Source organism: Pelophylax lessonae, assembly GCF_965119305.1.
Source record: "Pelophylax lessonae genome assembly, chromosome: 4".
NCBI lineage: Eukaryota > Metazoa > Chordata > Amphibia > Anura > Ranidae > Pelophylax > Pelophylax lessonae.
The window spans coordinates 4,179,072-4,251,160 of NC_138771.1; positions in this window are offsets into that span (position 1 = coordinate 4,179,072).

The following is a 72,089-nucleotide window of genomic DNA, read 5'->3' on the forward strand; positions in this document are numbered from 1 at the left end:
ATTCTTTTTTTCTCCTTTTTTTTTTGGTTGCTCATTTTAGCTCCATTATACACCCCCCCCCCCCCGCCCCCCGTGTAGCGATGCACCATGGAGCGCTGTCCAGCAGTTATCGGGTTAATACTCTTTGAAGATGAGTGGGTATTGGTTCAGCGGGTTCCTCACCAGCTTTCATTAGATCGGCTCAGTGCCATTGGTTTGTCCGTGGTAACAAAGCAGCGGGGAATTTTTATCTTGCATAGATCAAAGCTTCCATCTCATCTGTAGCCACACATAATAGAGCGTTATTAGGGACACTTGTTGATGGAAAACATCCCCCATGCTGTCCTTTATCCTATTACTAATCATAATACAATTCTGACTTCTTGGTGCCGAAGTGAATGGTGTTAATTACAGGCTCTGTCCCGAAGAGCTCACAATTCGTTTTTGCTCGTTATTGGTCATTGGACACATCAGGCTAATATACACCGCTGAACAAAAATGTAAGGAGCACTTTTTAATTTCAAAAGTTTTTATAGAGTTTTCATAAAGAAGGATACAAACAAATAACATTGGTGGAACATTCCGTATACAGAAGAACGTATAACAAAAGATTCTTTATGGGGACATAAAGTCATATTTAAAGTTTGAATTCTGAAAGTAATAGCAGTCCTAATCTTATGGTAGGGGTGTTGCTTCCAATCCCGGACACCCCAACTGTGTCCTGTGGAGAGTAACAACACGGCAAACCATGGTTATTGCCATAGTTGTAATTCAGTGTATCTTAAAGGTAACTATCTAAAATTAAATAGTAACGATGACCAATCGTGAAATAGTAAAAATTGTGATAGTTGCCCATCATTTGCCCCTTGGGTCCAGAAAGGCGGAGAATCTCAAACTTTCAGCCTTTTAAGGCTAATGTGTGTTCCAGAGGCAGGTAAGGGTATTGTAGTATTTAATTTTCTTTTCTTTTACTTGTAGTATTGAATAATCCAAAATACATAGCACATTAAAAACTCCCATTAACCGACCGCCGCACGACTATTTACTGCAGCAGTCAGCCCCGTACAGGCAAAGTGACGTAGTACTGCGTCGCTAGCCTGAGAGCCTCTAGGGGGCGAGCGCACGCTGCTGGAGACGCACTCCCGCCCCCGCTCATTTCCTAACAAGCTCGCGCGTGTGACCGGCAGACCCGATGTCCGCCGGTCACTCGCGATCTCCCCGTTGAGAGGGAGAAAGGCAGGTGGCTGATGTAAACAAAGCCGCCTGTCATTCTCCCTGATCTAACTGCAAAGATCATACGATCCTGCTATGTAGGATCGTATGTCTCTGTGGTTACATCACTAGCCACACCCCTTTACAGTTAGAAGCACCCCCCTAGGGACACACTTAACCCCTCCTTCCCCAATAAAGTTAACCCCTTCCCTGCCAGTGTTTTTTTTTACAGTAACAGTGCATATGTGTGGCACTGATTACTGCAGTAATATCACTGGTACTCCCAAAAGTGTCAAAAATGTCAGTCAGGGGTCCGATCTGTCCCCCGTAATGTCGCAGTCCCGCAAAAAAAAAAATCACAGATCGCCGCCATGACTCGTTAAAAAAAAAACCCACCAAAAATGAAAGAATCTTTCCCTTTTGCGCAAACCAATCAAAATACACTTATTGCGATTTTTTTTTTACCAAACATATGTAGCAGAAAATAAATTGGCCAAAAATGTTAAAAAATTTTGATTTTTACATTTTTGGGGGGGGGGGGGGGGGAATTTCATATAAAAAAATTTGAAAAATATTGTTATTGTTTCAAAATTTACGCTCTTTTTTTGTTTATAGCGCAAAAAATAAAAAGCGCACAGGTGATCAAATACCACCAAAAGAAATCTCTGTTTGTGGGAAAAAAAAGGACATCAATTTAGTTTGGGTACAGCGTCGCACGGCCGCGCAATTGTCCATTAAAGTCACGCAGTGCCGAATAGCAAAATAGGCCCTGGTCAGGAAGGGGGTAAAATCTAATGGGACTTAAGTGGTTAAGGTAGGAGGAATAAGGTGAAGCTCTTTGAGGATAAGACTGCTACAGCGGCCGGGAGAAGACCGGCATTAGAGTTCTGTGATGTTAATGTATCTTCTATCTCCATCCAGCATGTTGTCTTCAGCGGGGAGATAGGCTTTTTCCGGTTCTCAATTGGGTGGTCCACTGGTGGAGGCGCAGTGTGACGTCACCACAGAGCCAGGGAACACAACGCTGTGACAGTACTCATCGTCACTGGGAGTGAAAGACAGATACTTAATGGACACTGAGAATACGGTTTGGATTGCTTCAAGTGGTACAGTAATATTTGTCAGCCATGTATCTCGAGAAATATGTGAGGACTATTCCTGTTTGATTCAGAACATGTTCATTGAAAGAGCTAATCACATTGGCTTCTGTTCCATGTCCTTCAATGTCAGAGACAGGCTCTCCCTATCGTTTGTGTATTGAGGTGTGATGTGTATTCTGTTAAGCCTGTCTGTCCCATTGTTAATTGTTAATGAACTCACATATTGTTTCTGTCCAGATGGCTAGATAATTAGTTCAGGTTAATTATATTTCTGTATGCAATTTCATCTGCATATGATAATGTAATCAGGCAACCCCTGACCTGGATGTGGTAATCTGCTCAAGAGGGGGAGGTCCATGCTGTATATAAACTGTGTACATTGTTCAATAAAGGGGAAGGTTCCAAAACGTATACAAGCTAAGTTGTCGGCTATCTTTGTATGGGGCGGCTGGAAAATCTAATATCTATGTTCATGACTGGGAGGAAGCCATATACTGACGGAAGTCCACAAGTACAGTGTGGGTTGCGGTTCCGTTACAAACATGTTTCCGAGCATGCACAAGGCTCTCACTGAGCATGCACGCTCCTTTATCAAGTGTGCCAGAAGCTGCCTATCTCCCCGCTGAAGACACCATGCTGGACGGAGATAGAAGATACGTTAACATCACAGAACTCTAATGCCGGTCTAATTCCCGCCGCTGTAGCAGTCTTATCCTCAAAGAGCTTCACCTTATTCCTCCTACCTTAATGTGAGTTTTTAATGTGCTATGTACTTTGGATTATTATATACTACACTCAGAGGCGCTCACCCCCTAGACTCCCGAGAGCAAGCGCCGTTACGGCGATTCACCCAGGAGTGGCTGCCTGCCGCAGTACATCTGCGGTGGGCGGTCGTAAAGTGGTTAAGGAATGGACAAAGGCGGAGGACTTTTTGGCTTGTAGGCCTCTTGCTAATGGTTTCCCTACATTGTTTCCAAACTCATAGAATAGTTTTTGGGATAGGATAAACCTGCGTTTTGTTATCTTCGCCGAGAAGGTCGGTTCTGGCCTGTGTGAGCTCATGAAGTTCTTTGGCTGCTCTCTCCAGTTCATGTATTCTGGTATGAAGGTTGTTTAGGTGATTTTTCTTTTTCCTTCTGTTTCGCCAAAGTTAGGGCAATCGTCTTACCACTGATGACACATTTGTGGGCTTCCCATTGTGTCAGTGGGAGATATCTGGAGATGCGTTCTCATGAAAATAGAGGTGGAGACGTATGCGTATGAAGAAACGGGAGCGGGATAGGTCAGAAGAAAAGGTTGAGAGGCCAAATGGATGGGTAAGAAGCTGTAGTCTGGATGGAAAGGGTCAGAGAGATAGGGTGGTAGTTCGAGATATACTTGGACATTTTGTGTAGAAGAGGTATGTCTCTTTGGGTGAGAAAAAAGTAACCCAGTCTGGTATATCGGCAGTGAGGTGCAGAGAAGAAGGTATAGTCCCTTCCTTTAGGGTTTAGGGTGCGCCAAGTGTTGTACAAGAGCAGTTCTCGGAAGTATGTTTTGATGGCTCAAAGCGCTTTATAAGGCATAGAGGAAGCTCCTTAGATGTGTCCAGGATGGGATTAAGTGAGAGGTTGAAATCACCTCGCAAAATCATCATGCCAACAGAGAAGGATGTGAGAAGTTGCAGAGCATTCCAGAAAAAGGGAACCTAGTTTGTATTAGGGGCGTATATATTTGCTAGTGTGATGGGTTCCCCTTGAAGTTCTCCCTTCAAGAACAGATAGCGCCCTTCGTCATGGATCAGAAAGTCTGAGATGTGTAGAGGACAGTGTCTGGAGATGATATTAGAAACCCCTTTAGACTTTGAGGTGGGATTTGTGCATTTGAAAATGGTAGGACAATGGGGGTTGGAGAGTTTCGGGATGGAATCGGCCCTGAAGTGGGTCTCCTGTAAAAACGATTATGTCTGCTTTGTTTTTATGCATGGAAAGTAGAAGTTTTGAGCAATTTTTTTTGGTATATTTAGGCCGTGTGCGCTTAGGGAGAAACGTATAAGGAGGAACTTTTCTGTGTTAGGTTGAGGAGTTCCCATTCTTTATAATGGAAAAAGGGAAAAAAGATCTAAAAAGGTTTACAGAATTTCGTGGACCTAGGGGTGGGGTTGAGAGGGAGAGGAGAAGAGAGAGGAAATAAAAAAGGGGAGAAAAAAAAAAGGGGGGGGGGCGGGAAGTATAGGGGAAAGTGGAAGGGGCGGAGGATAGAAAGCGAAGTGAGAAGAAAAGAGATGGAGAAGGGAGAGTTGTTAGGGAGGACTCAGGTGTTCCAGAGGCAAGAGAGTGCCAGCTCACCTGTCTAGATGGGTGTACAGCCCTAGTGGGGATGTATCCAGAAGAGAGTCAGTGGTGTAAGGTTGTATTGGCAGTGCTAATCGTGGGTATAAATCACTTCCTCTGTGTGGGGTGTAGCGGTTATGGAGTACTGTGGGTTGATAGGAGTGCCCTGCTCATCGGAGGACCATGTATATTCTGAAGCATAGAGGTTACCTTGTTGTGTTCAACCAGATAAGCATGGGGTTATAATCTAACAAGGTGGTTGCAAACTGGTTTCAGAGATAGGCATACATATCTAAAACATTGATAAGTCAAAAAACAAGACCCAATGACCAGAGTACAGTAAGGAGCATCTTGAATACATGTATAATTGCGTATCTCTACATAATGTAAGATAACATTTAAGAATAAAGAGTAGGAAAAGGTGGGTGCTTAAAATTTTCGATTTCTTCTTCCTGACTAGTAAACAAACCAAAAAATGGGGGGTTCACAGGGGGGGATTTAGTAGCCTTAGATGGCATATACAACATTGGGAAACAATTTACCCTAGCAGGAGCATGAGGGAGTGGAAAGAGTGTGGTTTGTATAGGGGCCTCAGTATTCCTGCTAGGGTAAAACATCACAATTATGCAAGGAATGATAAAGGGAGGGAGAAGTTGGCCCATGTCCCTTGCTAAGGCGCCTAAGAGGCGAGGCCCTTGGGGGACTAAGGGGAAAGGAACACTTTTTAATCAGAGTATAGCATGAAGTCATTTAAACTTCTGGGATATTGATCTAGTCAGTTAAGTAGCAGCAGGGGTTGTTAATCAGTTACAGCTGCTTTGGTGTTAACGAAATAACAGGTGCACTAGATGGGCAACAATTAGGTGTCCTCCAAAACAGGAATGGTTTAACAGGTGGAGGCCCCTGCCATTTTTTTTACTTACTTATCTTTTCTGAATGTTTTTCACTAGTTTTGTATTTGGCTAGGGTCAGTGTCACTACTGGTAGCATGAGGCCATACCTGGACCCTATAGAGGGGGGTCAGTGTCACTACTGGTAGTATGAGGCCATACCTGGACCCTATAGAGGGGGTCAGTGTCACTACTGGTAGCATGAGGCCATACCTGGACCCTATAGAGGGGTCAGTGTCACTACTGGTAGCATGAGGCCATACCTGGACCCTATAGAGGGGGGTCAGTGTCACTACTGGTAGTATGAGGCCATACCTGGACCCTATAGAGGGGGTCAGTGTCACTACTGGTAGCATGAGGCCATACCTGGACCCTATAGAGGGGGGTCAGTGTCACTACTGGTAGTATGAGGCCATACCTGGACCCTATAGAGGGAGTCAGTGTCACTACTGGTAGTATGAGGCCATACCTGGACCCTATAGAGGGGGTCAGTGTCACTACTGGTAGCATGAGGCCATACCTGGACCCTATAGAGGGGGGTCAGTGTCACTACTGGTAGCATGAGGCCATACCTGGACCCTATAGAGGGGGGTCAGTGTCACTACTGGTAGTATGAGGCCATACCTGGACCCTATAGAGGAGGTCAGTGTCACTACTGGTAGTATGAGGCCATACCTGGACCCTATAGAGGGGGTCAGTGTCACTACTGGTAGTATGAGGCCATACCTGGACCCTATAGAGGGGGGCCAGTGTCACTACTGGCAGTATGAGGAGATACCTGGACCCTATAGAGGGGGGTCAGTGTCACTACTGGTAGTATGAGACCATACCTGGACGGACCCTATAGAGGGGGGTCAGTGTCACTACTGGTAGTATGAGGCCATACCTGGACCCTATAGAGGGGGGTCAGTGTCACTACTGGTAGTATGAGGAGATACCTGGACCCTATAGAGGGGGTCAGTGTCACTACTGGTACCATGAGGCCATACCTTGACCCTATAGAGGTTGCACAGAGGAGATTCCAGGAGACAGGCAGTTACTCTAGAAGAGCTGGACAGGGCTGTAGAAGGTCCTTAACCCATCAGCAGGACCGGTATCTGCTCCTTTGTGGAAGGAGGAACAGGATGAGCACTGCCAGAGCCCAACAAAATGACCTCCAGCAGGACACTGGTGTGAATGTCTCTGACCAAACAATCAGAAACAGACGTCCTCTAGTGGGCGCTGTGCTCACTGCCCGGCACAGTGAAGCTTGATTGGCATTTGCCATTGAACACCAGAATTGGCAGATCCACCACTGGCACCCTGTGCTTTTCACAGATGAGAGCAGCTTCACCCTGAGCACATGTGATAGACATGAAAGGGTCTGGAGAAGCCGTGGAGAACATTATGCTGCCTGTAACATCGTTCAGCGTGACCGGTTTGGTGGTCGGTCAGTGATGGTCTGGGGAGGCAAATCCATGGAGGGACAAACAGACCTCTACAGGATAGACAATGGCACCCTGACGGCCATTAGGTATCGAGGTGACATCTTTGGACCCATTGTCAGACCCTACACTGGTGTATTTTCCTAACTGACATCTGCTCCATTTAATGGAGTTTTTCACTTTTTTAAAAATCAAACCTCAAGCATATAAATGCACAGCCTAACGCTGAACTCCGGGATAATAAATCCATCAGTCATGTGTCTTCTTCCTAAATCTCAGTAAGCTTTGTGTATTTCTTCCAGATCTGTGCAGTGTAGTGCAGTTTCTCTCTCTCCTTATACAGGGGGACTGGTCTGGTCTCCCCCCATCTGTATTAAGTGGATCCTGCTGGGTCCCTCCCACAGCTCTGCTCTCTCTCCTTGTGCAGGGGGACTGGTCTGGTCTCCGCCCCTTTCTGTAGTTTTTGGATCCTGCTGGGCCCCTCCCACAGCTCTGCTCTCTCTCCTTGTGCAGGGGGACTGGTCTGGTCTCCGTCCCTTTCTGTAGTTTTTGGATCCTGCTGGGTCCCTCCCACAGCTCTGCTCTCTCTCCTTGTGCAGGGGGACTGGTCTGGTCTCCGCCCCTTTCTGTAGTTTTTGGATCCTGCTGGGCCCCTCCCACAGCTCTCTCTTCTTGTGCAGGGTGACTGGACTGGTCTCCCCCCACCTGTAAGAAGTGGATCCTGCTGGGTCCCTCCCACAGCTCTGCTCTATGTCCTTGTGCAGGGGGACTAGTCTGGTCTCCGCCCCCAAATCTTCCAACTTTTTGACATGCGAACGAGGGACACCTATTTATAAAAGTATGTAGGTATAGGACACACTCCATGCCACGCCCCCTTAAAGGGGAATTAAACTGAAAAAAAAATATTAGCTAAATCCACAAGTGCTTTTTTATTTACCGCTGCTATTTCTTTATATTGGAAATTACAAATGCAGCAATTTAGAAATTGGATGAAAGATTGTGCACTGGGAAAAAACTTTTTGAAAGATAAAAAGTGCATTTTATATACAACTATATAGATTAGACCAACATGAGGGAACCAATGAGGAGGAAAGAGGGACAGAGGGGCTTTGTTCCAAATCAGGGACAGTCCCTTGAAATCAGGAAGAGTTGGGAACTGTCTGCCCCCACCTTTATTGGGTGGAGTCTGTTAGCCCCATCCCACATCTCTGTTCTCTCTCTTTTTGCAGGGTGACTGGTCTTGTCTCCACCCCCCTGTAGTTTTCTGTAGTGGGTGGGGCCTGCTGGGCCCCTCCCACATCTCTGCTCTCTCTCTTTGTGCAAGGTGACTGGTCTTGTCTCCAGGGTGGGGCCTGCTGGGCCCCTCCCACATCTCTGCTCTCTCTCCTTGTGCAGGGGGACTGGTCTGGCTCCACCCCCCTGTAGTTTTCTGTAGTGGGTGGGGCCTGCTGGGCCCCTCCCACATCTCTGCTCTCTCTCCTTGTGCAGGGGGACTGGTCTGGTCTCCGCCCCTTCCTGTAGTTTTTGGATCCTGCTGGGCCCCTCCCACAGCTCTCTCCTTGTACAGGGTGACTGGACTTGTCTCTGCCCCCATACCTCCCAACTTTTTGAGATGGGAACGAGGGACACCTATTAAGAAAAGTATGTAGGCATAGGATACACCCCTTGCCACGCCCCTTAAAGGAGAATTTAATGGAATTTTTTTTTTAGCTAAATCCACAAGTGCTTTTATATTTACAACTGCTATTCCTTTATACTGGCTTTTGGAAATTACAAATGCAGCAATTTAGAAATTGGATGAAAGGTTTCGCACCGGGAAACTCTTTTTGAAAGATAAAAAGTGCATTTTATATACAACTTTATAGATCAGACCAACATGAGGGACCAATGAGGAGGACAGAGGGACTTTGTTACAAATCAGGGACAGTCCCTTGAAATCAGGGACAGTTGGGTAGCTATGTCTGCCCTCACTCTTTCTCCTTGTGCAGGGTGACTGGTCTTGTCTCCACGCCCTCCTGCAGTTTTCTGTAGTGGGTTGAGCCTGCTGGCCAACTCCCACAGCTCTGCTCTCTCTCTCTCCTCCTGCAATATCACTGGTCAGGTCTCTGCTTCCTCTTGTAGTTTTCTGTAGTGGGTAGAAACCAGTGGCAGCCCGTGCATAGGGGGCGCCAGGGCGCCGCCCCCCTTAAAAAAAATAAAAATACAAAAAAGAACAATAAAGTTAGGAAAAAAAAAAAAATTGGTTCGTCGGCCTGACCGTCCTATGTGGTGGCTAAAGGGGGGGTGGGGTTTACGACCCAGAAAGGCGCCGATTGGCTGTCTTCTGGGGGCGTAACCTGGGCGCAGGAAAGAGCGCTTGGCCACCCCCACCTTCGTGATGTCCTGGCTGTGATTGGTCCAGTCTCCAGCCTGGACCAATCATCATCCAGGACATCCGATCGCGACGTCACAATGGGGGCGGTGCCGGTGCGTGCGTCAGTCACTCACCGTCACCGCCTCTCGGAGGACGAGGGAGAAGCCGCCCGCTCACCTTCCCGCCGCCGCAGAGGACGAACTGGATCGAGGAGGGGAGAACCCGCCGCCGCCAGGTAAGTGCATTCAATTGAAGGAAGCACGCACGCTGGTCTCTGCATTGATTGGGGGACAATGCTGTGGCACTCTGCAATAACCTCTGCTCTCTCCTTGTACAGGCTAACTGGTCTTGTCTACACCCCCTCCTGTTGTTTTCTGTAGTGGGTGGGGCCTTTTGGGCCCCTCCCACAGCTCTGCTCTCTCTCCTTTTGCAGAATGGCTGGTCTGGTCTCCACCCCCTTTCTGTAGTTTTCTGCAGATAGCCTGTAGTGGGTGGAGCCTGTTGGGCCCCTCCCACAGTTCTGTTGCCTGCACAGGCTATGTACAGCACAGTGATGATGTATCTGCTACAATTACAAGGTAATAGCTTAGTTTGCAAAGACAGCAGATGCAAACTAAGAGGATTGAGATACTTCATGGCTTTTAGGAAATAGTGTGAATTTAAATAAAAGTTTTTGTTCCTGGAAGTCAGCTTGAAATTCATAGATATATTTACTGCTTTACTTGCCAAAGTACTTGTGATTGAGTACATCCAATCCTATTATTGCCTCCATTTTTCTAGACTGTTAGATGGGTTTCCTCCTCTAGCCTCCTTATTGGACAGCAAATCGCCTCCGCCCAATGAGCAGGGAGCTGACCCAGGAAGAAATAACAGTAAAACTTATAAAAGAATAAAGTGCAGAGCAACTCCTCAATAACATAAATTACATAAAGTAAACCTTAATTTTCTCATAGTGAATTATGGTAAAGCCAGCCATCAAATTTTCCACTCGCCTGCTCGCATTTTGCGAGTGGAAAATTATGTAGGGCGAGCTCCAGGAGCGAGAGGAGAGGAAAGCCGGCCACCTGAGGGGACTGTGTGTGTCACCGAGCACCCGGCAATTGCAATTAAAGCTGTTACAGTTGGATGATCCGCACTCTGACATTATCCGGCCAACAGTGGCATACGGGTTATCTTCATGCTACACCGGTACTCGGGCCGATCATCTCTTCCTGTTAAGGCAGCTGCTCCCTCGGTCTGTGCTGCGCTGCTCGCGGGGGCTGGAAGAAGGTGAGTGCCCAAGGATTGAGCAGCCTCCCTGTGTGACTGGATAGGAGGAGCGGTGGGGTGGCTGCATATATTCATCTATATGCAGCCTCCGCCCCCCACCCCCCTCCTATCCAACTTCTTTTTTTTTTTTTTGCTGGCCCCCCTAGCCCTCTCCAGCCCCTTAGTGCTCTTCAGCCCCCCCTCCAGCCACTTAGTGCTCTTCAGCCCCCCCCCCCCCCAGTGCTCTTCAGCCCCCCCTCCAGCCCCTCCTCAGTGCTCTTCAGCCCCCCACCCTCCAGACCCTTGATGGGCACTGATGAGGCGGCACTGATGGGCACTGAAAACGTTGTTAATATTTATTTTTGTAACTTCTGTATTAATGCAAAAACATTTAACAGTGTAATTTTATGAGATAATTTATGAGGGCATGTTTAGGGGTGGAATTAGGGGCGGGGCAGGGTAGGAGTTGGGTGGGGCAACTGGTGGCGAGTAACCCTTAAGGCCTGGCTAGTAGCTCAGGACTTAAAATTTTGAGCCCTGGTAAAGCCATTTACTAAAAAAAAAAAAAAAAAAACCCTCTAGGATATCCCAAAATATCTTAGAAATGTACTATATGGTGGAACTCAATCTCCACCCTTGGACAATGTGAATTCCTAGTGACCTTCCAGTGAAAATATCATCCAATGAGATACCAACAATATATAAAACTATAATAAACAATGACAAAAACTTCACCTGATAATTGCATATGTGAACAATGATGGAAACCTCCAATTTTGAGGCACAAATTATATTAGCTATAGTACATGAAAAAAGTCCAATGGGGTAGAAAACAAGGACCAGGTTAAAGATTTCTCTTTAACCACTTTACCACCGGAGGATTTTCCTGCTTTACGTCCAGACCACTTTTTGCAACTTGGCACTGCGCAAACTTAACTGACAATTGCGCAGTCATGAAATGCTGTACCCAAACGAAATTTACGTCCTTTTTTTTCCCACAAGCAGAGCTTTCTTTTGGTGGTATTTGATCACCTCTGCGCTTTTCATTTTTTGCAATATTAATAAAAAAAAGCAAAAATTTTGCGAAAAAATTTACATTTTCTACTTTGACAGTTAAAAAATATCCAATATATTCAGTTTTTGTCATATATTTAGGCCAAAATGTATGTAGCTACATGTCTTTGACAAAAAAATTCTCAATGAGCGTATTTTTAACCGCTTTAAGACCGGAAGATTTTACCCCCTTCCTGACCAGGCTATATTTTGCGATTCGGCACTGCGTTATTTTAACGGACAATTGCGCGGTCGTGCGACGCTGTACCCAAATTAAATTTATGTCCTTTTTTCCACACAAATAGAGCTTTCTTTTAGTGGTATTTGACCACCTGTGCGATTTTTACTTTTTGAAAAAAAGAGAGAAAATTTTGAAAAAAAAACAACATTTTTTACATTCCGATATATAACATTACGAAAAAAAAAATGTAAAAATCAAAATTTAACATTATAGACCAATTTGTTTTCTGCTACATATTTTTGGTAAAAAAAAAAAATCACAATAAGTGTATTTTGATTGGTTATTGCGTTTACTAACTACGGGAAAGATTTGTCATTTTTATTGTTTATTTTTTTTTTCTAGTAATTTTGGCGATCTGCGATTTTGTTTGTGGGACTGCGACATTGCGGCGGACAGATTGGACACTTTTGGGGGAACCAGTGACATTACTACAGTAATCAGTGCTATAAATATGCAATGTTACTGTATTAATGACACTGGCAGAGAAGGGGTTAACTTTATTGGTGATCAAGGGGTTAAATATATGCCTCATGCTTACTGACGTGTGTGGGGGGAGGGGATTGTGTGACACAGGGACAGATCGCAGGTTGAGCTATGCTGAATCCTGTGATCTGTCCCTGCCTGTCACAGAGGAGATCCGCCTGCTTTGTTTACACAAGCGGGCGGATTTCCTCACTCGATCCCCGACGATCGGGGAAGAGCGGCGGTGATCACCACCTCTCCTCCCCTGGCCCGACTTCCGCTGTGTCTGAATACAGTGGGAGCGAGCCTCCGGCGGCGCGCGCGCGCCGCCGAGAGGGGGCGGGATCCAGTGACATAGGTCTACGTCGCTGGACGATAACGAGCCACTTTGCCGCAGTACCAGCTCAGTGAGCGGTTGGCAAGTGGTTAATAGAGCGGTGTTCAGTAGGACAGGCAGCAGGAGGGGTCAGGGACCGCATAACTTTCCTTCCATGACACGCTCACTTTGTTTCTATATTTCTTATAAGGAAGTGGAATGCTCTGTAGATGGATGTCATAGACACTGATTTGGAATATTTCATATGATGACATCCCATCCAGGATATTTCTCTACAGATTGTTTTCCAGCTGACGAAAGGGATATCTGCACGCTTCTATGGAGCCTGAAAATGGCGGCACATTTGCGGCTTCTGTTGAAAAGTTGATTAATTTCCAAGTGTAATATTATTTCCATGGTTGGGATTTTACATCGGTAAGGCGACGGGAATGGCACCCGATATTCCGGAGAACTGCGAGGAATAAGGTGGACGTCGGCATGCTTTGGCGAAATGAACGCGTTAGGCCACGGTGAAAAATGCTGGACGGCCGCGGCGTCCCCCTCGCGCCTGCGTTCACAAATACAAAACACAATTCTTCTTTAAACAGATGAGCGTGACGCGGACTGCACGGGGAATTTATTTAGATTGAGCGCCGAGCCCCAAGGCATGTTTATGGCAACATAAAACCAAATGGACGGCAAATAAAGACGGAAGGAAAAGGTTACATTTACACAATGAAGTGCGAAGACTGCCAGGAAAAAGGGCAATATGGATTACGCAGAGACCTTCTCCATCGCAATCAATACCGCCTCGTGTGCGCATCGAGGGGCCTTAACCCTTTCATCGTCTCCTCTGGACTAATATTATTTCCCAAGCCTAGGATAAAAAGAGAACCTGTCACCCTCCCTTCCACTAATATCATTCCTTCCTTTGTTGAAGAATAGAAACATGAGAGGGTGTCACCGGGTGCCACTCCTGTCAGCTAAGAACAGGAAACTGAGGCTACAATTGGCACAGGATCACCAAAATCGGACAATAGAAGATTGGAAAAATGTTGCCTCGTCAGGCTGGTGGTGGTGTAATGGTGTGGGGGGGAAGTAATGGTTCAGGCTGGTGGTGGTGTAGTGGTGTAATGGTGTAGGGGAGGAGGGGTGGTAACGGTTCAGGCTGGTGGTGGTGGTGTAATTTGTGGAGAATATGTTCTTGGTACACTTTGGACCCCTTAGTACCAATTGAGCATGGTATTTATAAACACAATGGCCTACCTGAGTATTGTTGCTGACCATGTCCCCCCCTTTATGACTACAGTGTCCCCATCTTCTGATGGCTCCTCCCAGCAGGATAATGCACCATGTCACAAAGCTCCAATCATCTCACCACTGGTTTCTTCACCATGACAATGAGGTCACTGCCCTCCAATGGCCTCCACACTCCCCACATCTCATCCAATAGAGCACCTTTGGGATGTGGTGGATACGGGAGATTGGCATCATGGATGTGCATCCGACAAATCTGCGTGATGCTATCATGTAACTATGGAGGAAAATCTCTGAGGAAAGTTTCCAACACCTTGTTGTATCTATGCCACCAAGAATGAAGGCAAAAGGGGGTCCAACCCGCTACTAGCAAGGTGTACCTAATAAAGTGGCCAGTGAGTGTAGACGTGATTCTGCAACGCGCAGCCGCCCTGTAGTAGTAAATCTGCTATGGGGCGGTCGGCAAGCGGTTAACAGCATCCTGGAGTTGAGCTTTAAAAACTACTACCGGCAGAAATCAGTCATTTTATTTGGCTCCTTTCAGAACGACTAAGGGGAGCTCTTTTCTTGTCACATGTGGGTGACATGTGACTCGGCATCCCATGTTACTCATCTGACCACGACCACATTCCATACTCAAGTAATGGAGATCTCTGAATGATCCCACCGCCATCCACATTCATTTCTCTGGAGTAACAGTTCTGAAGTTAGGATGGAGATCTCTGGGGACCAATTACATGGACTTTACATATTCGTAAACGTGTGAAACTTCATTCCCATCCAACCACTGAATCGTCACCAATGACATCCTTGGTGTGCTCGCCGTATATCTGGATATCTGTGAGAGCCCATCAGTGCACATAGTAGTCATTGCCTATTCCAAATAGGAGACCCCAGGGACAGAGCGCTGTCACCTTATTACTGTAGCACTTACTCCTGCAGGAGCCACTGATGAAGACGGGTTCTTTGTTCTGCCACAAGCTGCTCAGTCCCCTCTGACACGCGGAGAACACCGCTCACACCTGTGTAACGTAAGCGGTGGTATGCTACACTCCAAAACACCGCCAAGTGACTGGTGGTAGAGTAGTGATTTATAGGGATTTATGTCGGGAGGGGGGATGGGGGAAGATGATATGTATGAGAGGGGATCTGGGGGGAATTTGTGCTGGGAGGGGGGATTTGAAGGGGGGGAGATGTGTACTAGGAGGGGAAATTTTAGGGGTAGAAGATTTGTGCTAAGGAGGGAATTTGTTTTTGGGAGTGGGGGGATTGGGGATGTGGCAAAGATTTGTGCTGAGAGGGGGGATTTCAGCAGGGGGGGGGGGGTTGTTCTGAGAGGAAAGGGAATTTATGCTTAGGGGGTAAAAATGCAGATTAGTGATCAGTGTTTTTGTGGGGGATTTTTGCTGACACATAAAACTCATACATCATGGGGAGGGGGCGCAGCACTTTGTCATGTCCGCCCCGGGCTCTAGATGTCCTTCTCCTGGCAGCTGGCACTGATTAAAATAATGTATTCTTCAAAAGGGGAGCTTCGCTTGTTCGCACCCTCCCCCCTTCCACTGCCGCATTTGGCACTTTTTTTTTGGGGGGGGGGGGGGGCGAGCAGGCACCTGGTTTTGACAGGTACCCACTCCCACTTCTGGTTATGATCGCTGGGGCAAACTATGACTATGTCCAGCCCCCTCCTCCTTTCCACAGTGACCTTCAGGGACACACAGGTCCCAGAAAATAGTGGGTCCATTCACACAGCACAGAGCAACTCGCGCATGTGTAGTTGGAGACTGACTGTGAAGCCTGAAGGCTTCACTGCCGGTTTCCCTTAGTGAAGAATTCGGCGCCTGCACCCAAAGCCAATTGCAGAATCGGCTCAGGTGCTGACATCGCTGGATCCCGGGACAGGTAAATGTCCTTATATTAAGTCAGCAGCTACAGTATTTGTAGTTGCTGACTTTTAATTTTTTGGGGGGAGACAGGAGCTCCCCTTTAAAGAAATGCAATTAAACAATTCACAAATCATTCAACAGGCAAATATAAGCTGGCAGTAAATAGTGGGTGGGTGTATGCATTACCAACTAAGATGTACCCCTGAAGGTGTCTGAAAGTACCTGGTGCTTAACTGTACATGTTGGCTGGCTTACGTTGGGGCCCTTCTGTAGGTGGTGCATGTGTAGCTGTCTCTTTAGGATGGCTGCTAAACAAGGGAGGGTCTCTTCTGCATTAACTGTGTCAGTGTCTAGATAAGCATAAATGTTTAGTTCAACTCTCCTGGTACACAGGCATCCGATCCAGATCACTTGGCGGTCTGCTGTCCTCTGAAGGCAGGTCACACAAGGTTTAGTCTCTCTGTTCATATCCTCACAAGGCTCATTGGCCTCAGCAGCTCTGGTGTAGGCACTCCCAACAGGGGGTCTCTAAGCTCTAGTCCCAAGGCACAGCAAGCGACCCCTCTGTGGCTCAGTCCTCAGGCTCTGGTGGACACAGCAAGGCTGTGCAGGCTCAGCACCTTGGCTTCCTCTTAAAAAAATACTTCACAGTCTCTTGATTTGCCCAGGAATTTCGGCTCCAGTAGTTCCTGAAGCCATTCACTTGTATTGTACAGTGCCCCCTTAAGATTTCCTTACATTTCCTATGATCCTCATTGTCTGCATAGCAAGCCCTCTCCCTGTCTCTGACATTTTTTGTGTGGTGCAAAAACCTGAAACAAAAAAAACATTAAGTAAACAAAAAACATGCTAGTGAAACACACACTAAAAAGTGCACTTAAGGGTGTGCTTTAGTCCTCCCTTCGAAGGGGTAAGACCTCTACTCGTATTTCCTGTGGTGCAAGGCTTCTTACAGGGACAAAGGGTTTCCATGGTCTGCCTAGCCAGAAGCCAGTGCAGAAAATAAGCTTTGGTGACTGATCATGTGCCTGTTCACACAGTGGGGTTCCACACCTAAGTGTTACTAGGAGCATCCCTAGGACGACCACTCCCAGTAGGCAGAGAAACCATGGACTCTCTCTCCTTCCCAGCCAATGGCCAGACAAGGTAGATCCACTCAAATCAGGAGTTACTGGGCTCTTCCAGCTTTCCCCAGGGGGATTATTCTTGTGCCCCAACTGCTTGTGGGCAACCCCCAATTTCTGTCCCAGCCGATACTAACCTTCCAAACCCCCATCACTCCAGCAGGAGTACATAGCCACCACTCCAGCCCTGGTCAGGCCAGAATGAAAACACCACACCCCTACTGGATCACTTGTGTGAACAGATACTACAATTGATCTTAGCCAAAAAGCCAAGAAGTGATGCCTTTTGGCATCTCCCTGCCTCTGATTGCTACAGGTAATGCAGCCAGGAGGGAGGGGAGTAGGGGTGAGGGGGAATCACACAGAGCAGCCCTGATCCTCAAACAGCAGGGAAGCTCAGGGGAAGAGGTAGCTGCTGCACATGCAATGAAGGTAGGGAGAGGAAAGCTTAGGGGGAGAGGCAGCTGCAGCACACACAATGATGATGGGGAGAGGCAGCTGCTGCACACACAATGATGATGAGGAAAGGGAAGCTCAGGGGGAGAGGCAACTGCAGCACACACAATGATGATGGGGAGAGGGAAGCTTAGGGGGAGAGGCAGCTGCAGCACACACAGTGATGATGGGGAGAGGCAGCTGCTGCACACACAATGATGACGAGGAAAGGGAAGCTCAGGGGGAGAGGCAACTGCAGCACACACAATGATGATGGGGAGAGGGAAGTGAAGGGGGAGAGGCAGCTGCTGCACACACAATGACGATGGGGAGAAGGAAGCGAAGGGGGAGAGGCAGCTGCTGCACACACAATGATGATGGGGAGAGGGAAGCTTAGGGGGAGAGGCAGCTGTTGCACACACAATGACAATGAGGAGAGGGAAGCTCAGGGGGAGAGGCAGCTACAGCACACACAATGACGATGGGGAAAGGGAAGTGAAGGGGAAGAGGCAGCTGCTTGACACAATGATGATGAGGAGAGGGAAGTGAAGGGGGAGAGGTAGCTGCTGCACACACAATGATGATAAGGAGAGGTAAGCTCGGGTGAAGAGGCAGCTGCAGCACACACAATGATGATGGGGAGAGGGAATCTCAGTGGGGGGAGGCAGCTGCAGCACATACAATGATGAGGAGAGGGAAGTGAAGGGGGACTGGCACCTGCAGCACACACAATGACGATGGGGAGAGGGAAGCTCAGGGGGAGAGGCAGCATCAGCACACACAATGATGATGGGAAGAGGGAAGTGAAGGGGGACCGGCACCTGCAGCGCACACAATGATGATGGGGAGAGGGAAGTGAAGGGGGACAGGCACCTGCAGCACACACAATGATGATGGGGAGAGGGAAGCTCAGAGGGAGAGGCAGCATCAGCACACACAATGATGGGGGAGAGGGAAGTGAACGGAGAGAGGCAGCTGCTGCACACACAATGAAATGGGGAGAGGGAAGTGAAGGGAGAGAGCCGCATGCAGCACATGCAATGATGATGGGGAGAGGATATCTCAGGGGGAGAGGCAGCTGCAGCACATACAATGATGATGAGGAGAGGGAAGTGAAGGGAGAGAGGCGCATGCAGCCAGCTTACATTACAAACTGTAAAGAAAATTACAACAAAAATAAAACCAGAAATTTCTAATCAATGTTGGTAATAAAATGGTAGATACTCGTACGTTTATATATGCCGACCACAATACATATATACGTTGCGGCTTGCAAGTGTTTTACTGGGTTTATGGGTGAAGCTATCAGCCATAACTCGGACATCGTTTTTTGCAGCCGCCGGCTGGCTTTCTCATGAGCCATTGGACCGGTTTCCGAAGCGGTGGGAGGGGACGCCTTTCCCACCGCTCACCAGTGTTTCTCGGGCTTACTGTTTCCACCGGTTCACCCGAGAAATGATCCAACGGTGTCGCCGGCTGCTCATTTAGACATTCAAAGAGTGGATACTCTTTGATCGCCTCTATGGCCTTGGATGACTGGAGTGATGTCATGACATCACTTCCAGTCAAGGCTAGGAGGAAATAATTTATTTTTTCAGGAACATTTTTTCTTTATCTTTTGCTTTTAAAGGTAAAGAAAAGATTTGGGTGTTTTTTGTCTCTATAAAGAGGAGCTGGCATCCTTACATTACAAGGGATGTTTGCATTCCTTATAACAGGAAAAAAATAATCATAAAAAAAATTAAAGGGACAGTGTAAAAATGCAAAAATTGTGTTTGCAAAACTGCTGCGCAAATACAGTGTGACATAAAAAATTGTAATGATCGCCATTTTATTCCCTAGGGTCTCTGCCAAAATGGCCTCAATCCCTTGTGAATCAAGCAGGAACCACCAGTGTGTGAACTCCCTCCACCAGTAAGATTGGCCTCTCACCTTGATACCAGACCCAAACGGGCCAGCATGAGCATATCAGGGGATAAACAGACTATCACAGGTAACCTCTCCAGCCTTCACCTCCGGGGGTCGCCAGGACATAAAATAAAGATAAAGCAAAGATCTAGTGCTCTCTGAATGTAAATAATGAGCTTTTATTGAGCATAAAGGGGTAACTCACATTTGTTGGGCACTCAGCCGTGCCTGCTGTTATGGCATTCAGTGTTAGAGAGTAGCACCCGAGCGATCGGCGTCAGGCACGCAGGCTCCGCCTCCCTATACGCGTTACGCCTGGAGCGTGGGCTCCGTTTGGCTTCTTCGGTAGGGGTCCCCTACCGAAGAAGCCAAACGGAGCCCACGCTCCAGGCGTAACGCGTATAGGGAGGCGGAGCCTGCGTGCCTGACGCCGATCGCTCGGGTGCTACTCTCTAACACTGAATGCCATAACAGCAGGCACGGCTGAGTGCCCAACAAATGTGAGTTACCCCTTTATGCTCAATAAAAGCTCATTATTTACATTCAGAGAGCACTAGATCTTTGCTTTATCTTTATTTTATGTCCTGGCGACCCCCGGAGGTGAAGGCTGGAGAGGTTACCTGTGATAGTCTGTTTATCCCCTGATATGCTCATGCTGGCCCGTTTGGGTCTGGTATCAAGGTGAGAGGCCAATCTTACTGGTGGAGGGAGTTCACACACTGGTGGTTCCTGCTTGATTCACAAGGGATTGAGGCTGTCCTGTCATCACCTGGATATACTAATCATTACTTTGGAGCACTTTATATGAACATTTATGTTTCATCAGAGCACATATGATGGACACTATATTTTGTTGATAACACTTGTTGATTCATTAATCACTTATTATTTTTGTGCACTTCTGGCGCAGCACGTTTTTTGATTTTTATGTTTTTGTTGTGAGGTGTGGACACAATTTGTGTATGCAGCCGGATTTATATATTGATTTATTCTAGCACATTTATACACATTTGAATTTCACTTAGTCTTGCGCTGATAGTTTTTTCACTATATTCTCTGCCAAAATGTTTGGGGTTAGAAGTAATTTTCTAGCAAAAAATACTGATTTAAACTTGTAAACAAAAAGTGCCAGAAAAAGCCTGGGGGGGTTAATTGGTTAAATTGTAGTGTTTTTTAAAAAGAGCGTTGCAAAGTATAATCAATGACGTTCATCACAGAACTCTCATATCCTATCAGGAAAATTGTTTGTGCAGGCAGGGCTGCTGTTAGAAATCACAGGGCCCCTGGACCTTGCTTTATGCACTGATCCAAATCTAAGTTCCAGTGAAGGGAACTCTTAAGGTGTCAGCATACCAAGACATTTTGGACAATTTCATGCTCCAAACTTTGTGGGAGGAGTTTGGGGATGGCCTCTTCCTGTTCCAACATGACTGCGCACCAGTGCACAAAGCAAGGTCCATAAAGACATGGATGAGCGAGTTTGGGGTGGAGGAACTTGATTGGCCTGCACAGAGTCCTGACCTTAACCTGATAGAACACCTTTGGGATGAATTATAGTGGAAACTGCGAGCCAGGCCTTCTCATCCAGCATCAGTGCCTGACCTCACAAATGTGCTTCTGGAAGAATGGTGAAACATTCCCATAGACACTCCTAAACCTTGTGGACAGCCTTCCCAGAAGAGTTGAAGCTGTTATAGCTGAAAAGGGTGGGGCCAACTCAATATTGAACCCTACGGACTAAGACTAGGATGCCATTAAAGTTCATGTGAGTGTAAAGGCAGGCGTCCCAATACTTTTGGTAATATAGTGTATGTATATACCTCTGGAAGCTCGAAATTAGTTAAGTAAGCACCGCTACTACACACCTACTACACCACTACTACACAACTACCATACAACTACTACACTGCTACTCCGGTGATCTCCACTAACTTCTGGGTCCCGTGCCGAGTGGCATTGTGGACATGGGATGTCAGCTGCTCACCACGGGCACCATTCTGAGAAAGCTTTGCATTTTCCTAATGAGCGCAAAGAACGGAGGTGAATAGTTAATAATAATACCCAGAGGAATACGTAATTATTGTAGGGTTCCTTACTCTGCTGGTCAGTGGAGAAATTCCCTGTTACATTAATAGTCAGTGGAAACATACCTCCTTACATTGGTGGCCAGGTAAATGCTCCCTTACATTGGTGGCTAGGTAAATGCTCCCTTACATTGGTGGCCAGGTAAATGCTCCCTTACATTGGTGGCCAGGTAAATGCTCCCTTACATTGGTGGCCAGGTAAATGCTCCCTTACATTGGTGGCCAGGTAAATGCTCCCTTACACTGGTGGCCAGGTAAATGCTCCCTTACATTGGTGGCCAGGTAAATGCTTCTTTACATTGGTGGCCAGGTAAATGCTCCCTTACATTGGTGGCCAGGTAAATGCTCCCTTACACTGGTGGCCAGGTAAATGCTCCCTTACATTGGTGGCCAGGTAAATGCTTCTTTACATTGGTGGCCAGGTAAAGGCTCCCTTACATTGGTGGCAAGGTAAATGCTCCCTTACATTGGTGGCAAGGTAAATGCTCCCTTACATTGGTGGCCAAGTAAATGCTCCCTTACATTGGTGGCCAGGTAAATGCTTCATTACATTGGTGGCCAGGTAAATGCTCCCTTACACTGGTGGCCAGGTAAATGCTCCCTTACATTGATGACCAGGTAAATGCTCCCTTACATTGGTGGCCAGGTAAATGCTACCTTACACTGGTGGCCAGGTAAATGCTCCCTTACATTGGTGGCCAGATAAATGCTCCCTTACATTGATGACCAGGTAAATGCTCCATTACATTGGTGGCCAGGTAAATGCTCCTTTACATTGGTGGCCAGGTAAATGCTCCCTTACACTGGTGGCCAGATAAATTCTCCCTTACATTGATGGCCAGGTAAATGCTCCCTTACATTGGTGGCCAGGTAAATGCTCCCTTACACTGGTGGCCAGGTAAATGCTCCCTTACATTGGTGGCCAGATAAATGCTCCCTTACATTGATGGCCAGATAAATGCTCCCTTACACTGGTGGCCAGATAAATGCTCCCTTACATTGATAGCCAGGTAAATGCTCCCTTACATTGGTGGCCAGGTAAATGCTCCCTTACATTGGTGGCCAGGTAATTGCTCTCTTACATTGGTGGCCAGGTAAATGCTTCCTTACATTGGTGGCCAGGTAAATGCTCCCTTACACTGGTGGCCAGGTAAATGCTCCCTTACTTTGGTGGCAAGGTAAATGCTCCCTTACATTGGTGGCCAGGTAAATGCTCCCTTACTTTGGTGGCCAGGTAAATGCTCCCTTACATTGGTGGCCAGGTAAATGCTCCCTTACGTTGGTGGTCAGATAAATGCTCCCTTACATTGGTGGCCAGGTAAATGCTCCCTTACATTGGTGGCCAGGCAGATGCTCCCTTACCTTGGTGGCCAGGTAAATGCTCCCTTACATTGGTGGCCAGGTAAATGCTCCCTTACATTGGTGGCCAGGTAAATGCTCCCTTACACCGATGGCCAGGTAAATGCTCCCTTACATTGGTGGCCAGGTAAATGCTCCCTTACATTGGTGGCCAGGTAAATGCTCCCTTACATTGGTGGCCAGGTGAATGCTCCCTTACACCGATGGCCAGGTAAATGCTCCCTTACATTGGTGGCCAGGTAAATGCTCCCTTACATTGGTGGCCAGGTGAATGCTCCCTTACACCGATGGCCAGGTAAATGCTCCCTTACATTGGTGGCCAGGTAAATGCTCCCTTACATTGGTGGCCAGGTAAATGTGCCCTTATATTGGTGGCCAGGTAAATGCTCCTTTACCTTGGTGGCCAGGTAAATGCTCTCTTACATTGGTGGCCAGGTAAATGCTCCCTTACACTGGTGGCCAGGTAAATGCTCCCTTACATTGGTGGCCAGGTAAATGCTCCCTTACACTGGTGGCCAGGTAAATGCTCCCTTACACTGGTGGCCAGGTAAATGCTCCCTTACATTGGTGGCCAGGTAAATGCTCCCTTACATTGGTGGCCAGGTAAATGCTCCTTTATCTTGGTGGCCAGGTAAATGCTCCCTTACATTGGTGGCCAGGTAAATGCTCCCTTACATTGGTGGCCAGGTAAATGCTCTCTTACATTGGTGGCCAGGTAAATGCTCCCTTACATTGGTGGCCAGGTAAATGCTCCTTTATCTTGGTGGCCAGGTAAATGCTCCCTTACATTGGTGGCCAGGTAAATGCTCCCTTACACTGGTGGCCAGGTAAATGCTCCCTTACATTGGTGGCCAGGTAAATGCTTCTTTACATTGGTGGCCAGGTAAAGGCTCCCTTACATTGGTGGCAAGGTAAATGCTCCCTTACATTGGTGGCAAGGTAAATGCTCCCTTACATTGGTGGCCAAGTAAATGCTCCCTTACATTGGTGGCCAGGTAAATGCTTCATTACATTGGTGGCCAGGTAAATGCTCCCTTACACTGGTGGCCAGGTAAATGCTCCCTTACATTGATGACCAGGTAAATGCTCCCTTACATTGGTGGCCAGGTAAATGCTACCTTACACTGGTGGCCAGGTAAATGCTCCCTTACATTGGTGGCCAGATAAATGCTCCCTTACATTGATGACCAGGTAAATGCTCCATTACATTGGTGGCCAGGTAAATGCTCCTTTACATTGGTGGCCAGGTAAATGCTCCCTTACACTGGTGGCCAGATAAATTCTCCCTTACATTGATGGCCAGGTAAATGCTCCCTTACATTGGTGGCCAGGTAAATGCTCCCTTACACTGGTGGCCAGGTAAATGCTCCCTTACATTGGTGGCCAGATAAATGCTCCCTTACATTGATGGCCAGATAAATGCTCCCTTACACTGGTGGCCAGATAAATGCTCCCTTACATTGATAGCCAGGTAAATGCTCCCTTACATTGGTGGCCAGGTAAATGCTCCCTTACATTGGTGGCCAGGTAATTGCTCTCTTACATTGGTGGCCAGGTAAATGCTTCCTTACATTGGTGGCCAGGTAAATGCTCCCTTACACTGGTGGCCAGGTAAATGCTCCCTTACTTTGGTGGCAAGGTAAATGCTCCCTTACATTGGTGGCCAGGTAAATGCTCCCTTACTTTGGTGGCCAGGTAAATGCTCCCTTACATTGGTGGCCAGGTAAATGCTCCCTTACGTTGGTGGTCAGATAAATGCTCCCTTACATTGGTGGCCAGGTAAATGCTCCCTTACATTGGTGGCCAGGCAGATGCTCCCTTACCTTGGTGGCCAGGTAAATGCTCCCTTACATTGGTGGCCAGGTAAATGCTCCCTTACATTGGTGGCCAGGTAAATGCTCCCTTACACCGATGGCCAGGTAAATGCTCCCTTACATTGGTGGCCAGGTAAATGCTCCCTTACATTGGTGGCCAGGTAAATGCTCCCTTACATTGGTGGCCAGGTGAATGCTCCCTTACACCGATGGCCAGGTAAATGCTCCCTTACATTGGTGGCCAGGTAAATGCTCCCTTACATTGGTGGCCAGGTGAATGCTCCCTTACACCGATGGCCAGGTAAATGCTCCCTTACATTGGTGGCCAGGTAAATGCTCCCTTACATTGGTGGCCAGGTAAATGTGCCCTTATATTGGTGGCCAGGTAAATGCTCCTTTACCTTGGTGGCCAGGTAAATGCTCTCTTACATTGGTGGCCAGGTAAATGCTCCCTTACACTGGTGGCCAGGTAAATGCTCCCTTACATTGGTGGCCAGGTAAATGCTCCCTTACACTGGTGGCCAGGTAAATGCTCCCTTACACTGGTGGCCAGGTAAATGCTCCCTTACATTGGTGGCCAGGTAAATGCTCCCTTACATTGGTGGCCAGGTAAATGCTCCCTTACATTAGTGGCCAGGTAAATGCTCTCTTACATTGGTGGCCAGGTAAATGCTCCCTTACATTGGTGGCCAGGTAAATGCTCCTTTATCTTGGTGGCCAGGTAAATGCTCCCTTACATTGGTGGCCAGGTAAATGCTCCCTTACATTGGTGGCCAGGTAAATGCTCTCTTACATTGGTGGCCAGGTAAATGCTCTCTTACATTGGTGGCCAGGTAAATGCTCCCTTACATTGGTGGCCAGGTAAATGCTCCTTTACCTTGGTGGCCAGGTAAATGCTCCTTTATCTTGGTGGCCAGGTAAATGCTCCTTTATCTTGGTGGCCAGGTAAATGCTCCCTTACATTGGTGGCCAGGTAAATGCTCCCTTACATTGGTGGCCTGGTAAATGCTCCCTTACACTGGTGGCCAGGTAAATGCTCCCTTACACTGGTGGCCAGGTAAATGCTCTCTTACATTGTTGGCCAGGTAAATGCTCCCTTACACTGGTGGCCAGGTAAATTCTCTCTTACATTGGTGGCCAGGTAAATGCTCTCTTACATTGGTGGCCAGGTAAATGCTCTCTTACATTGTTGGCCAGGTAAATGCTCCCTTACACTGGTGGCTACACTTGTGGACAGCCTTCCCAGAAGAGTTGAAGCTGTTATAGCTGCAAAGACTAAAACTGGGAAGCCATTAAAGTTCATGTGTGTTTAAAGGCAGGCGTCCCAATACCGTTGGTAATATCGTGTATGTAAATCTATGTATAAATAACCTGTGCTATGCAGGGGAGCTGGGAGTGCACAGTGAAGGGTTAAAGATGAAAACCAAGTTGCCAGAAAATGGTGACCCTTTTTGTTTAGTGGCTGCACCAGACAATCTCGAAATACACAGAAACAGGATTAATCTAAAAAATATAAAACAGGGAGCGCTTCTAGAGCAGCCACCTGCGTAATCCAAGGTTGAAACAATGTAATTTTCTCACTGTTTCCGTTTGCTGTTTTGTGTCAAGCAAGTGACAGTTTTCAGGATTGTACAGCATGGAGTCCGTGTCCCCATCTTTGATCTTTACAACTCCGGCTCATCTGCGAATCCTTTGCAGTCCATAGCGAAGCCGGAGTAGTAAAGATGAAAGATGGGGACACGGACTCCATGCTGAACAATCCTGAATGCTGTCCTGTGTCAAGCAAGTGACAGTTAATGGAAACAGTGAGAAAATGACATTGTTTCAAGTTTGGATTACACAAGTGGCTGCTCTAGAAGCGCTCCCTGTTTTATATTTTTTAGGCTGAAAGCAGAAGAACCGCTCCTCCTGCTTGTCAGATGCTGTGCCCCCATGTTGAGCTGATGGGGCCCTGGCCCTGCAGCTTATTCTGCCTCTTTGACCACCAACACCCAAAAACTAAAATTTTACCGCACCTGTTACTTCTATCCAACGTCTGCGAAACAGACACCAGAATGTATCCAAAAAATCTGTTCTGAGTGCACTAAATTGTGGCCTCATCATACAGACTGGCTCCCCAAACCACTGTTTACAAAATAAAGAAAGCTTGAAGGGAAAATGTCATTTTTTTGCTTTAGAAATGCAATTATTGCTGCAGCAGCTTCTATACACAGTACAGATGCGCCCCTTTACAGGTAGACTAAGGGGACCCCCCAGGCACTATATTTAAGGAAATTTGTCATTTTTGTTGAACTTTAACCATTAGTAAATCACTGCCCCTTTAAAAATTATGTTTTTCCACAAACTTTTTTGCATTGATACATGTCCCCCAGGGCAGTACCCGGACACCTCATACCCTTTGTATGCCCAATTAATTATGTATATGGCATATAAGCTTTCAAAATGGGCACTTATGATTTTTGCAGTTAGGGTCCCATAGACTTCTATGGGGTTTGTTGTTCAGCTGCAACTTTTGCGATGTTCGAGAGTTCTTTCGTAAACTGAACTAGAGGTTGTTCGACCCATCTCTACTTTGTACAAGTCCCTGTACCACTCTGTGCCCTGTTATACCCTGTCTTCAACTCCAGGGGAAACAGGATAGGAGGCGTTAGGGAAGCCCTTTTGTAAACTCGGTCTCTACCAAATACGTGACATTAGGGCTGTCTCCAAAGAAAGTACCTAAAGACTTTGAAGCGCTAGTTATTATTATTTCTATTATATAGGATTTACATAGCACCAACAGTTTACGCAGCGCTTTACAAGTTGAGGGTAGACAGTACAAATACAACATACTTTAATACAATTGGAATCAGAAGGCCCTGCTCATTAGAGCTTACAATCTAGGAGGAAGGGTCAAGATATACAAGAGGTAATAACTATGGGGGTTGGGCTAATGGAGAAAAAAAAAGTACAGTGGGGGCGAGATAGGCTTCTCTGAAGAGATGAGTTTTCAGGGATCGTCTGAAAGTGGACAGAGTAGGAGATAGTCGGACAGATTGGGGTAGAGTATTCCAGAGGATGGGAGAGGCTCTGGAGAAGTCCTGGAGGCGAGCATGGGAAGAGGTGACAAGGGAGCTAGAGAGCAGGAGGTCCTCAGAGGAACGAAGAGAATGATTTGGTTGGTATTTTGAGACCAGGTTAGTTATGTAGCTAGGGGCCAAGTTACGGATGGCTTTGTAAGTTATGGTTAGTAACTAGAATTTAATTTGTAGGTTGAGTGGCAGCCAATGGAGGGATTGGCAAAGAGGGGTAGCAGACACAGGTAAGGTGAATGAGCCTGACAGCAGCGTTCATGACGGACTAAAGGGGGGGGGTAAATCTATTTAAAGGTAGGCCAATGAGAAGGGAGTTGCAGTAATCGAGACGAGAGATGACCAGGGAATTGATTAGAAGCTCTGTGGTGTCATTGGTTAGGAAGGGGCGTATCTTGGAGATGTTGCGGAGGTTGAGGTAGCAAGCTATGGACAGTGATTGGATGTGGGGCCAAAAGGATAGTTCAGAGTCCAGGATTAAACCTAGGACCTTGGCATGGGGGGACGGGTTGATAGTGGAGCCGTTGATTTTGACAGAGAAATCAGGGGAAGAGGAACGTGGGGGAGGAAATATCATGAGCTCGGTTTTGGATAGGTTGAGTTTGAGGAAGTGATGTGACATCCGGCTGATATGTCTGTTAGTAAGTTGGTGATGCGTGAGGAGATTGATGGAGTGAGCTGAGGGGTGAAGAGATAGATTTGGGTGTCATCAGCGTAGAGATGCTATGAAAGCCATAGGAGGCAATTAGTTGACCCAGGGAGGAGGTGTAGATTGAGAAAAGGAGTGGCTTAAGAATAGAACCTTGGGGGACCCCAACCAAGAAAGGAAGAGGAAAGGAAGTAGTAGAGTTGTAAGTAGCACTGAAGGTGCGTTGGGATGGGTAGGATGAGAACCAGTGAAGGGTACAAGGGTGCTGCAGAAGTCGGAACGGAGACCACGGGAGTTTAGTTTTTTGAGGAGGAGGGGGTGGTCATATCTTCAAAAGTGCAATGTTCTGCTATGGTTAAGCAATGCTCCTAGGACTTCTCAAGTGAATACATGTCTGGCCAATGTAACTGGCCAACGTAACTGGCCAACGTAACTGTTCATAGCCAGATTAGATAATTGGTGGGCAAAATTGAAAAATATTGTCTATCTGAAGTGTATACCTAATGACTAAGAAAAAACCTGTACTGTGAAAGCTGTGCCCCCCTAAAAAAGAAACAGAGGATAAAGTGCTAGACAACAGTATTGCCCGTGGTCCTCCAGAAGCTGATTTCTTTCCCCATTACTGACTTACCGTGCCTTGTTCGGTATGTGAAGGCTGCCATCTTGAGAGACACGGGGCTTTGATTCCTCATGTCAAAGCTGCCCCCCTGATTACTGGTGGGGAAAATTTCAAGAAGCAGCAGAGGAGAAAGAACAGATCTATATCATAGATGAAGCACAAGGATGGAGATCCTTTCACTACAAGTCTGAAAGTACAGCTTCTTCTCCAGGAAGGAGAACAATGAGCATCACCAAATCTCACTCCGAATGAAATAAGAGTATCAGTCAAAGGCAGCAATACCTTAGATAAATGTTTCTCAACCTTATTAAGACCAGGGCCCGGTAAATTCTTCCAAAACCTTCTATGCTCTAATGGTAAAAAGAAAAGTTTATACTCAAACACTGTGGGAGTTTAGAGTATCTAAAGTTAACTGTAGGCCCAGGAGGAGGGAGGCCATGACCAGGCAGTGGGCCATGGTCAGGTGGTTAGGAACTACTATCTTAGATCAGGGGTCTGCAAACTTTCTAAACAAAGGGACAGCTTACTGTCCTGCACACTTTAGGGGGCCGGACTGTGGCCAGTGGGAATAGAAAATGTCTTGTTGTCAGTGGGAGTAAACAGTGCCAGTGCCAGTGCCAATGCCAGTAAGGATGATTAGGGAGTGTAACAGAACTCCGACCCACACTGTACTTGTGGACTACCGTCAGTATACAGCTCCCAGTCGTGAACATAGATCTCAGATTTTCCCAGCCGCCCTACATACAAAGCTAGCCGACAACTTAGCTTGTACTGGAATCTCAGTTTATTAATTTATAACAGTCGCACAGAATTTATATGCAGCATGGACCTTCCCCTCCTGATCAGATTAACCCACACAGGTATCAGTGAGAGGAATAGTGCCCCATCATTGGTGTCAGTGGGAGGAATAATGCCCCATCATTAGTGTCGGTGGGAGGAATAGTGTCCCATCATTGGTATCAGTGGGAGGAATAGTGACCCATCATTGGTGTCAGTGGGAGGAATAGTGCACCATCATTGCTGTCAGTGGGAGGAGTAGTTTCCCATCATTCAGCTTCGGGTGTGGCTGCAGGAAGGTTCTCTGGCTGTGTGTCTGGAGCTGCTCCAGGTGATTTCTGTGAGAGGGGAGTCTGGTAAAATCTCTCCCAGCCCTGCTGGCCCCTATCTGGGGAGGCCATGCAGGCCAGCAGGGCCTCTCCTGCTGGAAGCTCTCAGCTATCCCCTGGGCGGATGGATGATATACCTGCTCCTGGACAAGCCATGGCTGGGGATCTCTCTGCCCCTGGTGAGGATGAGGATACCGAGTCCATTCGGGAGCGAGTGGTGGCCGGGATCAAGGTCCTGAATAGGGAGAGAGACCAGCTCTACAAATTGAGAGCGGAGTTGAAGCGTCTGCGAAAGCAACGTGAAGGTTTGCACAGCCGCAACCGTGGATCTATGGATTCGGAAATCCAGTTGGCAAAGGTCCGGGTTCAACACCAGGAAACCATTGTGGCCATGATGGAAGGTAAAGAGGGGCCCTTTAAGGAAAAGTTTTGCAATGACCGGAGATTTGCAAGGATGGCAAAGATGGAGGTGGAGGAGGAGACCCCCAATTCTGACCCCTTGACCCCCCAAGGTGAGGTAAGCAACACTTTGCCTTCTCAGGGCTCAGGAGGCATGCTGACAGTGATCCAGGCGGTGGAGTCTCCATTACAGGCGGATCAGCTGGTGTTTGGTGAGGAGAACTTTCCTGATAATGTGCCTGATAAGGTAAAGCCTATCAAGTCTCAAGTGACTGATAAAACTATTTTTGTGCCATTTAACACCTTGGCTAATGCGGATGTTTTGCCCAATGACACCCAGGCTGGTAATTCCATATCCAGCAATATTTCAGCTGCTGATGTTTCCTTGCAGGAAAAACTGCGTTTAAAAAGTGACATTGCAGCAAAGGAACTACAAGAGCCAGAGCAACCCATTAACCCCCCTTTTGCTGAGTCAAAGGCTGTTTGTCCAGTCACAGCTGCTGTCTCTATACTGCAGCATCAGGACACCTGTGGTACTACAGCAGAAACTGTGATAGTGAATACTGATTGTTCTGACATTTCTTCCAACACAGCTGTTCTGAATAATCCTACTAATGTGTGTTTAATGGACAATCCTGCTGGCTCAGTACAAGAAGTTAATAATAAGGATAATAATAATAATGTACCGGCTAAAGTTACATCAGTGTGGGGTCTTGGCCCTGATAAGCCTTCTTTTGCTCAGGTGGTACGCTCTGCTCCTGGTAATATTATTAAGCCAGGGCTGCAGCCAATGAGGAACCCTGCTTCCAGGCAGAGATTTACACCACAAACTGCCACTTTGAGCACCCCTGGTTCCGGTCTTGGGTCTCTGGCTTCTGCTGGGGGTCCAAGACGTAATGTCGTTATACTTAAATGGGAAGGTGGTGCAGTCTCTCCAGCACGGCGTGTGGTGGTGGATATGATTTTGGAGATGGGCTTTGGGGCGAATGACCTTTATGCCCTAATACACGTAGCTGGGAGCCGGGAGTACACAATCAGCTTCACCAGGCCAGAGGGTCTTGACCTGTTCTGGGAACGATATGAAGCTCGGTGCAGGTCAAGACCCGAATGGGAAGATCTGGCACCAGTTGCTGTTTCGCAGAGATCAACGGTTAAAAAAATAACCATCATCCTCAATAATGAGAGTGTTCCTGCTCGGGACCTAGAGGTCTGGTTAAGGAACTATGGTGAGGTTTTGACAAGGCTAGAAAAAATCCTTGATGAACGTGACATCTGGACCGGGGGTTGGTCAGTAACGGTCAGGTTGGCCAGGGATGGGAATGTTGTCCGTCACCTGCCCTCCTCGGCTTTCATAGGGAGGGATAGGATGACTATTTTTTATCCTGGTCAGCTAAAGCTATGTCACCGCTGTGGAGAAAAGGGGCATTTTAGCTCCTCCTGTTCAGCCTTAATATGTTAAGTATGTCGGGGACAGGGTCATGTGGCCAGGGACTGTACCCAGGCGATAAGATGCAACCTGTGCCTGCGCCTTGGCCACCCCTACAGCCGATGTCCGGAGGCCTGGCACAACATGGAGAAGGAGGTAGTAGATGAACTGTTGAGGCTGGACGGGATGGAGGATGAGGCCCCTGGTGTACCATCCTCCTCAGCGGTCACTGACCCCCCAGGTCCTGTTCAGGATCCCTCCCCAGTTTCTGTGGCCAACCCTCCTGTGTCTGTAGGTATTCCTTCTGTGGCTGTCTCTGTGTCCCCCCAGCCTACTGTACCCACTCCTCTTGTGTCAGAACCTTCTAAGTCTGTACCCCCCGAGTCAGTCTTGCCCCATGAGTCATCCCCTCCTAGGTCTGACTTAAGGGAAGGTCCCCCTCCACCAGGAGTGGTAGAAGGTACCAAAAAGGGTGCTGCGGTTTCCTCTGTAAAGAAGTCTTCTGTGAAGACTTCAAAAAAGAAGAAAACAAGAGATAACATCTCTGAATCTGACCTGCAGTACCTGGAGGAGAGAAGGAGGGTTGTGAGGCGGAAGAGACAGGCGGTGAGGACGGAACAGGGACAGGAAGCCCCAGTGTCTGTCCCCAACCGTTCTAGGGCTTCTGCATGGGATATCTCCACATCTGGAGCTTCTTCTGAGCAAAATTCTGATTCAGAAATGGAATTGGAGGAGGCCTCAAGAAAGAGAGAGGCTTCTGGTGATGAGCAGCAGAGGGGAGCTAAGAAGCAATACACCCAATAACCCAAATGGCGGTTCCCCCTCCGTTAAAAGTGGTGACAATAAATGTTGCCAGCATTAAGTCGGTAAGAGCTCGTTCTATGGCCTTCTTTTTGTTCAGCCAATTAGATGCTGAAATTTTATTTTTGCAGGAGACTAGGCTCACCTCCTTGGCAGATATTCATATGGCCAAGAGAGAGTGGAGGTATGGTCCATCTTACTGGTCTCTTGCGGCCGAGCCTTACGGCGGGGTGGCGGTGTTGTTTAAAACCGGCATGGTAACTGTCCGGCGGGTTATTGAGGTGGAGATTGGGAGATGTATGGTCTTAGACGTTCTTGTGGGAGGGCAGGACCTGCGCCTAATTAATATTTATGGGCCACACACAAAGTGGGACAGGAAATGCCTTTTTACAAGGATCAAGCCATTTCTTTTTACATCCCGGCAAGTTGTTTTTGGAGGTGACTTTAATACTGTGACTAGGCCCAAGGACAGGAAGGACTTCAATGACAGGCTGGGATATGATAGCGTTTTTTTAAATAGTATGGTTAGGGATGCTGGTCTTGTGGATGTGCACATTAAGCACCTTCCGGATGACACAGGGTTCACCTTTCATCGAGGTAATAGTCAAAGTAGGATAGATAGGTTTTTTTTGAAGGAGGCCTCTGCTTTCTCACCCCCAGTGGTGCAGGCAGTGGAGTTCTCTGATCACTGTATGCTATCTGTGGTCTTGAATGCTTCAGACTTCCCTCAGAGGGGCAAAGGCATCTGGAGATTAAATTCGACTCTCCTTGAGGAAGAACATGTTAGACAATCCTTTGAGGAATTCTTTCAGGCACAGGTGACCATCCTGGACTTTTGTAGCAGCAAGGCTGAGTGGTGGGAGCTGACCAAAAAGAGGATTGCTGGATTCTTCAGGGGCCTAGCCAATAAAAAACAGTTTAATAGATACATGACCTACCAACGTTTGCGGAGGAAGCTGGATATTCTTGTCTCGAGAGGAGGAGATCCTGGGGCAATCTCTGAAGTGAAAATCCTCCTCAGGAAGTGTCAATATGACCGGCATACCTCTTTGGTTCTGGAGAGGGACTATGGGAAATACCACTCGCCTGACCCTTACCAGAACTGCAAACAGGGTGTAGCTGTTAAGATGGTCGTTGGCCTTAAGGATAGTACAGGTTCCTTGACAAAGTCCAGGTCAGGGATCCTGGAGGTCATGAGGTCTTTTTATGCTTAACTTCTTGGGAGGAAAGAGCTTGACCGAGACAAGATGGAAAGCTTTTTGGACTCTACTCCAGGTCTAAATGGTGGAGATGTCCTCTTGATGAATTTGACAGAAGAGATCACAGTTGAAGAGGTGACGAGTAGGGTTGAGCGGACACCTAGATGTCCGTGTTCGACGGGTTCGGCCGAACTTTAAAAAAAAGTCCGGGTCCGTGTCCCGGACTTTTACCGAACTTTTCCCGGACACCGAACCCCATTGAAGTCAATGGGGACCCAAACTTTAAGGCACTAAAATGGCTCTAAAACACCAAAGGAAAGGGCTAGAGTGCTGCAAATGGCAGCAAAACGTAATTAAGAGCATGGCAAGTGCTCTGCAAACAAATGTGGATAGGGAAATAACTTAAAACAACAAAAAAAAACAGAAAAATAAAACAATGTTCTTCTTCATCTCTGAAGGACGAGGCCCATATGGAGTAGGAGGGAGGTTGAGGTGGTGGTGGATGTGGCGGTGACATAGGCGTGCGCACAGGGTGTGCTGGGTGTGCCTGGGCACACCCTAATCACCTAGGGCACATAGCATTGCCAGTGAGGAGATGGGAAAGATCTCCCTGGGACCTGCTCTGCTCTATTTCTCCTTGCCTACAGGTACATGGCCCCGATACATTACTCTCCCTGCTGGCAAACACATGCATGTGTATTTCAACTTTGGGGTGCACACCTTAATGCAATAGGCTGCGCACACCTATGGGCGGTGTAGGTGGAAGCGGCGGTGGAGGAGGACCAGGGCCGGATTAACAGCATCATGGGCTTGGTGCTGAGGATTTTGAAGGGCCTTAAGGGCCGTGCCTTGCCATGCACCCAGAGGAGGAAGGGTGCAGCCATGCATGCCTAATTCAACATGGGATGCTGTCTCTGAAGCCCATAAACACATCCATGCATCGCCAACTGTCCCTCCTTGTCCGGCCTTCACGCTGTGTGGGGAGGTTCTGAGGGTGCTGCCTGGGGAAGCGAGCATAGAAGCCAGACTTCTGTGTTTACAAGTGACAGAAGAGCGGTAACAGTGAATATGGCCAACCCGGGGCCTATATAAAAGGTAGGGGCCTGGAGCTGCAGCTCCAATAGCCCCTACATTAATCTGGCCCTGAGGAGGAGGACGAGGTAGCCAACACTGCTTCTTTTCAAAAATTTTAAATGAGGGTACACCCCAAAAGAGTGAGAAAGAGCAAAAATGGAACAATGGGTGGGTAAGGTCGGTATCCATTGCTATTCTGCATAAGGTACGGAAAAGTCCCGTGGGATCCATGCCTGGTTCATTTTAATGAACGTGAGCTTGTCCACATTGTCTCTGGACAGGCGGCTGCGCTTGTCTGTTATAACGCCCCCAGCCGTGCTAAATACCCGTTCAGATAATACACTGGCTGCAGGGCACGCCAGCACCTCCAAGGCGTAAAGGGCAAGCTCAGGCCATGTGCCCAATTTGGAGACCCAGAAGTTGAAGGGGGCAGACCCGTCATTCACTACATGTAGGCGTGTGCACACATACTGCTCCACCATGTTGGTAAAATGCTGCCTCCTGCTAAGACGTTCCATCTGAGCTGCTGGTGCTGCTGTTTGTTGTGGCGTGCTGACAAAGCTTTTCCACATTTCGGCCATGCTAACCCTGCCTTCTGAGGTGCTGGCGGTGCCCTGGTTGCGTTGGCGACCTCCTCCTCCTCCTCCTCTGCCTTGTGCTTCCACTGTGGCCCCGCTGTCAGATGGGAATGCCAGCAGCATGGCGTCTACCAGCGTGCGCTTGTACTCGCGCATCTTGCGATCGCGCTCCAGTGAGTGAATTAAGGACGGTACGTTGTCCTTGTAACGGGGATCCAGCAGCGTGGCCACCCAGTAATCAGCACAAGTTAGAATGTGGGCAACTCGGCGGTCGTTGTGGAGACACTGCAGCATGTAATCGCTCATGTGTGCCAGGCTGCCCAGAGGCGACGAAAGGCTGTCCTCTGTGGGAGGTGTATCGTCCGTGTCCTCTGTATCCCCCCAGCCACGCACCAGTGATGGCCATGAGCTGGCCTGGGTGCCACCCTGCTGTGAACATGGTTCCATCTCCTCCTCCAGCTCCTCCTCCTCCTCATCCTCCTCATCCTCCAGAACTGTGCCCCTGCTGGACAATTGCGTCCCTGGCGTTTGCGTGTGCAGGAACCCACCCTCGGAGCCCCTTGCGAATGACTGCCCTGAAAGCCTTGGAAATGTTACCTCTTCATCCTCCTCCTCCTCCTCATCCTGTGCCACATCCTCTTCCATCATCGCCCGAATTGTTTTTTCAAGGAGGCATAGAAGTGGGATAGTTAAGCTGAGAACGGCGTCATTGCCACTGGCCATGTTGGTGGAGTACTCAAAACAGCGCAACAAGGCACACAGGTCTCGCATGGAGGCCCAGTTATTGGTGGTGAAGTGGTGCTGTTCCGCAGAGCGACTCACGCGTGCGTGCTGCAGCTGAAACTCCACTATGGCCTGCTGCTGCTCGCACAGTCTTTCCAGCATGTGCAAGGTGGAGTTCCACCTTGTGGGCACGTCACATATGAGGCGGTGAGCGGGAAGGCCGAAGTTACGCTGCAGCGCTGCCAGGCGAGCAGCAGCAGGGTGAGAACGCCGAAAGTGCGCACAAACGGCCCGCACTTTCTGCAGCAGCTCTGACATATCGGGGTAGTTTTTAAGGAACCTCTGCACCACCAAATTCAGCACATGCGCCAGGCAAGGGATGTGCGTCAAACCGGCTAGGCCCAGAGCTGCTATGAGATTTCGCCCGTTATCGCACACCACCAGGCCGGGCTTGAGGCTCGCTGGCAGCAACCACTCATTTGTCTGCTGTTCCATGCTCCTCCACAACTCCTGCGCGGTGTGTGGTTTGTCCCCCAAACAGGCAAGTTGTAAAACTGCCTGCTGTCGTTTACCCCTGGCCGTGCTGAAGTTGGTGGTGAAGGTGTTACGCTGTCCGGATGAGGAGGCGGTAGAGGATGAGGAAGCGGAGTAGGAGGAGTTAGGAACAGGAGGCAAACTGAAGCGCCCTGCAATCCTCGGTGGTGGAAGGACATGCGCCAAATTGCTATCCGCCTCAGGCCCATCCGCCACTGCATTTACCCAGTGTGCCGTTAGGGAGATATAACGCCCCTGACCGTGCTTACTGGTCCACGTATCCGTAGTTAGGTGGACCTTGGCACAGATGGCGTTGCGCAGTGCACACCTGATATTTTCCCCCACTTGGTTGTGCAGGGAAGGGATGGCTTGCCTGGAAAAGTAGTGGCGGCTGGGCACGACGTACTGTGGGACAGCCACCGACATAAGGTTTTTAAAACTGTGCGTCTCCACCAGACGGAATGACAGCATTTCAAAGGCCAATAATTTTGAAATGCTGGCATTCAGGGCCAGGGATCGCGGGTGGGTAGGGGGGTACTTCCTCTTCCTCTCAAGTGTTTGGGAGATGGAAAGCTGAACGCTTCCACGGGACATTGTGGAGATGGTTGTTGGTGACCCAGGTGGTGGTGTTGCTGACAGATCGTCTGTTTGCGGGGTGGCAGGTGCCGGTATCACTACAGATGTGGCTGGAGCGGCCGAGACTGCAGCAGAAGAGGAAGCAGGATGAGCCAGAGACGTTTCTTGGTTTTGAAGGTGTGTACTCCACTGCAGCTCGTGCTTTGCACTTAGATGCCTGATCATGCAGGTTGTGCTCAGGTTGAGAAGGTTTATGCCTCGCTTCAAGCTCTGATTGCACAGGGTGCAAACCACTCGTGTCCTGTCATCAGCACATTTTCTAAAGAACTTCCACGCTAGAGAACTCCTTTGAGCTGACTTTGGTGCGCTCGTTCCCTTGCTGCGTTGGGCAGTAGCGGGCGTAGTGTCTAGGGCACGGCCGCTCCGCTTCTGCACCCTGCTCCCTCTTCTGCTGTGCTGGTGGCTCTGTGCGACCACCGCCTCTTCCTCCAAACTACTCAGGTCACCTGCATGACGTTCATTCCATGTGGGGTCGAGGACCTCATCGTCCTCCACATCATCTTCCACCCAGTCTTCACCCCTGCCCTCCTTGTCGGTCTCCACAATGCTGAACGCCGCAGCAGTTGGCACCTGCGTTTCGTCATCATCGGAGACGTGCTGCGATGATCCTTGCATGTACTCATCTTGAGAAATAAGTGGTTGGGCATCGCTGCACTCAATCTCTTCCACTTCTGGGGCAGGGCTAGGTGGATGGCCCTGGGAAACCCTGCTGACAGAGTCCTCAAAAAGAATAAGAGACTGCTGTATGGCTTGGGGCTCAGACTGCTGGCCTGATTTGCAAGGGGGTGAGGTGAAAGACGGATGGACATTGGCTGCAGGTGCCAACTCTGACCTTTCTGCAGTAGACTGGGTGGGAGACAATGTGAAGGAACTGGAGGCACTGTCAGCAGCAAACCAATCTACTATCGCCTCAACTTGTTCTGGCCTCATCACTTCTAGGGGCGTTTGATGCCCTACCAAATACTGATGCAGGTTCTGTCGCCTACTCACACTTGAGGAAGGTGTTTCACTTGTGCGTGTAGCTGGCACAGATCGACCACGTCCTCTCCTTGCAACAGGAGCTCTACCAGCAGCACCACGACCCAGGCCACGGCCCTTATTTGACGGTCTCCTCATATTTCTGTAATTTAAGATCTTGCCCTAGAAAGGTTTTTATTGAATAGCGGAATAGGAAATATGATCCAAAAAAGTGTATGTATCTCGCACGTACAAAACCACACTAGGCCCCAATTACTATTGTTTCTACCCCTAAAAGGATGGATGAGGAGTAGGAGGAGTATGGAACAGGCAGCACCCTCAAACCTTCAGAAGTATGAGATGAACCCCAACAACTTGGAAAGGTGGATCTCTCTCACACGTACCAACACAGACTATCCCCCAATTTAACTGATCCCCAAAGGTTTTTGATTAAATAGCGGAATAGAAAATATGATCCAAAAAAAGTGTATGTATATCACACGTACACAACCACACAAGGCCCCAATTACTATTGTTTGTACCCCTAAAAGGCTAGATGAGGAGTAGGGGGAGTATGGAACAGGCAGCACCCTCAAACCTTCAGAAGTATGAGATGAACCCCAACAACTTGGAAAGGTGGATCTCTCTCACACGTACCAACACAGACTATCCCCCAATTTAACTGATCCCCAAAGGTTTTTGATTAAATAGCGGAATAGAAAATATGATCCAAAAAAAGTGTATGTATATCACACGTACACAACCACACTAGGCCCCAATTACTATTGTTTGTACCCCTAAAAGGCTAGATGAGGAGTAGGGGGAGTATGGAACAGGCAGCACCCTCAAACCTTCAGAAGTATGAGATGAACCCCAACAACTTGGAAAGGTGGATCTCTCTCACACGTACCAACACAGACTATCCCCCAATTTAACTGATCCCCAAAGGTTTTTGATTAAATAGCGGAATAGAAAATATGATCCAAAAAAAGTGTATGTATATCACACGTACACAACCACACTAGGCCCCAATTACTATTGTTTGTACCCCTAAAAGGCTAGATGAGGAGTAGGGGGGGTATGGAACAGGCAGCACCCTCAAACCTTCAGAAGTATGAGATGAACCCCAACAACTTGGAAAGGTGGATCTCTCTCACACGTACCAACACAGACTATCCCCCAATTTAACTGATCCCCAAAGGTTTTTGATTAAATAGCGGAATAGAAAATATGATCCAAAAAAAGTGTATGTATATCACACGTACACAACCACACTAGGCCCCAATTACTATTGTTTGTACCCCTAAAAGGCTAGGAGTAGGGGGAGTATGGAACAGGCAGCACCCTCAAACCTTCAGAAGTATGAGATGAACCCCAACAACTTGGAAAGGTGGATCTCTCTCACACGTACCAACACAGACTATCCCCCAATTTAACTGATCCCCAAAGGTTTTTGATTAAATAGCGGAATAGAAAATATGATCCAAAAAAAGTGTATGTATATCACACGTACACAACCACACTAGGCCCCAATTACTATTGTTTGTACCCCTAAAAGGCTAGGAGTAGGGGGAGTATGGAACAGGCAGCACCCTCAAACCTTCAGAAGTATGAGATGAACCCCAACAACTTGGAAAGGTGGATCTCTCTCACACGTACCAACACAGACTATCCCCCAATTTAACTGATCCCCAAAGGTTTTTGATTAAATAGCGGAATAGAAAATATGATCCAAAAAAAGTGTATGTATATCACACGTACACAACCACACTAGGCCCCAATTACTATTGTTTGTACCCCTAAAAGGCTAGATGAGGAGTAGGGGGGGTATGGAACAGGCAGCACCCTCAAACCTTCAGAAGTATGAGATGAACCCCAACAACTTGGAAAGGTGGATCTCTCTCACACGTACCAACACAGACTATCCCCCAATTTAACTGATCCCCAAAGGTTTTTGATTAAATAGCGGAATAGAAAATATGATCCAAAAAAAGTGTATGTATATCACACGTACACAACCACACTGGGCCCCAATTACTATTGTTTGTACCCCTAAAAGGCTAGATGAGGAGTAGGGGGAGTATGGAACAGGCAGCACCCTCAAACCTTCAGAAGTATGAGATGAACCCCAACAACTTGGAAAGGTGGATCTCTCTCACACGTACCAACACAGACTATCCCCCAATTTAACTGATCCCCAAAGGTTTTTGATTAAATAGCGGAATAGAAAATATGATCCAAAAAAAGTGTATGTATATCACACGTACACAACCACACTAGGCCCCAATTACTATTGTTTGTACCCCTAAAAGGCTAGATGAGGAGTAGGGGGGGTATGGAACAGGCAGCACCCTCAAACCTTCAGAAGTATGAGATGATCCCCAACAACTTGGAAAGGTGGATCTCTCTCACACGTACCAACACAGACTATCCCCCAATTTAACTGATCCCCAAAGGTTTTTGATTAAATAGCGGAATAGAAAATATGATCCAAAAAAAGTGTATGTATATCACACGTACACAACCACACTAGGCCCCAATTACTATTGTTTGTACCCCTAAAAGGCTAGGAGTAGGGGGAGTATGGAACAGGCAGCACCCTCAAACCTTCAGAAGTATGAGATGAACCCCAACAACTTGGAAAGGTGGATCTCTCTCACACGTACCAACACAGACTATCCCCCAATTTAACTGATCCCCAAAGGTTTTTGATTAAATAGCGGAATAGAAAATATGATCCAAAAAAAGTGTATGTATATCACACGTACACAACCACACTAGGCCCCAATTACTATTGTTTGTACCCCTAAAAGGCTAGATGAGGAGTAGGGGGAGTATGGAACAGGCAGCACCCTCAAATCTTCAGAAGTATGAGATTGTGTTCACTGTACCCCACAAAGATTGAGTTCACTGCACCCCACAATGATTGTGTTCACTGCACCCCACAAAGATTGTGTTCACTGCACCTCACAAAGATTGTGTTCACTGTACCCCCCAAAGATTGTGTTCACTGCACCCCACAAAGATTCTGTTCACTGTACCCCACAAAGATTGTGTTCACTGCACCCTAAAAGGATGTTGTTCACTGCACCCCACAAAGATTGTGTTCACTGCACCCCACAAAGATTCTGTTCACTGTACCCCACAAAGATTGTGTTCACTGCACCCCAAAAAGATTGTGTTCACTGTACCCCCCCAAAGATTGTGTTCACTGCACCCCACAAAGATTCTGTTCACTGCACCCCACAAAGGATTTTGTTCACTGCACCCCAAAAAGATTGTGTTCACTGCACCCCAAAAAGGATTTTGATCACTGCACCCCAAAAAGGATGTTGTTCACTGCACCCCAAAAATGATTTTGTTCACTCCACCCCAAAAAGATTGTGTTCACTGCACCCCACAAAGATTGTGTTCACTGCACCCCAAAAAGATTGTGTTCACTGTACCCCCCAAAGATTGTGTTCACTGCACCCCACAAAGATTCTGTTCACTGTACCCCACAAAGATTGTGTTCACTGCACCCCAAAAAGATTGTGTTCACTGCACCCCAAAAAGGATGTTGTTCACTGCACCCCAAAAAGGATGTTGTTCACTCCACCCCAAAAAGATTGTGTTCACTGCACCCCACAAAGATTGTGTTCACTGCACCCCAAAAAGATTGTGTTCACTGCACCCCAAAAATGATTTTGTTCACTGCACCCCAAAAAGGATTTTGTTCACTGCACCCCAAAAAGGATGTTGTTCACTCCACCCCAAAAAGATTGTGTTCACTGCACCCCAAAAAGATTGTGTTCACTGCACCCCACAAAGGATTTTGTTCACTGCACCCCAAAAAGATTGTGTTCACTGCACCCCAAAAAGGATGTTGTTCACTGCACCCCAAAAAGGATTTTGTTCACTGCACCCCAAAAAGATTGTGTTCACTGCACCCCACAAAGGATTTTGTTCACTGCACCCCACAAAGATTGTGTTCACTGCACACCAAAAAGGATTGTGTTCACTGCACCCCAAAAAGATTTTGTTCACTGCACCCCAAAAAGATTGTGTTCACTGCAGCCCAAAAAGATTGTGTTCACTGCAGCCCAAAAAGATTGTGTTCACTGCAGCCCAAAAAGATTGTGTTCACTGCAGCTCACACACAGAAAAATGGATGTGGATCACTGACACCTGCCTATCTCCAATCCCACACCACACAGCAATATCGATTGTAGTTTGTAGAACACAGTTTCCCTAAAATTCAGCAGACTCTGTCCCTAACAGGATTGAGAAGAGATCGTAGATCAGGATTGAGTGCAGAGTCACCCCACCCCCCACACAGCAATATCGATTGTACTTTGTAGAAGACACTGACCCTATAATTCAGCAGACTCTATCCCTAAAATGCCTACAACTCGCCCTGCCTAAACACTCCGACCTGTCCCTCAATTCTATCCGGACACAAATGGTTTTTTCCTGCCTATCTTTCCCTAATCAGCAGCCAGCACATTGATGTGTGCTCTGTCCCTGATATAAGCAGCATAATGACGCCGCTGCGGCTGCCTCGAACTTATAAAGACTTGGTCACATGCTTCAGACGGCCAATCACAGCTACTAAGACATTTGCAGGCATGGCTGGGATGGCTTAAGGCACACCAGTTAAACGATTGTTGATTGGCTGTTGAAAGCCCGCCATGAAAAGAGCGCCAAAGCATGCAAAACCCGGAAATAAAACGACCGAACACGGATTTTTACCCGAACATACAGTAAAGTGTCCGTGTCCGTGTTCGGGTACAAAAAATCCAATTATTCGGTACGAACACGAATAATACAGTCCGTGTTCGCTCAACACTAGTGACGAGGGCAATTGAACAGCTTGCCATCAAAAAGTCACCTGGACCGGATGGTCTGACGGCTGAGTTTTACAAAGCCTTTAAGTCTATTCTGGCCCCACATTTGGTAGAGATTTTTAACAGTTGTCTTGCTGAGGGGGTGCTTCCCCCTTCCATGAGACTCTCAGCTGTGATTCTTCTTTCAAAAGGTAAAGATCCTTCGATGATTGAGAATTGGCGCCCCATCAGCCTTCTCAATGTCGATAGAAAGGTTCTGGCGAAGATACTTTTCTGGCGCCTATCGGCAGTAGCAGAGTCTTTGCTTTCTCGCCATCAGCACTGTTCGATCCAGGGTAGGAGCACCTTCACAGCGGTTTTAGCTGTCCGGGAGGCCTTGGAGCAGTGCAGGGCTGCAGGCTGGGGAAAGTATTTACTGGCATTGGATCAGGCAAAGGCTTTCGATCGTGTCAACCATGAGTACCTGTGGTTGCTCTTTAGTAAGTACGGTCTGCCGGGTGGTTTTGTCGATTGGTTAAAAGTCTTGTATAAGGGGGCAGAAAGCTTCCCTCTTGTTAATGGTTGGGTTGGACAGTCCTTTGAGGTTGGTTCTGGGGTGCGCCAGGGTTGTCCCCTGAGTCCCCTGCTCTATGTGTTTGCAATCGACCCCTTCATCAGGAGGCTAGAGAGCGGCATGTTGTGTGGGGTACCAGTGGGAATCCCGGGTGAGCCGCCTTTGAGGGTTGTTGCCTATGCGGATGATGTGTCAGTGATTGTCACTGGGACAGATGAAGCGGAGGAGGTGGTCTCTCTGACATCACGGTACTCTGAAGCATCAGGCTCCAAGATCAATCAGGAAAAGAGTGAAGTTTTTTGGATGGGAAAGGAAGGTGAGGGGTTTGATCTCCCGAGTCCCGGACACCTTTCCAGTGCCCCAGGAAAAAATTAAGATATTAGGCATTGAATTCGGACCTGGCGATTATGGCCTCAAAAACTGGGAAGGCAGGCTGGAAGTTGCCAATACTAAGGTGGTCAGCTGGAAGAGATGGAAGTTATCTCTGAGGGAAAGGGTTGATCTGATTAAGACTTACCTGATACCGATCTTCTTGTATGTCAGCCCTGTCTGCATCTTGCCAGTGTCTCTCTATGCTAGGATCTATAGTGTGTTCTTCCAGATGCTATGGGGGAACAGACTGAACCCCATCAAGAGGAATGTCACCTATCTATCCAGGAGGGAGGGTGGCTTAGGTATGGTCAACCCCGTTCTTTTCTTTCACTGCTATTTCTCAAGTTTAACATTGGTAGTATGCTTGCAGTGGAACCTCCTGGATGGGCAGGCATGTTTAGATCTTGGTTTAGGCCTTTTCTGCGACTTTGGGAAGAAGGTGGCCAAGTGAAGAATCTCAGGGGTCATCGTGGTCAGCTCCCAGCCTATGTCGCTCCGTGTCTGAAGTTACTGCGGCAGTGGCGACTGTCGGCTGAAGATCTCAGATCCGCTCAGAGGAAAGTCCTTATGAGCCGAGTCTTGAGCGAAGTCTTTCATGACCCACTGGCCTTAAGGGATTGCCCAGGCCCAATTTTGAGGGAACGGTTAAGACTGATTAATTTGGCTAGAGTCCCCCTTAAATTCAGGGATCTGGCCTGGTTGTGCTTCCACGGGAGGCTCTATGTTCGGGGCAATTTGAAATTCCGCAGTGGGATGGATCGTGGTTGTCCTCGGGAGGAATGTACAGGTGAGGAGGAGACTATGGACCATTTTCTGCTTCGTTGCCCTTTTAACATAGAGGTATACAAACAGGTGGGGCGGGCCCTCGGTGTTCCTTTCCTCTCCAGGCTGGGTTATGCTGAGTGGGTGTACGGAGCATTCAATACTGGTGGGGGCTTTTGTTTGGATACACTTTTTTTAGTTAGCTTAGTAGTCCGTTATTACACATGGAACGCACGGTGTCAGGTCACCCTTCGGCGTAAAATCCTTCCTGTTCAGGTAATGGTGTGTGACATTCTGCATGAGGTGGGGAAGATTCGGGCGCTTGAGAGAGACAAGTGGGGTCAGAGGGCTTGGTTGAAGGCGTGGAGGGGTTTCAAGCCTCCCTGACTGCCAGGAGTCTCTTTCCCGGGTGTGGCTTTCTGTCTCTTATCACCCTAGATTTTATTTCTTAATGCTCAGTTTTTGATAAATGGCTGCATACATAGGTGATGGGTTGTGCCTCTTAGGCCCTCTCTGCTGCTTTATGTAAATAGTTTTCTAAAAATGTTGGAAGTGGATTATGTATATATTGTATATATTCTGCACATGGATGTGTATTCCTTTGTTTTCTGTTGGAATATTGTACTATAGTTATGTTTTTTACTTTTGTATAAAATATGTTGCTTGATTCTTTTCAATAAAAGATCAATAGTGCCCCATCATTGGTGTCAGTGGGAGGAATAGTGCCCCATCATTGGTGTCGGTGGGAGAAGTAGTGCACCATCATTGGTGTCAGTGGGAGGAATAGTGACCCATCATTGGTGTCAGGGGGAGGAATAGTGCACCATCATTGTTGTCAGTGGGGGGAATAGTGCCCCATCATTGGTATCAGTGGGAGGAATAGTGCCCCATCCTTGGTGTCAGTGGGAGGAATAGTGCCTCATCATTGGTGTTAGTGGGAGGAATAGTGCCCCATCATTGGTGTTAGTGGAAGGAATAGTGCCCCATCATTGGTGTCAGTGGGAGGCATAGTACCCCATTATTGGTGTCAGTGGGAGGAATAGTGCCCTATCGTTGGTAACAGTATGAAGAAAAGTGGCCCATTGTTGGTGTCGGTGGCAGGAACTATTGGGGAAAAATGCCCCAAAGGCCGGATAAAAGCAAGCAAAGGGCTGCAGTTTGGAGACCACTGTCTTAGATGATCTCACACTGAAGATATACCGCTTTGAGTCTGAATACACAGGAAGTGTTCTGTTATATTTCTGATAGAATTCAAGATGCAATGTAAATGTTTCAGGATTCTGCGCAGACGCAATGAACACATCCCGATTTTCCCTAGAAGATACGGAACCTTCACTTTTTGAGTTGAGGATCATTGTTAACTCTAAGGAGGAAACGGTTTCTAGAACCTTTCTTCTTTTTTTTTTGTTCTCCCGAAAGCATTTCCCTCAATCTCCCAATCTCCTCGCCTGCAGGCGTCTCCTTCGCTCCTTCCCTCAGAAGTTGTATAGAGATGCAATAAAGATATTTCCAGAAGAGAGACTGAAAAGGAGGTTTTACTTATTAGAAATGTCTCCAGATCTGCGATGATAACAAAGAGATAGAAGCGTTTATTGAATGCTGTAAAATGACTTTATTGAATAGTTTACAGCTTGCTTTGTTACCATCCCTGATGAATGGCCCTCAAATTAAACACACTCGTGTCGGATATTGAACTTCTTTGTAGTAAAAGTTGTTATATTGTAATGCAGATGTCTCTTCATTTCTTCCTTTCTGAAGTAAATAAATAAATACATAAAAAAAAAAAAAAGAAAAAGAGCCAAAATCTTTATATAAATATCAAACGTGTACATCTATACATGTGCAGGTAGATGTCTATGAGCAGAAATATCACCAGTCCTGAGACAAGGGGTAGGCAGAAGGGGAAGCTGTCCCGGGCTATGTGGCATCATGTGAGTTGGGGGGGGGGGGCGCTGTGAGGAGAATGGGGGAGGAGATTTGTGTTAGGAGGGGGGGAATTTGGGGAGCAGCAGGGAGTAAGAATTGTCCTAGGAAGGGAAATTCAGATGGAACTACTGGGCGTGGTGATTTAGGGGGATTTGTATTGGAATGGAGGAAAGGGATTTGTGCTAGAAAGGGGAATTTGGGGGGGTTTGTGCTAGAAGTGGTGATATGGTGGGATTTTTCTTGGGGGGGGGGGAGGATTTGTGCCAGGAAGGATGATTAGGGAGTGTAACAGAACTCCGACCCACACTGTACTTGTGGACTTCCGTCAGTATACGGCTTCCTCCCAGTCGTGAACACAGATCTCAGATTTTCCCAGCCGCCCCCATACAAAGCTAGCCGATAACTTAGATTGTACTGGAATCTCAGTTTATTGAACAGTCACACAGAATTTATATACAGCATTGACCTCCCCCTCCTGATCAGATTACCACACACAGGTCAGGGGTTGCCTGATTACATTATTATATGCAGTTGAAATTGCATACAGAAATACATTAACCTGAACTAATTATCTAGCCATATGGACAGAACAATATGTGAGATCATTAACATTTAACAACTAAACAGACAGACTTAACACAATCCACATCACACCTCAATAGACAGACAATAGGGAGAGCTTGCCAGTGACAGTCTGTCCATCTCCTACATTGAAGTACATGGAATACACATCTAAGCATTGCTTTGATTATTTAGGAGTCAGATTTCATGGCAACAGGCTATAGGTCTCACAGTGTAAAGTGGGATTAAATCTTCATATTTCTTGAGAGATATTGTTGATAAATATTACTCTCCCATTTGAAGTTATCCAAACCATATTCTCAGTGCACAATAAGTATCTGTGGTTGTGATTACCGTCACAGGGAGTATTTGGAAAAGGAAGGGAATTTTTTTTTTTTGGGGGGGGTGTATTTGTGCTAGGGTGGGGGGGATTTGTGCTGCTGGGAGGTGGGATTTGGAGTGGGGGGATGTGTAATTGGCGCCAAAGGCTGCTGCGAGAGTCGGGGCGGAGACACTCAATCACTGAAACCAGTATCTCTCCTGCGCTCAAGTTGTATGCGGGAAGGTAAATGTTCTGAATGGTCTTTGCAGCACAAAATAGGTGGTCTTGCTGCCCTCTCAGGACCAAGGGTATCCAAAAAACACTGAAAGACAACAACAGGAGAAGGGCCTCCTTGATCATTGCCTGAAGGAGGCCACGCCCTCGGAAACGCGTTGCAGTATCCATAGCAACTTGGAGTACATGGACTTGTGTCCCGTGACCCCCCTCGGAACATTGGCCCGCAGTGTAGCCACCTCGGCTCCACACCGCACCACCATAGGCTTCAGTGCTTGGGAGTCTCCGTCCCATCTTCCGTAGCAGGCTTCAGCTCAGAGCCCCAGGCTGCAGTCAGCAGCACATCATGGTGCAACCATTTAAGTAGGTGGATGGGAGCGCACTGGCTCTATTTCAGCTGTGACAGACATGTTGTTCGCTGGAGTCATGCGTTGGAGTGCATCTCAGCATTTCTTTTTATTGCATCAAAATAAAGGAGGTCTTACACTAGGGAAGCGCTCCCCTTGTCTTTTCCCCTTCCTGTCTATGAGTAGAAATAGCCTCAGTTAGGCTCAATCATCAGCATTTTATGTTTGTTTTATGTCAAATGGGTGAAAGAATGTTCAACAATACAGATTTTGCATTGTGCACATGCTATGAATACTCACAACAATAACTCGTAGGGGCCGCTGAATCTGACTGGTTCCTTCCCAAACAGTACAGAGGTCGTCACTCACACAAAGAACATGTAGCACTGCCCCCGTAAGGACCACTTGATATTCACTTTGTGGGTTCCCCCCTGGTTACCAGCATACGGCCATAAGCAAAGACAAGTCTTTAATGCTTCTTGGCTCAAACTCCAATACTCAGTCCAGGGGTATTTGGTTGTTTTGTTGTTTATTGTAAAATGGGGATAGGAGAAGGAAATAGTGGGATTTTAACTATTCGCAGTGTTTTAGGACTCCTGTCTTCTCTACTTTGCAATAGGTATGGAACAGCCAGGATGTTTATTCATCCTGCCGCTTTGGATGAATGTGAGTTAAGTCTCTTATCCTTAAGATGACTAGATGAACAACTAGTTATCTTCAGAACACTCTCCCTAGTATCCTCTCTTTTCCTCCGTTGATACCCGTCCACTGACTGTCCTACAAGCAGGGATGGCCCCCCTCAGGTCAGGCCCCTTGACACAAGTCCCTGTAATCACGATACTGCAGTCACAGGGTCTACAGTGTCTCCCCTCTCAGTCAGCTTCCCAGGACCTCTGGGTTCAGCTCCTCTCAGCCGCACCTCTGGCCCTCAGGACAACCTCCTGCAACCACATGGCACCTCTACAGAGGAGGAGGCAGCCCCCCTCCCTCTGGGACTCCGCTTTCCAGTGAAAGACCCCGCAACACATGTGATCCTGGCTTTTATACAGTATCCCAGAATGTACTGATGTGACCTGCCCTCTGCCAATCATCAGGACTGTATCAAAAGCCTATGCACCCATTTGTCATGTTTCCTCCCACTGTCCAACAAGCCTCCCTATTGGACCAGCGTGAAACACTCTCCAGACCGAATGAATTGCATACTGAGCACAATGAGCAGACCTCACTAATAGAACCTGCTCTCTGGTAGGCAGAGAACAATATAGATTTACCCGCAGCTCCTCTGGTAAGCAGATAGAGCTCAAAACTATACTCTCTCACTAGCACCTACCTAGAAGGGTGCTACAACAGTCCATTTATTCCACCTCCAATAAACAGTCTAGGGCAGGGATCACTAAATGGTGGACTGTGGTCTAGGTCTGGGCCAAGTCAATGTCCTTCAACAGTAAGAGATATACTGCTCAGGTGTGGATAGTCACAGGGATAACAGACAGGTGCCGACCCCGGGTTACCACCGCATGATATCAAGAAGAAAATGAAAAGTGGCCGCACACTACTGATACCGTCTAATAAAAGACCTTTGTTCCCCCAAGATGGGACAAACCACACAAGGGCTTAACATACAGTTGAGGCATTTCACACAAAGGAGTGCTTAATCATAGCGAATCAACAGCCTATTTGGACCGCCACGATGCCACCATTTAGGAGCAATTCTGCCCAGAGCTTTCCCTGCCTCCGCTGTCATTCTAATTCTCAGAGCCGATAGTGGAAGGTGGGACAGCTCTGGATCAAGGGTGGGGGGCTGGGGGCTACCCGAGCTAAAGTGATTGTAAAGTCTCATTTTTTTTTCTACTAAAAGAACAAACATGTTATTCTTCCCTCCTCTGTTGCAGTTGGTTTTGCACAGAGCAACCCCAATCCTCCTCTTCTTGGGTCCCTGGCTGAAGCTCCTGGCCCCTCCCTCCTGTTGAGTCAGCTTGCTATGGGGGGCACCGGAGCCGAGCTTCAGCGCTCTGTGTCCATTCAGGCACTGCCCCCTCTCTCTCCTGATTAGCTAATTGAGTTTTGTGATGGGAGTCACTTTGGGCGGGGGGCTTGTGGAACCCAGATTAACTTAGAGAGGTCGGTAAACCCCTTGTCCTGCTCCCCCGACCCCTCCTATGTGTAAGTCACCCTGTGTCTATTAGGGGCACAGGGTGACCGAGAACCCCAGTTGGGTCTGCACTAACCAGACTCACTGTACAACCACACCAGACTCAGCATTTTGTGTTACCCCGGTTATCCTGGGTTCTATATGTGTGGTTTGTGTTGAAAGAATGAAGGGGCTCTTTAACTTAGGACAGTAATATTTATAAACAATATCCCTCAAGAAATATATGAAGTTTGTCTCATAGACCATTGCTAGATAGTTTGAGGTGGGGTGGGGTTTGGTATTGTGAAGTGCCTGTATCCCATTGTTCTATTGTTTCTGTCTGCCTTGGGATCAACCTATTATGGAATGTATATGTGTATGTGGATTAGCTGCTAAAGGGGAGAGGGAGGTTTCTCCATCAGCCTTTCCTAAAGACTGTCTTCTGTTGGAAATTTGAATATACCTGTGTGTCATGTTACTGAATGTAGTTTACCCCACCCTGTGTCATTATGCAAAGAAGGGGGGGATTGTCCCCTGAGTGTATATCTCTTTGTGCCTGTGTTTGAATAAACAGTCTTATGCTTCTTACCACCCTACACTGATGTCTCCACAAGTGACTGGGTGGGCTAAGGGATCTTGGATCATGCTGTTATCAGGTAAAGGAAGCTTATACGGCGGACACTCTTTTTGAGTAAGGGGGTCCATCACAAGTTTGATTGACAGCAGGGGGAGCCAATGGCACCGCTGCTATGTCTCAGCCCTCCTGGACAACCGAGGCACTCGTGGACATCACTGGATAGAGATGGGGCTCAGGTAAGTATTAGGGGGAGCTGAGGGGGGCTGCTACACACAGAAGGCTTTTTATCTTAATGCATAGAATGCACCCTCTGCCTTTATAACCACTTTAACAAGCAGGTGATTGTTGCTAGGATGCAGGGCAGTACTAGCAGCCAGTCACCAGCTTGCAGCTCCCTCCTTAAAGCGTTATGGAGTCCTCCTCTATCAGTCTCTGTTGTTGGCTTTTATTTTGGAAGTTTCAGTTTGTCAAGCTAATGTTAATGATGGTTACAAAACAACAGACTGTTCCAACTGTAAGTTCCTATTGTTTGAGAACAGCCTGTGTAATTGTTACCAAGGCATTTGTTTGCCAAGTATCCTCAAACAAACCCAACAATAACCTGATTTCTGTTTCTATCTAAACAGATTGTATTTTAAAACTGATAATTCATATTGAGTCTGATGAAAAAAAAATATTCATAATATATATATATATATATATATATATATATATATATATATATATATATATATTGATATCAAACACAACATATGGGTTGGCCAGGAACATCCCACAAGAGCTGCAGTTTTGGAGTTGCTATGATCCAGTCATCTAGACATTACAATTTGGCCCTGGTCAAAGTCCCTCCAATCCTTCAACTTGTCCATTTTCTGCATTCAGCACATCAACTTCAGGGACAACATGTTCACTTGCTGCTTGTAACGGATCAACCAGCCCCCCGACCGGGCACCTCTGTTGAGGGATGGTCCTAGTGCTTCCCGAGGGCTTCAAGCACTTCAACGTCCACCAATGAGCACACAGTGGTTGGAGGAGAAGGTGGAGAAAGTCCACCAATGAACATACAGTGGTTGGAGAAGAAGGCGGGGAATGTCCACCAATGAGCACACAGTGGTTGGACGAGAAGGCGGGGAATGTCCACCAATGAGCACATAGTGGTTGGAGGAGCAGGCCGGGAATGTCCACCAATGAGCACACAGTGGTTGCGGAGAGGGCGGGCAATGTCCACCAATGAACTCACAGTGGTTGGAGGAGAAGGCATGGAATGTCCACCAATGAGCACACAGTGGTTGGAGGAGAAGACGGGGAATGTCTACCAATGAGCACACAGTGGTTGGAGGAGAAGGCGGGGAATGTCCACCAATGAGCACACAGTGGTTGGACGAGAAGGCGGGGAATGTCCACCAATGAGAACATAGTGGTTGGAGGAGCAGGCCGGGAATGTCCACCAATGAGCACACAGTGGTTGCGGAGAGGGCGAGCAATGTCCACCAATGAACTCACAGTGGTTGGAGGAGAAGGCATGGAATGTCCACCAATGAGCACACAGTGGTTGGAGGAGAAGACGGGGAATGTGTACCAATGAGCACACAGTGGTTGGAGGAGAAGGCGGGGAATGTCCACCAATGAGCACACAGTGGTTGGAGGAGAAGGTGGGGAATGTCCACCAATGAGCACACAGTGTTTGGAGAAGACGGGGAATGTCCACCAATGAGCACACAGTGGTTGGAGGAGAAGACGAGGAATGTCCACCAATGAGCACACAGTGGTTGGAGGAGAGGGCGGGCAATGTCCACCAATGAGCACATAGTGGTTGGAGGAGAAGACGAGGAATGTCCACCAATGAGCACACAGTGGTTGGAGGAGAAGACGAGGAATGTCCACCAATGAGCACACAGTGGTTGGAGGAGAAGGCGGGGAATGTCCACCAATGAGCACACAGTGGTTGGAGAAGACGGGGAATGTCCACCAATGAGCACACAGTGGTTGGAGGAGAAGGCGGGGAATGTCCACCAATGAGCACACAGTGGTTGGAGGAGAAGGCGGGGAATGTCCACCAATGAGCACACAGTGGTTGGAGGAGAAGGCGGGGAATGTCCACCAATGAGCACACAGTGGTTGGAGGAGAAGGCGGGGAATGTCCACCAATGAGCACACAGTGATTGGAGAAGACGGGGAATGTCCACCAATGAGCACACAGTGGTTGGAAGAGAAGACGAGGAATGTCCACCAATGAGCACACAGTGGTTGGAGGAGAAGGCGGGGAATGTCCACCAATGAGCACACAGTGGTTGGAGGAAAAGGCGGGGAAATCTGTGGAATTTTCAACTCAGTGATTCTGGTTTTGCATTTTATTTTTTTGTTTTACTGTTTTTTAATTTTGTTTTATGCTTTTCTGACATGTCAATGTTCTACCTTCCACTTAGATTTCATGAGTAAATACAGCTAGAGAAAACAAAAACTGTGTCTGTCTTCATTTTAGGCTGCAAAGCAACACAACGTGATTATTGTAAAGGGGGGGGGGTGATTATTTTCTATACCCGCTGTATGTATAAAGTACATTTTACAGCTTTGTATAAAAAAAACAATGTCTAAGCGGTAATTACTTTTATCTACTTGAAGTTCAGCATTAAAAGTTGTTGGGAAACTTTCCCCATTGAGGAACTTTGCTATCAAGTTGTCTTCAGTAGTGTTGAGCGAACACGGACTGTATTATTCGTGTTCGTACCGAATAATTGGATTTTTTGTACCCGAACACGGACACGGACACTTTACTGTATGTTCGGGTAAAAATCCGTGTTCGGTCGTTTTATTTCCGGGTTTTGCATGCTTTGGCGCTCTTTTCATGGCGGGCTTTCAACAGCCAATCAACAATCGTTTAACTGGTGTGCCTTAAGCCATCCCAGCCATGCCTGCAAATGTCTCAGTAGCTGTGATTGGCCGTCTGAAGCATGTGACCAAGTCTTTATAAGTTCGAGGCAGCCGCAGCGGCGTCATTATGCTGCTTAGATTCAGGGACAGAGCACACATCAACGTGCTGGCTGCTGATTAGGGAAAGATAGGCAGGAAAAAAACATTTGTGTCCGGATAGAATTGAGGGACAGGTCGGAGTGTTTAGGCAGGGCGAGTTGTAGGCATTTTAGGGATAGAGTCTGCTGAATTATAGGGTCAGTGTCTTCTACAAACTACAATCGATATTGCTGTGTGGGGGGTGGGGTCTGCACTCAATCCTGATCTACGATCTCTTCTCAATCCTGTTAGGGACAGAGTCTGCTGAATTTTAGGGAAACTGTGTTCTACAAACTACAATCGATATTGCTGTGTGGTGTGGGATTGGAGATAGGCAGGTGTCAGTGATCCACATCCATTTTTCTGTGTGTGAGCTGCAGTGAACACAATCTTTTTGGGGTGCAGTGAACACAATCTTTTTGGGCTGCAGTGAACACAATCTTTTTGGGCTGCAGTGAACACAATCTTTTTGGGCTGCAGTGAACACAATCTTTTTGGGCTGCAGTGAACACAATCTTTTTGGGGTGCAGTGAACAAAATCTTTTTGGGGTGCAGTGAACACAATCCTTTTTGGTGTGCAGTGAACACAATCTTTGTGGGGTGCAGTGAACAAAATCCTTTGTGGGGTGCAGTGAACACAATCTTTTTGGGGTGCAGTGAACAAAATCCTTTTTGGGGTGCAGTGAACAACATCCTTTTTGGGGTGCAGTGAACACAATCTTTTTGGGGTGCAGTGAACAAAATCCTTTGTGGGGTGCAGTGAACACAATCTTTTTGGGGTGCAGTGAACACAATCTTTTTGGGGTGGAGTGAACAACATCCTTTTTGGGGTGCAGTGAACAAAATCCTTTTTGGGGTGCAGTGAACAAAATCATTTTTGGGGTGCAGTGAACACAATCTTTTTGGGGTGCAGTGAACACAATCTTTGTGGGGTGCAGTGAACACAATCTTTTTGGGGTGGAGTGAACAACATCCTTTTTGGGGTGCAGTGAACAACATCCTTTTTGGGGTGCAGTGAACACAATCTTTTTGGGGTGCAGTGAACACAATCTTTGTGGGGTACAGTGAACACAATCTTTGTGGGGTGCAGTGAACACAATCTTTGGGGGGTACAGTGAACACAATCTTTGTGAGGTGCAGTGAACACAATCTTTGTGGGGTGCAGTGAACACAATCATTGTGGGGTGCAGTGAACTCAATCTTTGTGGGGTACAGTGAACACAATCTCATACTTCTGAAGGTTTGAGGGTGCTGCCTGTTCCATACTCCCCCTACTCCTCATCTAGCCTTTTAGGGGTACAAACAATAGTAATTGGGGCCTAGTGTGGTTGTGTACGTGTGATATACATACACTTTTTTGGGATCATATTTTCTATTCCGCTATTTAATCAAAAACCTTTGGGGATCAGTTAAATTGGGGGATAGTCTGTGTTGGTACGTGTGAGAGAGATCCACCTTTCCAAGTTGTTGGGGTTCATCTCATACTTCTGAAGGTTTGAGGGTGCTGCCTGTTCCATACTCCCCCTACTCCTAGCCTTTTAGGGGTACAAACAATAGTAATTGGGGCCTAGTGTGGTTGTGTACGTGTGATATACATACACTTTTTTGGGATCATATTTTCTATTCCGCTATTTAATCAAAAACCTTTGGGGATCAGTTAAATTGGGGGATAGTCTGTGTTGGTACGTGTGAGAGAGATCCACCTTTCCAAGTTGTTGGGGTTCATCTCATACTTCTGAAGGTTTGAGGGTGCTGCCTGTTCCATACTCCCCCTACTCCTCATCTAGCCTTTTAGGGGTACAAACAATAGTAATTGGGGCCTAGTGTGGTTGTGTACGTGTGATATACATACACTTTTTTGGGATCATATTTTCTATTCCGCTATTTAATCAAAAACCTTTGGGGATCAGTTAAATTGGGGGATAGTCTGTGTTGGTACGTGTGAGAGAGATCCACCTTTCCAAGTTGTTGGGGTTCATCTCATACTTCTGAAGGTTTGAGGGTGCTGCCTGTTCCATACTCCCCCTACTCCTAGCCTTTTAGGGGTACAAACAATAGTAATTGGGGCCTAGTGTGGTTGTGTACGTGTGATATACATACACTTTTTTGGGATCATATTTTCTATTCCGCTATTTAATCAAAAACCTTTGGGGATCAGTTAAATTGGGGGATAGTCTGTGTTGGTACGTGTGAGAGAGATCCACCTTTCCAAGTTGTTGGGGTTCATCTCATACTTCTGAAGGTTTGAGGGTGCTGCCTGTTCCATACTCCCCCTACTCCTCATCTAGCCTTTTAGGGGTACAAACAATAGTAATTGGGGCCTAGTGTGGTTGTGTACGTGTGATATACATACACTTTTTTGGGATCATATTTTCTATTCCGCTATTTAATCAAAAACCTTTGGGGATCAGTTAAATTGGGGGATAGTCTGTGTTGGTACGTGTGAGAGAGATCCACCTTTCCAAGTTGTTGGGGTTCATCTCATACTTCTGAAGGTTTGAGGGTGCTGCCTGTTCCATACTCCCCCTACTCCTAGCCTTTTAGGGGTACAAACAATAGTAATTGGGGCCTAGTGTGGTTGTGTACGTGTGATATACATACACTTTTTTGGGATCATATTTTCTATTCCGCTATTTAATCAAAAACCTTTGGGGATCAGTTAAATTGGGGGATAGTCTGTGTTGGTACGTGTGAGAGAGATCCACCTTTCCAAGTTGTTGGGGTTCATCTCATACTTCTGAAGGTTTGAGGGTGCTGCCTGTTCCATACTCCCCCTACTCCTAGCCTTTTAGGGGTACAAACAATAGTAATTGGGGCCTAGTGTGGTTGTGTACGTGTGATATACATACACTTTTTTGGGATCATATTTTCTATTCCGCTATTTAATCAAAAACCTTTGGGGATCAGTTAAATTGGGGGATAGTCTGTGTTGGTACGTGTGAGAGAGATCCACCTTTCCAAGTTGTTGGGGTTCATCTCATACTTCTGAAGGTTTGAGGGTGCTGCCTGTTCCATACTCCCCCTACTCCTCATCTAGCCTTTTAGGGGTACAAACAATAGTAATTGGGGCCTAGTGTGGTTGTGTACGTGTGATATACATACACTTTTTTTGGATCATATTTTCTATTCCGCTATTTAATCAAAAACCTTTGGGGATCAGTTAAATTGGGGGATAGTCTGTGTTGGTACGTGTGAGAGAGATCCACCTTTCCAAGTTGTTGGGGTTCATCTCATACTTCTGAAGGTTTGAGGGTGCTGCCTGTTCCATACCCCCCCTACTCCTCATCTAGCCTTTTAGGGGTACAAACAATAGTAATTGGGGCCTAGTGTGGTTGTGTACGTGCGAGATACATACACTTTTTTTGATCATATTTCCTATTCCGCTATTCAATAAAAACCTTTGAGGATCAATTGAATTGCGGGATAGTCTGTGTCGGTACGTGTGAGAGAGATCCACCTTTCCAAGTTGTTGGGGTTCATCTCATACTTCTGAAGGTTTGAGGGTGCTGCCTGTTCCATACCCCCCCTACTCCTCATCTAGCCTTTTAGGGGTACAAACAATAGTAATTGGGGCCTAGTGTGGTTGTGTACGTGCGAGATACATACACTTTTTTTGATCATATTTCCTATTCCGCTATTCAATAAAAACCTTTGAGGATCAATTGAATTGCGGGATAGTCTGTGTCGGTACGTGTGAGAGAGATCCACCTTTCCAAGTTGTTGGGGTTCATCTCATACTTCTGAAGGTTTGAGGGTGCTGCCTGTTCCATACTCCCCCTACTCCTCATCTAGCCTTTTAGGGGTACAAACAATAGTAATTGGGGCCTAGTGTGGTTGTGTACGTGTGATATACATACACTTTTTTTGGATCATATTTTCTATTCCGCTATTCAATAAAAACCTTTCTAGGGCAAGATCTTAAATTACAGAAATATGAGGAGAGCGTCAAATAAGGGCCGTGGCCTGGGTCGTGGTGCTGCTGGTAGAGCTCCTGTTGCAAGGAGAGGACATGGTCGATCTGTGCCAGCTACACGCACAAGTGAAACACCTTCCTCAAGTGTGAGTAGGCGACAGAACCTGCATCAGTATTTGGTAGGGCATCAAACGCCCCTAGAAGTGATGAGGCCAGAACAAGTTGAGGCGATAGTAGATTGGTTTGCTGCTGACAGTGCCTCCAGTTCCTTCACATTGTCTCCCACCCAGTCTACTGCAGAAAGGTCAGAGTTGGCACCTGCAGCCAATGTCCAACCGTCTTTCACCTCACCCCCTTGCAAATCAGGCCAGCAGTCTGAGCCCCAAGCCATACAGCAGTCTCTTATTCTTTTTGAGGACTCTGTCAGCAGGGTTTCCCAGGGCCATCCACCTAGCCCTGCCCCAGAAGTGGAAGAGATTGAGTGCAGCGATGCCCAACCACTTATTTCTCAAGATGAGTACATGCAAGGATCATCGCAGCACGTCTCCGATGATGACGAAACGCAGGTGCCAACTGCTGCGGCGTTCAGCATTGTGGAGACCGACAAGGAGGGCAGGGGTGAAGACTGGGTGGAAGATGATGTGGAGGACGATGAGGTCCTCGACCCCACATGGAATGAACGTCATGCAGGTGACCTGAGTAGTTTGGAGGAAGAGGCGGTGGTCGCACAGAGCCACCAGCACAGCAGAAGAGGGAGCAGGGTGCAGAAGCGGAGCGGCCGTGCCCTAGACACTACGCCCACTACTGCCCAACGCAGCAAGGGAACGAGCGCACCAAAGTCAGCTCAAAGGAGTTCTCTAGCGTGGAAGTTCTTTAGAAAATGTGCTGATGACAGGACACGAGTGGTTTGCACCCTGTGCAATCAGAGCTTGAAGCGAGGCATGAACCTTCTCAACCTGAGCACAACCTGCATGATCAGGCATCTAAGTGCAAAGCACGAGCTGCAATGGAGTACACACCTTCAAAACCAAGAAACGTCTCTGGCTCATCCTGCTTCCTCTTCTGCTGCAGTCTCGGCCGCTCCAGCCACATCTGTAGTGATACCGGCACCTGCCACCCCGCAAACAGACGATCTGTCAGCAACACCACCACCTGGGTCACCAACAACCATCTCCACAATGTCCCGTGGAAGCGTTCAGCTTTCCATCTCCCAAACACTTGAGAGGAAGAGGAAGTACCCCCCTACCCACCCGCGATCCCTGGCCCTGAATGCCAGCATTTCAAAATTATTGGCCTTTGAAATGCTGTCATTCCGTCTGGTGGAGACGCACAGTTTTAAAAACCTTATGTCGGTGGCTGTCCCACAGTACGTCGTGCCCAGCCGCCACTACTTTTCCAGGCAAGCCATCCCTTCCCTGCACAACCAAGTGGGGGAAAATATCAGGTGTGCACTGCGCAACGCCATCTGTGCCAAGGTCCACCTAACTACGGATACGTGGACCAGTAAGCACGGTCAGGGGCGTTATATCTCCCTAACGGCACACTGGGTAAATGCAGTGGCGGATGGGCCTGAGGCGGATAGCAATTTGGCGCATGTCCTTCCACCACCGAGGATTGCAGGGCGCTTCAGTTTGCCTCCTGTTCGTAACTCCTCCTACTCCGCTTCCTCATCCTCTACCGCCTCCTCATCCGGACAGCGTAACACCTTCACCACCAACTTCAGCACGGCCAGGGGTAAACGACAGCAGGCAGTTTTACAACTTGCCTGTTTGGGGGACAAACCACACACCGCGCAGGAGTTGTGGAGGAGCATGGAACAGCAGACAAATGAGTGGTTGCTGCCAGCGAGCCTCAAGCCCGGCCTGGTGGTGTGTGATAACGGGCGAAATCTCATAGCAGCTCTGGGCCTAGCCGGTTTGACGCACATCCCTTGCCTGGCGCATGTGCTGAATTTGGTGGTGCAGAGGTTCCTTAAAAACTACCCCGATATGTCAGAGCTGCTGCAGAAAGTGCGGGCCGTTTGTGCGCACTTTCGGCGTTCTCACCCTGCTGCTGCTCGCCTGGCAGCGCTGCAGCGTAACTTCGGCCTTCCCGCTCACCGCCTCATATGTGACGTGCCCACAAGGTGGAACTCCACCTTGCACATGCTGGAAAGACTGTGCGAGCAGCAGCAGGCCATAGTGGAGTTTCAGCTGCAGCACGCACGCGTGAGTCGCTCTGCGGAACAGCACCACTTCACCACCAATAACTGGGCCTCCATGCGAGACCTGTGTGCCTTGTTGCGCTGTTTTGAGTACTCCACCAACATGGCCAGTGGCAATGACGCCGTTCTCAGCTTAACTATCCCACTTCTATGCCTCCTTGAAAAAACAATTCGGGCGATGATGGAAGAGGATGTGGCACAGGATGAGGAGGAGGAGGAGGATGAAGAGGTAACATTTCCAAGGCTTTCAGGGCAGTCATTCGCAAGGGGCTCCGAGGGTGGGTTCCTGCACACGCAAACGCCAGGGACGCAATTGTCCAGCAGGGGCACAGTTCTGGAGGATGAGGAGGATGAGGAGGAGGAGGAGCTGGAGGAGGAGATGGAACCATGTTCACAGCAGGGTGGCACCCAGGCCAGCTCATGGCCATCACTGGTGCGTGGCTGGGGGGATACAGAGGACACGGACGATACACCTCCCACAGAGGACAGCCTTTCGTCGCCTCTGGGCAGCCTGGCACACATGAGCGATTACATGCTGCAGTGTCTCCACAACGACCGCCGAGTTGCCCACATTCTAACTTGTGCTGATTACTGGGTGGCCACGCTGCTGGATCCCCGTTACAAGGACAACGTACCGTCCTTAATTCACTCACTGGAGCGCGATCGCAAGATGCGCGAGTACAAGCGCACGCTGGTAGACGCCATGCTGCTGGCATTCCCATCTGACAGCGGGGCCACAGTGGAAGCACAAGGCAGAGGAGGAGGAGGAGGAGGTCGCCAACGCAACCAGGGCACCGCCAGCACCTCAGAAGGCAGGGTTAGCATGGCCGAAATGTGGAAAAGCTTTGTCAGCACGCCACAACAAACAGCAGCACCAGCAGCTCAGATGGAACGTCTTAGCAGGAGGCAGCATTTTACCAACATGGTGGAGCAGTATGTGTGCACACGCCTACATGTAGTGAATGACGGGTCTGCCCCCTTCAACTTCTGGGTCTCCAAATTGGGCACATGGCCTGAGCTTGCCCTTTACGCCTTGGAGGTGCTGGCGTGCCCTGCAGCCAGTGTATTATCTGAACGGGTATTTAGCACGGCTGGGGGCGTTATAACAGACAAGCGCAGCCGCCTGTCCAGAGACAATGTGGACAAGCTCACGTTCATTAAAATGAACCAGGCATGGATCCCACGGGACTTTTCCGTACCTTATGCAGAATAGCAATGGATACCGACCTTACCCACCCATTGTTCCATTTTTGCTCTTTCTCACTCTTTTGGGGTGTACCCTCATTTAAAATTTTTGAAAAGAAGCAGTGTTGGCTACCTCGTCCTCCTCCTCAGGGCCAGATTAATGTAGGGGCTATTGGAGCTGCAGCTCCAGGCCCCTACCTTTTATATAGGCCCCGGGTTGGCCATATTCACTGTTACCGCTCTTCTGTCACTTGTAAACACAGAAGTCTGGCTTCTATGCTCGCTTCCCCAGGCAGCACCCTCAGAACCTCCCCACACAGCGTGAAGGCCGGACAAGGAGGGACAGTTGGCGATGCATGGATGTGTTTATGGGCTTCAGAGACAGCATCCCATGTTGAATTAGGCATGCATGGCTGCACCCTTCCTCCTCTGGGTGCATGGCAAGGCACGGCCCTTAAGGCCCTTCAAAATCCTCAGCACCAAGCCCATGATGCTGTTAATCCGGCCCTGGTCCTCCTCCACCGCCGCTTCCACCTACACCGCCCATAGGTGTGCGCAGCCTATTGCATTAAGCTGTGCACCCCAAAGTTGAAATACACATGCATGTGTTTGCCAGCAGGGAGAGTAATGTATCGGGGCCATGTACCTGTAGGCAAGGAGAAATAGAGCAGAGCAGGTCCCAGGGAGATCTTTCCCATCTCCTCACTGGCAATGCTATGTGCCCTAGGTGATTAGGGTGTGCCCAGGCACACCCAGCACACCCTGTGCGCACGCCTATGTCACCGCCACATCCACCACCACCTCAACCTCCCTCCTACTCCATATGGGCCTCGTCCTTCAGAGATGAAGAAGAACATTGTTTTATGTTTCTGTTTTTTTTTTGTTGTTTTAAGTTATTTCCCTATCCACATTTGTTTGCAGAGCACTTGCCATGCTCTTAATTACGTTTTGCTGCCATTTGCAGCACTCTAGCCCTTTCCTTTGGTGTTTTAGAGCCATTTTAGTGCCTTAAAGTTCGGGTCCCCATTGACTTCAATGGGGTTCGGTGTCCGGGAAAAGTTCGGTAAAAGTCCGGGACACGGACCCGGACTTTTTTTTAAAGTTCGGCCGAACCCGTCGAACACGGACATCTAGGTGTTCGCTCAACCCTAGTCTTCAGAGATGTGAAGTCGGGTGACGCCGCGCTGATCTTACCTTCGACTCATTGTTATGTGTGCGTGATGATTTGAAAGGCATAATATTTTCTGTTTTTAAAAAGACTTTAAATAATCAGCGTGACAACCCCCCGCTGATTGTATGTGGAAGTGAATTAATTTTTCCCTTTATTAAATGTCCTCATTTAAGACTCTGAAGACGCTGATTTTTTTTCTTCTTTTCTGAAGAAAAAAAAATAATAATTTTTTTGCTCAACCTTTGAAAATGTTTGACTTTTAATGAACTCCTAAAAGTAGCAAAAAATACTTAAGAATGATAAGCAATGTATAAATAAGAAGCAGTAATAATGGTGAAGTGGTACAGGCTGGTGGGGGGGGAGGGGAGGGGGAAGGGCTCCAGTTTTCATTTAAAAAAAGTTTCTATCCAATGAAGAGTGCTGTAATGACAACGATGCCGGACAACCACCTATCAGAGTGGGGACTCATCGGAGATACACAGAGGGCTCCATTCACAGAATCAACTAACATGAAATATTTAGGTGTTGGGACACATTTTGCCTAAATATCGTATGCGATCCTGAAACTGTCAATTCACTAGACCGTTTTGCGGTATTTACCGAGAATCGCTGAAAACACTAAGTAAATACAGCATGAAAAAGCATTAAAATCCATTCCTAGAAGGAAATAAATAATTAAATATGTAGCACCTTCCTAGGTAGGTGCTAGTGAGGACATGGCTCGGTTTGGTGGGGGGTGAGTGTAGCACCCTCCTAGGTAGGTGCTAGTGAGGACATGGCTCGGTTTGGCGGGGGGTGAGTGTAGCACCCTCCTAGGTAGGTGCTAGTGAGGACATGGCTCGGTTTGGGGGGGGGGGGGGTGAGTGTAGCACCCTCCTAGGTAGGTGCTAGTGAAGACATGGCTCGGTTTGGTGAGGGGTGAGTGTAGCACCCTCCTAGGTAGGTGCTAGTGAGGACATGGCTCAGTTTGGCGGGGGGTGAGTGTAGCACCCTCCTAGGTAGGTGCTAGTGAGGACATGGCTCGGTTTGGCGGGGGGTGAGTGTAGCACCCTCCTATGTAGGTGCTAGTGAGGACATGGCTCGGTTTGGTGGGGGGGGTGAGTGTAGCACCCTCCTAGGTAGGTGCTAGTGAGGACATGGCTCGGTTTGGTGGGGGGGGTGAGTGTAGCACCCTCCTAGGTAGGTGCTAGTGAGGACATGGCTCAGTTTGGCGGGGGGTGAGTGTAGCATCCTCCTAGGTAGGTGCTAGTGAGAGAGTATAGTTTTTGGCTCTGTCTGCCTATCAGAGGAGCAGCAGGCAAATGTATATTGTTTTCTGCCTACCAGAGATCAGGATCTGTTAGTGAGGTCTGCTCATCTGCTTATTGTGCTCAGTATGCAATTCATTCTGTCTGCAGAGTGTTTCACACTAGTCCAATAGGGAGGCATGTTGGACAGTGGGAGGAAACCTGACCAATGGATGCATAGGCTTTGATATAGTCCTGGTGATTGGTAGAGACTGTCTGTATTGGTGCATTCTGGGATACTGTATAAAAGTCAGGAGCACATGTGCTGCGGGGTCTTTGGCTGGAGTGCAGAGTCCCGGAGGGAGGGTGGCGGCTGCCTCCTCCTCTGCAGCAGTGGCACATGGCCTCAGGAGGTCGTCCTGAGGGCCCGAAGAATGGAGCTGAACCCAGAGGTCCAGTAGAGCTGACTGAGGCGGAGACACTGGAGACCTGGAAAAACAGTATTGTGAGTACAGGGGATCATGTCAGGGGCCTGACCTGAGGGGGCAACCCCAGGAGTAGGATAGTCAGTGGACGGGTGTCAGTGGTCAAGGCAAAGGATACTGAGGAGTGTGTCTTGAAGATAATCTTAGTTCATCAAGTCATCTGGAAAAGAGATTTAAAGCTAAATTCACCTCAGTGGCAAGATGGATCAACAGCCTGGCTGTAATAAAGAGATAGATGTCCTCAAATAATGTGCATAGGTAATTCGGAGTATCCCATTATTTCCTTCTCCCATCCCTAATTTATCAATAAAACACAAAAACAAATACATACCCCTGGACTGTTTATTGAACGAGCCAAGAAGGAAAGTGAGAGACTGAAGGATGACAAGGTTGCCAATGGAAACCCAGGGGGACCCGTAGGTGTGAAATCCAGCAGTCCTCAAGGGGGCAGTGCTACAAATAATTAACCACATCCCACTTGGCCTATGGCAAAATGATGGCCGGGTGGTGGCTATTTTTGCACACGCATTTCCACTTGTTACTCCAATGACCAGCCTAGGGGTTTTGTCTTGTTGTTTTATTGGAGAATTCGGATAGGGAAGGGATATAGTAAGATACTCCAAACTGAACTATTCACACCAAGGACTCCATCTTCCTTTCTTAGTGAAACTTGGCTGAAGTCCTTGCAGAAGGCAGATACAGACTTCTTCCCAGCAACAGCAAACTGACTGCAGAACTGAGCAATGTCCCTTAGTAAAGTAGTGGACAGTCCTGGACAAAGCTCTAAAAACACTCGCCAGCGTTCTCTTTGTGTGGCCCCTCAGCTGTTTAGAGCATAAGATGGGATAAATGTCTAAGGCTCTTTAGGGTGTCTGTACTCACAAGGCTCCTGAAGCACCACCAGCAGCCTTCTTTCTCCGTGATATCAGACCGGACGCAGTGTAGACTCTCCCTCTGTCAGCTATGGTAAAACCAGGGTCAGCCACACAGACTTCAGGCCCACAGGTCGCCCACCTGAGGCCACATGGCAGCAATTTAGCCCTTCAGATCGCCCAACTGAGGCCGCATGGCAGCAATTCAGGCCTTCAGGTCACTCACCTGAGGCCACATGGCAGCAATTCAAGCCCTCAGATCGCCCACTTGAGGCCACATGGCAGCAATTAATGCCCTCAGGTTGCCCACCTGAGGCCACATGGCAGCAATTTTTGGGGGAGGCAGCACCTCTCCCCCAGCCTAGTGCAATCCTCTTCTAGAAAAGATCAAGAGCCCATGTGTTCCTAGAGTATAAATACAGGCACCCAGCATGCCTGGGGCACCTCCCCTTACAATTGGCCAGGGCTTTATGAATATTCATGCTCTCATCTGCATGGTTTCCACCTACTATCCAGCAATTTCCTTGCTTGCTAGGACACAGTGAAACTTCAAGACAGCATGACCAGCATCAGAGCATACTGAGCAGTCTACATTAGCCAATCAACACTCTCTGTTAAGCAGAGAAACCAAAACCTGTAACACACTAATCCTAGCACCTACAGTACCTATGAGGGTGCTAAAAACCTGCAATGATAAAAAGAATAGTTACTATAGAGAAAGTGTTACTATGGAGGAAGAGTTACTATGGAGGAAGAGCTACTCCACCAACAGGTGACATTTGACCGACCAGTGGAAGTTCATAAAAAAAGTTATGCTCACTTTTGCATTACTTTCAGTATAGCCCTTATATAATGCAGCATTCCCCAAGGGTATGGGGATAGCTGAACCCCTACACACAGATCTGAGAAGAGGTTTCAAATACAGGAACCCTCATTCTGAAGCCATAAATTGCCCACAGAGGTGAGGAGGGGAGAAAGCACACACTCAGGACAAAAAGATGTTCTCTAAAAAAAGGAGCGGCATGCAAAGATGTTTAAAAAACCTAATCCAGCAAGACCCATGGGTGACTTAACAAACTATCCGGGAGGAACCCAACCCATATAAATGTGGAGACCACTATGACGGCAAAATTGTCAGGGCTTTTTATCACTGGAGGAACGCAGTGATCCGACACCTGCAGCATTGAATATTTTTAATAATGCACTAATGATGCAGCAAGTAGGACTTTTTTTTAGGGCCCTTTCACACAAATCAGTTTTTCAGTAAAAAAAAGCAGAAGAAAAATGCACGTGTAGAACCCTTCTAGGTAGGTTGCTTGGAAGTAGATAGTTCAGTGCAGTGTGTTCTTCTGCTTAACAGGAAAGTTACATTGTTTAGCAAGGGAGTGCTGAGTGTTTCACAGTGCTGCTGTTTCTGTATTGGTTCCTCTGTATCCAGGCTTAGAAAATGTTGGATCAATAGGAGTGACCCATGCAGATCAGCTGCATGAATATGAATGCCGTCCCGAACATGTGAAAAATTTGGCCACCAGCCACGAACTCTATTTAGGTCTAAGGGACCCAAACTTGAAAAATAATGTAGCACTGCCCCCTTGAGGGCTGCTGGTTGATGGGTGTTACTCAGCACACCCATGACCCTGTGAACCGTCCAACCCACCTGACACTCTAGGTTCTGACATTTCAAGTATACCTTTTAAGAACACACTGACACAAATGGGATAACGTTTTGCTATTGTACTCAAAGGATAAACAGGTATAACTTGGAGATAAACAAGCATAACTCTATCAGTCAGTCAAATCCCAACAAAGCCAGTGAAATTCAACAAGACTGATAAAGATATATGTGTAAAAAGCAAATAAAGAATGTCAGAGATCAATAGTAACACAATACTATAGTGTGGTGAACAAGGACTGTCAACCCTTATAGCACTATGTAACGGAACCTCCGACCCACACTGTTTGTGGTCTTCCGTCAGTATATGGCTTCCTACAGTCATGAACATAGATAGATATTACAGCCACCCTACATACAAAACTAGCCTGAACTTAGCTTGTATGTGTCTGAAAACATCAAATCCTTTATTTAACAAGAAACAGACTTTTATACACTTGAGAAGTATGTCAGTCACTACATGAACAATGACCCAAATATTTACCCAAAACATCACACAATGGTTAGATAACGAGGTACAGCTGACTCATGGCTAATCCCATTTAGACAAGGTTATCATTGAGATGCTAATTAACTCAGCGCACTTAACCAAGCTGGGATGACAAGACTGCCCAGCAAAAATGCTAAAACAAAATATAAAATTACACATTATCCTAAGTATAAAAACAGAACACATTATTATACAGACAATGGCAAGAGACCCCAGTATCAGTCTGTCCATCTACTACATTGAAGCGCATGAAATGCACATCAAGCATTGCCCTGACTATTTAGGATTCACAGACTTCATGGCAACAGGCTATAGGTCTCACAGTGTAAAGTGGGATTAAATCTTCATATTTCTTGAGAGATATTGCTGACAAACATTACTGTCCCACACTATTATAACTATTGCCTAGAGAAAGAGCTTAGAATTATACCAAGGCTGTGATCATCGTAACTAATAGCTGTAAAGTAAATGAAATGTGTCCCCTTTAAGGTCTAACAGATATTAAACCCCTTCTCCTAGCAAGGCATTGCTAAGTCTTCACCCGCAGTTGAAGCTCTTATCACTGTGCAATGTTACATAGTTACATACTGTAGTTACATAGTTTGTGAGGCTGAAAAAAGACATCAGTCCATCCAGTCTAACCTATGATGTGTGTGTGTTTGATGTTAACCGTACATTGTATACCCCTGTATGTTGTACATTGTATACCCCTGTATGTTGTACATTGTATACCCCTGTATGTTGTACATTGTATACCCCCAGTATGTTGTACATTGTATACCCTCTGTATGTTGTACATTGTATACCCCTGTATGTTGTACATTGTATACCCCTGTATGTTGTACATTGAAAACCCCTGTATGTTGTACATTGTATACCCCTGTATGTTGTGGTCTTTAAGGTGACTGTCTAATATTTTTTTGAAACTATTGATGCTCCCTGCTGATACTACTGCTTGTGGAAGAGAATTCCACATCCTTACTGCTCTGATAGTAAAAAACCCCTTACGTAATTTAAGGTTTAACCATTTTTCAATCTAGTTTTAGTTAGTGGCCACGTGTCTTATTGTATTCCCTTTCTCTGCAAAGTTTCTTCCCTATGCTAGGGTCGCCAGTACAGTATTTGTACATTTGTACATATCCCCCTCAATCTTCTCTTCTCCAGAGAGAATAAGTTCAATGCTTGTAGTCTTTCCTCATAGCTGATGACCTCCATTCCCCTAATTATTTTTGTTGCCCTTCTCTGGACTCTCTCCAGTTCCAGCACATCCTTCCTGAGGACCGGTGCCCAGAACTGGACAGCATACTCCAGATGTGGCCGGACCAGAGCCTTGTAGAGAGGGAGAATAATCTCTTTATTTCTGGAGTGAATCGCCTTTTTTGAATCCCCAATGCAGTGACCAGCGTACATGCCCCCAATGCAGTGACCAGCGTACATGCCCCCTTCAATGCAGAGATCAGTGTACATGCCCCCCAATGCAGAGACCAGCATACATGCCCCCTTCAATGCAGTGACCAGTATACATGCCCCCAATGCAGTGACCAGCATACATGCCCCCAGTGCAGTGACCAGCATACATGCCCCCAATGCAGTGACCAGCATACATGCCCCCAATGCAGTGACCAGCATACATGCTCCCAATGCAGTGACCAGGTCCTCATCACACCTGAGCCCAGGGATCCAGGACCCTCCTCCTCTCCATCCTCCTGACCACCCAGCCATCACATACCAGGGACTCCACAGAGAAAAGTTGTAGGTGCCCATCATAGGAGGGGCTGGCAGTATGCTGAGAATGGCGCTGACACAGGAGGTGGCAGAGATCGTCCAGGGGGTTCTCACCTTTCTGCCCGCTGAAGGCCGTGTACCAGGACAGGGAGAGGAAGATGCAGAAGCAGAACAGAGTCAGGAAAATGCCAATACAGTCGGAGCCTCATCTCCTCCTCCTGCTGCTCCTCAGCCTGGACGAGGGCGGCTGCATGTCCGGGGGTCGGGGGTGGAAGGTGTCCGGTGTAGCCCTCTCCTCTCCTTAGTCTCCTCTCTGCGGTGTACAGCGCACTGCTCCCGGGAGCGACAACTAACACAGCCGAGCGCGCCGCCGAGCAGCCGGCACTGGTCACTCGGCTCTCGCTCATCGCTCCGTCCTCTGCGTCTCTGCGCCGGGCGGAAACGGAAGGTGATCGTGACGCCGGGGCGGTGCACCGCCCCCAGGCGTCACATCACCAGGTCTATGTCCTCCTGTGATTGGTCCAGGCTGGAGTCTGGACCAATCACAGCCCGGACATTGGAAAAGTGGGGTGTGTCGGGGCGCAGAGCAATGACCCCCAGAAGAGCGCCAACCCCCCCCCCCCCCATACCCAGCACTAAGTCCGGCGCCCCTAGTGGGCGAAAAATAGACAATTTTTTTTTAATTTAATTTTTTTTCTTCCTCCTTTTTTTTTCGGGGGGCGGCACCCCTGCGCCCCCTATGGGCAGGCTGCCACTGGCCAAGGTTTAGAATCCATTATTCATTCTCATACTGTACCCAGAGCGGTTTTTCCAGCCTTGTGGTAGCCCTGCACTCACAGTTCAGCTTCTGCAGTAAAAGTGAAAGTACCATTTCTCCCATGGCCTGCTCTTCACTTAGAACCAGGATAAGTGCTGCTGGTCTGACTGAGTGAAGCATGTCCAAGGGCAGGAGAGGGATGAGCTGCACTGCAATCCTTATCTCCTTCCTGCTCTGAGAGTTTGGGAGCTGAAAATGAGGTGAGAGTGCATTGAAAAGGAAAACTAAGCTGTGACAGCCGGCTACAGAAAGGTGCTTTTACAAAGGTAACCATGGGGAAGATGATAGAGTTTTGGGGAAGGGGGGCAGAGGAGAGGGGTGTGTTTGTGCATGTGTGTGTGTTTGTACATGTGTGTTGTGCTGTGTGTGTTTGTGCATGTGGTTTGTGCATGTGTGTGTTTGTACTTGTGTGTTGTGCATGTGTGTGTTGTGCATGTGTGTGTGTTTGTGCATGTGTGGTTTGTGCATGAGTGTGTTTTTACATGTGTGTTTGTACATGTGTGTGTGTGTGTGTTTGTACATGTATGTTGTGCATATGTGTGTTTGTACTTGTGTGTTGTGCATGTGTGTGTTGTGCATGTGTGTGTGTTGTGCATGTGTGGTTTGTGCATGTGTGTGTTTGTACATGTGTGTTTGTACATGTGCGTGTGTTTGTACATGTGTGTTGTGCATGTGTGTGTTTGTGCATGTGTGTGTGTTTGTACATGTGTGTTGTGCATGTGTGTGTTTGTACTTGTGTGTTGTGCATGTGTGTGTTTGTGCATGTGTGTGTTTGTACTTGTGTGTTGTGCATGTGTGTGTTGTGCATGTGTGTGTGTGTTTGTGCATGTGTGTGTTTGTACGTGTGTGCTTGTACATGTGCGTGTTGTGCATGTGTGTGTTGTACACGTGTGTGTGTGTGTGTTTGTACATGTGCATGTGTGTGTGTTTGTACATGTGTGTTTAAGCGTGTGTGTGTTTGTACATGTGTGTGTTTGTACATGTGCATGTGTGTGTACATGTGTGTGTGTTCGTACATGTGTGTGTTTGTACGTGTGTGTGTGTTTGTACATGTATGTGTGTTTGTACATGTGTGTGTGTGTGTGTGTTTGTACATGTGTGTGTTTGCATGTATGTGTGTGTGTGTATGTATTGCTGTGTTTGTGTGTGTGTGTAGAGGTTATAGCTGACAAGAGGTGCAATAGTGAGATACGAATAGATAAATCGACTTTGTACCTACCGCTCTCTTGAACCCTGCACCTTGTGCATAAGGCCCCTTTCACATGGGGCGGACCGTATTTTGATCGGCTTCGGCACTTTTATTTTTTTGCGGACACGGATGACACTTGTGTCATCCGGTCCGTATGTCCGTTTATCATCCCATCCATTTGCGGATGATAAACGGAGATAATTTATATCTATGGGAGTGTGGATGACACCGCTGACATCCGATTTTGCTTCCTTTCCGTTTTTTTAAACGGAAGAAAAAATAGGGTTCCGTTCCAAAAAATCAGAACTGATAGGAAAGGACTCAAATCGGATGTCAGCGGATGGTCATCCGATGACATCCGCAATCCCATTGACATACATTATGTCCGTTTTTCATCCGCAAAAAGATGGGACGAAAAACGGACATACGGACCGTCCGTGTGAAAGGACCATTACTTACTTTAGAACCCACCTTCCTGTACATAACACACTCCAGAATTCTGCACTCTCCTGCACTCCGTACATAATGCATTACAAAACCCTGTGCATAACATACTCAAGAGCCCTGCACTTTGTACATAGCACACTCCAGTATCTACCTTCCTGTACAAAACGCACTCCAGAACCCTGCACTCTGTTCCTAACACGATCATAAACCTTACAACCTGTGCATAACACACGTCAGAACCTCACACTCTTTCTAACACGCTCCTAAACCCTGCACTCTGTACCTAGCACTCTCCTAAACCCTGCACCCTGTGCATAAGGCACTCCAGAACCCTGCATTCTGTATCTAGCACTCTCATTAACTCTGCACTCTGTGCATAACGCACTCCAGGACCCTGCACCCTGTGCATAACAGGCTCCTGAACCCTCTTCTCTGTACATAACACACTCCTGAACCCTCTGCTCTGTATGTAGCGCATTCCTGAACCTCGCATTCTGTGTGTAATGCACTCCTGAATTCTTCCACACTTTGTGTAATGCACACTTTCATAGTTTATTGAAAACCGTTTGTAATGTAAATTTTTTATTTTATTTTTTAAAATAGTTTTGCTGTGGTTTGTATGTGTCCGTGAGACTTTTGTTAGGGGTGCAGCAGTAGCCACACCCACTTTTGCCTTGGTGCGCTTAGCACGCCACTGGATGCTTCCTCCCTTAAGTGTCCCTCATTCCGAAGTTCAAAAGTTGCGAGGGATGTTTCCACCTGACACCCGCGATCGCTCCCCGCTGAGAGAGAAGGACGGTCGGATGTTGTAAACACAGCTGACCGTTCTTCTCCCTGGAATGATC